Below are 72,089 nucleotides of genomic sequence, written 5' to 3'. Positions count from 1 at the left end.
TTACCAAAAGAACTGTTAACATTATTTGTTGGTTTTTATTACTTAATATTGTGCCTTACATGTACCTTCGTAAAAAAATACAGTCTACGCACCAAAAAAGTAAACCGTAAAGAAAAAAGTTTGTAAGTTCATAACTATATCAGCATTTTACCATATAATTAAATAATAATAATATGATTTGTGGGACGCTGGGCATTAACGATGAACTTTTTATTTCTTTAAGGATGAAACATTGTTTTGATTGAGACTAATTACTTATACTGGAATATTGAAACTGATATGTGGATGTTTTCCCTTATATCAACAACGTTTTTTATATATTCCCTCGTCGTTGAAGGACATAATGAAGGTAAGTCACTATTTTTGAAAGTTCATTGTGTATCTGTTATACTTTTAGAATTATTCATATACGAACAGTGTTCTATTTATAATGTAGGTTTGACAAAAAGAAGTAATACTTTCATATAAAAAAAGATGATGTGGTATGATTGCCAATGATACATCTCTCCACAAGAGACCAACATGACAAAGAATTTAACAACTATAGGTCACCGTACGGCCTCAGATTTATATTTTCTAAAATTGATAAATGTGACCACAATTATATCATCACGTGATACTGCTGAAAAAAAATTGTCCACAAAAGAGTAAAATCACAAAAGTACTGAACTCAGAGGAAAATCTTATCGGAAAGTCCATAATCACATGGTAAAATCAAATGACAAAACACTTCAAAAACGAATGGACAAGAACTATCATATTCCTGACTTGGTACAGACATTTTGAAATGTAGAAGAATCACTGAACAGGAGACTGATCAAAGCTACGTTAATAGTTAATAGTCAATAGTTATCAAAGTTACCAGTAGCCCTTTTCAAAAAAACATTAGTAAGTGTAACTTTTATCGTAAGTCCAATATATTCCTTAATAATTCAACTAAATATTTTTATCGTAAGATTGATTTTACACTTAAGTTTTTTTGTAAAAAGGGCTACCGGTTTATACTTAGATGCACCAGACTCGTTTTTTGTCTATATAAGACTTATCTGTGACGCTCAGATAAAAATATTTAAATCAAAAACAAGTACAAATTTGAAGAGCAATGATGACCGAACATATCAAAACGTTTTGCAAAGTATTGCTAAGTTAATCTATGACTAGGATCAGAAAATTCTAAGTATTTCGAATGATATATACGTTTACAAACAGTAAATTTACCAATCCTATTCAATTATTTTAATACTGGTAAGGAGCTAAATAACGTACAGTTGTATATTGATCGGCATATTTAGGACGAACCATTCTTATTTTGATAGATTTATTCACAACAGAACATGACAGAAGAGTCTATCATATATATCTATTCATTTTACGTCTTGACGAATAACTGAAAAGATATATCGAAAAACTGCATAACTTAATTTTTTTGTCACATGATAATTCGGTTATCTTTCAAAAGCAAAGCAGATAGACCTCTGTCTTATGAAATATTTATTGTTGGTTTTCATTCTTCTAAGTCGTAGCCAAACATGATAGTTTGGCCCTCATGGTCTTGCATTGTGTCAATAAGTCTTTCATTTTTTATGATGACTTATCAAATTAAACATTTAAAATACGGTTTATGCGATTATCTTTTCATAATTTATCTAGTAAGAATACTACATGCTTATGATGCCAAAGATAACATTCAACACAGACATCTTCACGTTACACAAGGCTGTTTACATAATTTGAAGTCATTTATAAGTAATATCTCAATTGAATGTGATCATCGACTGATGTCCAATTTAATAACTTAGATGTTATTATAAATGATGAAATTGTTAATCGATAAATTGGGACAATGTGAGCACTGAAAGTAATATGAACGGGATAGCGTACTTGTCCTGTGTAAAATTTGTGTTATAGACTTCTATAAAATTGTATATTCTAATTATTTATAAATTATACAACACATATATCAGACTAATATACAGAATACGTAATTATTCGGTGTTTTTTTACAGGAGATTTACGATTAGTTGGAGGAAATACTTGCAGAGAAGGACGCCTCGAGATTCATCATAACTCTGTATGGGGAACAATATGTGATGATGGTTTCGGAACTCCAGATGCAACTGTGGCTTGTCGACAACTTGGTTACAGGTACATGTAAACAAACACTATTAACCCCCCACTCAGATGGAATGATCTTTACCGATTATCAGTGAACATGTTCCAAAATTAGTCATATTGTGTGGAGAATCTGATACTTAACAATATAAATATGCAGTCAACCAGATAACCGATTTATATAGATATAGGAAGTTGTGGTGTGAGTGCCAATGAGACAACTCTCCATCCAAATAACAATTTATAAAATGTCTGTACTTTGTATAAAAGAAAAAAATATTTCCTGTGATTCACGAGCAAACTGGAACATTACTTGATTAGTTCGTGTATAAATTCTTAAGGCCGTGTCAACGTATTCGACGTCACTAAGCTGTGAAAGGCTACAGTATTTAAACATTTTGAATCCAGGTACATTGTAGCGTGATAAACGTTCATTGTGTTTAAAAATCCATTAAAATCATCTCCCTGGCAACCGATTACTTTTCGTCGGAAGATCAACAATGAACAATAGCTCTGACCTTAACTTTTTGAATGAAGCTACAAGACTCAACTACCATGATTTTTACATTCTCGTGTTTTAAAATAAGATAAAGATATGTAACTAGTACTATATGCACATGAAAAATAAAACATTAATATTGGATAGATATTCTATTAATCAAACATACGTATTTGAGGTAAAAAATTCGGCATTTTAAAAGATAACTTTTAATTTCTCACTTACCATATACATGTACCGTCTTCCCTATCATATATGGCGTTTACCTATAAAATAGTAAAAGTAAAACCACAAAAGAACTGAACTTCAAGGAAAATTAAACACAGAAAGTCCTTAATCAAATGGCAAAATCTAAAGATAAAACAACTGTCATATTCCTGACTTGGTACAGGTAAACGTAACTCTAGTGGGTGATTATTCTACATGCTTTTTTTTGAAGTTATGTGACCAAGACCCTCAAAAACTGCTTAATCATTTGGCTTTCACTTTATTTAATTTTCTACTATATCAATTATTGATTTCCAAATAGGACACCCACTTCGACATTTTATACAGCCGGTGGTGGAACAGGTTATGTATGGTTAGACGATATGGGTTGCGATGGTACAGAAAGGAGAATTGATCAGTGTAGTCATTCAGGATGGGGAATCGAAAATTGTGGACACGGTGAAGATGTTGGCATAAGATGTAAAGGAGAAATCACATGTAAATATATATAATCATAGAATGATATAATAGGATTAGTTTAATCAGGTCTTAAAAATATTATGGAACGGTAAAAGATGTACGGTAATCTGTCTCAGAACATCTACAAGAAATAAACACGCCTTTGGACCAGATTCTTACAGAAGCTGTTCAACATGTTCTATACAAGTACCGTTTTGGACAGCTTTACAGTATATTGTTTTTGTCCCCGAGTACAAATCCAAGCGTAGACCTCAACACCCTAAATGAAATAAGAGACAGCGAATGACTGGAATTGAATGTATTTCGTTGCTCTGACAAAATTATAGGACATTAGGATTAACACACATTTATTTCAGAATGACAACATGTTATAACATCAGCCCATGTCATGTTTATTTCAATACGATTCGTTTGATTTCAGCTTTCGTGACTAGTTTTACTTGTCATATTCTTGAAATCATGCTCATATTGCAGTCTTTAATTTTACATTATACATTATTTTCAGTAGTAAATGGAAACTGGGGATCATGGTCAAGCTGGACAATGTGTAGTGCTAGTTGTAGTTCTGGTTTTCAAACTAGAAACCGCCTCTGTAATAATCCAGTACCATCGGGTTGTGGTTCATACTGTAATGGGAAGTCTTTTGAAGTAAATAACTGTAGTACTGCCAGGTGTAGTGGTATGTTTGTCTCTACGATTGTGTTATAAGGATGACAATTATATCTCTGAGAGATTTATAATACTACTACATTTGAATAACAAAAAGAAAAAGACATCACTAGTTCAATGTAGTTGAAAGAGGAATAAGGGCAAATAATACCTTGAATAATACAAAGCCAACTATGACCATGTTGGCTATGTATTCTTTTTTCAAAACGTTATTTTCATATCAAATTTGCTTGTTTTATACATGCTATATGTTATAAAACAAGCAAAAAAAAGCTTATAACATAATTTCAGTTGATGGAAATTGGGGAACGTGGAGTGTTTGGTCAGTTTGCAATGCAACTTGTGGTGGTGGTGTAAAGAAACGTACACGTAATTGCAACAATCCATATCCATCTGCTGGTGGATCTACATGTTCAGGGATTGCCGAAGAAACACTAATGTGCTCCGAGAGTAATTGTCCTGGTGAGTAATTACCTTCTCAAAGAAGTCATTTACTTGTTTCTTTTTTATTAGTAACCAGTGTAAATTTATTTAGCAAACTAGTTTTCTCGTTTGAATTGTTTTACATGGTCATTTCGTTGCCTTTTATAGCTGACTATGCGGTATGGGCTTTGCTCATTGTTGAAGGTCTAACAGTGACCTATAATTGTTAACTTGGGTGTCATTTCGGTCTCTTGAGAGAAGTTGTCTCATTAGCAATCATACCATTGCTTCTTTTTTTTTATATTTGTGTTTGAATTTGCTTCCTTCTTTTATACTTTAAATGAATTAGTTTCTTCTAAAGTATTTTTTCCCTGTTTACCCAAAGAAACAAACCTGATCTTCACTTTCAAAACTATAATCACGTTTACTTGTGTCCATCTCAGTAGTTTCAACTGTTAGGATTCTTATTTGTAACATATATTTGAAGAACTGCATTTTGAAATAAACTATATTTCAGTCGATGGCGACTGGTCAGAATGGAATGGATGGAGCCTATGTTCGACATCATGTGGATCGGGAAACAGGACAAGGACCAGACTTTGTGATAATCCTCCCCCGTCTTATGGCGGAAGCTTTTGTAACGGAAATACTTCCGATTTGGATTTTTGCAATACACATGAATGTCCGGGTATGTATTTTAAATGACACAATGATTCGGGTGTTCATAGTGTCTACTGTTTCTATTACAGATATTACTATTTGTATTATTTGTACAATGAATGACTACATTGAAAGGATTAATGTCACTTTTAGGATATATTTTATGTTAAATGATATAATTACTTATCAAAGGTACCAGAATTATAATTTAGTACGCAAGACGCACGTTTTATCTACATAAGACTCATCAGTGACGCTCATATCAAAATATTTATAAAGCCAAACAAGTACAAAGTTGAGGAGCATTGAGGATCCAAAATTCCAAAAAGTTGTGCCAAATACGGCTAAGGTTAGCTTTGCCTGGGATAAGAAAATCCTTAGTTTTTCGAAAAATTTTAAGTTTTGTAAACAGGAAATTTATAAAAATGACCACATTATTGATATTCATGTCAACCCCGAAGTGTTGACTACTGGGCTGATATCCTCGGGGACGAAACGTCAACCAGCAGTGGCATAGACCTAGTGGTGTAAATAGTTATCAAAGGTGCCAGGATTATATTAAACTGGTACACAAGTATCGTTGCAAATTTTACTCAAGAAATTTTACGGTCGCCATCATTAGCTGATTGACCATTATGACAAAAGTGTGTCAGATATCATATCTGATATTCTTCTTCAGTCATAAAAACATTCCATCATTACCGGACTGAACAAAGAAATAACACGACTGGTGCCGTATACGGTGCAGGAAATGGTTACCCTTCTTAGCACCTGATTTTACTCCCGGTTTTTAGTGGAGTTCGTGTTGTTTCTTATTTATTATTTACAACTGTTGATGTAAATGTTTTTTGGTTTTATGAGTCTTTGTTTACTCCTTGGTTTTGATTGTTATTTTCTTTAGGCAGGATAATTGATTGCAATATCAATCTTGATTTTATCAGCATGGTTACAAGCGTTATTAAACAACAGGATAATCAAGATCATACACGTGTATCCCTCAGTACGTTATAATAACAAATTCATATAAAGATATTACGTTAACATAAAATAAGAATATGATGTCATACTTAAAAAAATGATAATAATGAGACCTACACTTTTCTATTAGAAGGTACAAAATGTCACCTTGTTTGCTTCTATAGTAAGATTATTCATACGGATGCTAACGTTATCTTTTGTATCAATGGTTCTGATTGGATGACAGTAAGTGTACAAGTCTCTATCTCCTTGTTTGTAACTAGGACGTCTATCTGTAGTTTTACTGTCGCAAAGACCGGTTAACCATGCTCCGCTACGCTCCGCTACGCTTCGCTAGGTAAACGAAATTTGCGACGGTAAAACTAACAATGGACGTCCGCAAAACTTAAAATACAATACAGTTATGTCTTTCTCGTTACTGTAGATATATAGAAATATGCAAGTACGATTTTAGATATACATATGTTTCTATACGATATACAACATATCTTTTTTTTCCAATGGAATAGTCAAACTCATCGATTTGGGAATTCCATGGCAAAACAAAACAAAAACTGAAAAACGACAAACAGACAAAAGTAAAATCAACAAACAATGGTATGCAGAACACTACATAAGTAAACTGCGGATTTGGCAAAACAAACCCTATCAAAAACTGTTCGTAACTTATGTTTCTCGGAAGAGTATAGTCAGATTTTTCCGCCACATGTGGCACACATTGTGATATTACCCGATGATAATTATATTTCGGTAGGTGATATTCGAGGAAAAAGCGGATAAGATTTTTGGTATGATTATTGAAACATATTCGTCGTCATCTATGAAACGGATCTGCCATTAAGATCAATAACGCGTGGTGGCGCGTGTTCTTTTATGTCAATAATATAAAAAAGTAAATTTACTGTCTGTCTTTAAATATATCTTTTCAATGTATGCTTGGTCTATAAATACTGTAAGAACTATACAAATATCACATTTTTTGTTATTTTAGTCGATGGTAGCTGGAGTGGATGGTCTTCCTGGAATTTCTGTAGTGCGACATGTAATGGTGGAATTCAGGATAGAACTCGGACATGTGATGCCCCTCAACCAATCAATGGAGGACTTTACTGCAATGGAACAATGAATGAAAGTCGTTCATGTAACAACATGAATTGTAAAAGTAAGTGAATGTTCCATCTTATAAATATGTTACGGACTCCAATTCAATATTAGTACCGATTGCGTCCTATCCCTGATTATGTTTTTTTTTCTAAATTTAAATTCCAAAGTGCGGGTGGTGTATGCACGGTGTGTATTATATGATATGCTTATTCTGATATCAACACGATCTAGCTCTTCTTAATAACATGATATTCAATCATTTTTTTTACATTGTATTAATTTAGTCATATTCTATGTTTATAAAAAATATAGCATTATTCGTATTACATCATTTCAGTTGATGGGAACTGGGGAACGTGGAGTATATGGTCAGTATGTAATGTAACCTGTGATGGTGGTTTGCAGATACGTACGCGTAATTGCAACAATCCATATCCATCTGCTGGTGGATCGACCTGTTCAGGAATGGCCGAAGAAACATTACTTTGCAGCGAGAGCAACTGTCCAGGTGAGTCTTTTACCTGTTTCACCTTTTTTATCAGTAACCAGTGTAAATCAATAAGGTCAGTTATTAATTTTTCCGCAAACTTTGTGTATAAATTTGCCTCCTTTTATACTTTTATATGAATGAGTTTCTTCTAAAAGTTATCTGTCAGTTTATTTTCAACTGTTAACCCCAAAAGAAATCAATCTTCATTTTCAAACATATAATCACCGTCATTAGTGTGTTTTCAGTAGTTGTAACTGTTAGGATACTTATTTAGAACATCTGTTTGAAGTAAAGCATTTAAAAAAAAAACATATATTATATATTTTAGTCAACGGAGGTTGGTCAGAATGGAACGGATGGAGCTTATGTTCGTCCACATGTGGATCAGGGAACAGGACAAGGAACAGACTTTGTGCTAATCCTCCTCCATCTTATGGCGGAAGCTTATGTAACGGAAATATTTCCGACTTTGATATTTGCAATACACATGAATGTCCGGGTATGTATATTCATTGACACATTTGTGTGTTTTTTTTTATATTTATTACCTATATTGATGTTTGTATCCATTGCATAAAGAATGAATACATTTAATTATTGTTTGCTTCTTTACATGTATATGAAACTGTTAAAAAAGATCATCCATTACGATAACATAACTTGTGATGGCGCGTATTCTTCTATTTAAATTACTATAAAAAATACTATCCGTCTTTATTTTTGTTTGTTATTCAAGTTGATGGTAACTGGGGTAGTTGGTCTTCCTGGAACATCTGCAGTGCAACATGTGACGGTGGAATTCAGGATAGAACTCGGAAATGTGATTCCCCTAACCAATCCAATGGAGGGCTTTACTGCTATGGAACAATGATAGAAAGTCGTTCATGTAACAACATTAATTGTGAAAGTAAGTTAATGTTCCACCATAGAAATAGGCAATGGATTCCAATTTTATATCAGTAACGATTTCGTCCTATTCCCGACTGTGTCTTTTTTTATAGCGTGTGGATTCCAAAGGGTGGGTGATGTATGCATTGAGGTATTACATGAAATGCTTACACTGGTGTTAAACCCGGTCTTGCATATCTTTTACAACATGAGATCTAATCACGTGTTGTTTTTTTCATTGAATTTTTCTTATAAATGGATTTTTTTGGATAAGAACATCGTGAACTACAGTCAACCATAATGTTGATGTTAAAAGTCGTGCAATATATATTTTAGTTTCGACGGCATCTTAAACTATGCATCGTTGGCCTATTATTACTTATCGTAAAGTACATCTTGAGCAGAACACTGATCCTGTGTATAGTATTTTCTTAAATGACAATAATATAAAAAAAAACATTGTTGCAACATACCAGGTATACTGTTCAAAAGTTAGTAATATACAAAGTATTTGATCGATATAAAGAAAGCACGCAATTTAAAATCTTTCTGGTCTGTGATTAATTCTACAACTTTATTTTTCATATTATTTTATCAATTATAATCATACTATTCTTTCCCACAAAACAAACATAACTCTGTAGTTGATGGACAATGGGGGACATGGCAAGAATGGGAAGCATGCAATACCACCTGTGGAAACGGATTTCAAAAACGAATACGGAAATGTGACAGTCCTGCTCCGTACTTTGGTGGATCTGAATGTATTGGACTTGATTTCGATACCAAGACATGCTATCAAGACACATGTCCAGGTAAAATCAGTTGTTGATATATCACTATTTTTAATGTTGATATACATTTTTCATTATAATATTTGTCCTTTTGTTCACTGATAGATTCATTTATATCATATATTCCTTTACTCGTTTGGTGGACCGAATCATCTTATAGTGTGCATTGGATTGTATGAAATAAGGCCATTCATTATCTTTTATGTTTCAAATATTTTTGGTTGACTTTCTATGATATATTTCAGTTATAAATATGAAAAAAACACTATCTTTTTTAAATATATCTTTTAAATGAACGATTGGTCTATCAATAATGTAAAAAATATACAACTATCACGTTTTCTCAATTCAGTCGATGGCAATTGGGGTGGATGGTCTCCCTGGAATACCTGTACTGCAACATGTGACGGTGGAATTCAGGATAGAACTCGGAAATGTGATTCCCCTACACCATTCAATGGAGGGCTTTACTGCAATGGAACAATGATAGAAAGTCGTTCATGTAACAACATTAATTGTAAAAGTAAGTTAATGTTCCACCATAGAAATAGGCAATGGATTCCAATTTTATATTAGTAACGATTTCGTCCTTTTCCCGACTGTGTCTTTTTTTATAGCGTGTGGATTCCAAAGGGTGTGTGATTTATGCATTGATGTATTACATGAAATGCTTACACTGATGTTAAACCCGGTCTTGTATATCTTTTACAACATGAGATCTAATCACGTGTTGTTTGTTTCATTGAAATTTTTTTATGAATGATTTTTTTTTGATAAGAACATCGTGAACTACAGTCAAACATAATGTTGATGTTAAAAGTCGTGCTATAGAATATTTTAGTTTCGACGGCATCATAAACTATGTTGCATTGGCTGATTATTACTTATCGTAAATCACATCTTGTGCAGAGCACTGGTCCTGTGTATAGTATTTTCTTAAATGACAATTATATGAAGAAAAAAAAACAATTGTCGCAACATACCAGGTATGCTGTTTTAAATTTAGTAATTGTGTCGATATAAAGAATAAACAAAGCACGCAATTTAAAATCATCTGGTCTGTGATTAATTCTTCAACTTTATTGTTCATATTATTTTATCATTTATAATCATACTATTCTTTCCCACAAAACAAACATAACTCTGTAGTTGATGGACAATGGGGGACATGGAAAGAATGGGAAGTATGCAATACCACCTGTGGAAACGGATTTCAACAACGAATAAGGAAATGTGACAGTCCTTCTCCGTACTTTGGTGGATCTCAATGTATTGGGCTTGATTTCGATACCAAGAAATGCTATCAAGACATATGTCCAGGTAAAATCAGTTGTTGATATATCATCATTTTCAATGTTGATATACAGTTTTCATTATAATATTTTTCCTTTTGTTCACTGATAATAGATTCATTTATATCATATATGCCTTCACTTGGCGGGCTGAATCATCTCATAGTGTACATTGGATTGCATGAAATAAGGCCATTCATTATCTTATGTTTCAAATATTTTTGATTGACTATCTATGATATATTTCAGTTAATATGAAAAAAATATCTTTCAAGGATGTACTTAGGTGAGGTTTTGGCATTTGTGTCAAATGTTCGGACTCCTTGGTATTTTTCCATACAATACAAGGTAAAATATGTTGCCCCATAACACCCATTTATATTTTTATACAAGATATAATAGCTCATAAAAAGTCATTTACCGAAATTATAGCAGATTATTGATTTTCTTTCTTTTGATTTGAGATCCAAAAAGTACCAAATTGAATGCAAATATAAGGTAAAAGTCCGAGTCAGCTTTTTCGCGCCATATTTTAAATATCAAGTATCTCGAAACGGAGCTCCATGACCTATCAATATTTTTAGCTTATTTTGTTTCTTATGTAATGCTCGTCCGACTAAAAGTATCAGTTTTTTTAATTCTTGACTTTTTTAATTTTACCTAAGTACATCCTTAAATTAACGATTGGTCTATCATTAATTTAAGAAATATACACCTATCACATTTTATCATTTCAGTCGATGGCAACTGGGGTGGATGGTCCTCGTGGAATATCTGCAGTGCGACATGTAATGGTGGAATTCAGGATAGAACTCGAAAATGTGATGCTCCTCAACCAATCAATGGAGGGCTTTACTGCAATGGAACAATGATGGAAAGTCGTCCATGTAACAACATTAATTGTGAAAGTAAGTGAATGTTCATTCTTATAAAAAAAAAAGGCTATTGATTCCATTTCTATATTAGTACCAATTGCGTCCTATTCCCGACTATGTCATTTTTATAGAGTGTGGATTCCAAAGTGCGAGTGATGTATGCATTGGGGTATTGCATGGGATGCTTATGCTGATGTCAAACCCGGTCTTGCTTAGCTTTATTACATTACATCTCATTATGTTTTGTTTGTTAAGGTGGTACCCAACACCTTCACTTAAATTAATTTGGCTCGTTTAATTTTCATAAAATTTTGACAAAGTATTTACTTTGACCCTTTGACAAAAATAGAAAAATTTCAAAAAATTTGAACCAACCGTTTTATCACTAAAATTACACTGGTTATATAGCAGTTTGACAAACTTTCATTTTGATCACTGCGAAGCTTAATATTCCCTTAAAACACAACGTAATTAAAACGTTTAGCTGATTTTACAGAGTTATCTCCCTGTAGTGTTAGGTACCACCTTAAATTGATTTTTTTTAGATTAGAACATCTGTAAACTACAGTCAACCAAATACTATCATACATATTTTGATGTCTAAAGTCATGCTGTCGAATATTTTACACTAAGCTTCATTGACTTATCATTACTGAACGTTATGCACATCTGGGTCACAGCACTGGTCCCCTTTATAGTATTATTTATAAAAAAAAAATGACAATAAAGGAACAACTTAGTTGCAATTTACCAAGTAAACTGTTTTGAATTTGGTCAAAGAAAATAAATTGTGACTTGGATGGAGAGTTGTCTCATTGGTACTCATGCCACATCTTTCTATATAAATTTAAAAGCTGTGACTAATTCTTTATTATAATTGTTCATATTATTTCATCATTTATGAGTGTATCATATTATTTTCCTAAAAAACAAATATAACTTTGTAGTTGATGGACAGTGGGGGACATGGCAAGAATGGGACGCATGCAATACCACATGTGGGAACGGAACTCAACAAAGAATACGGAAGTGTGACAGTCCTTCTCCGTACTTTAATGGATCTGAATGTATGGGACTTGATTTTGATAATAAGACATGCTATCAAGACATATGTCCAGGTAAAATCAGCTTTTAATATGTCATCATTGAACAGTTGTCATAATAATATTTTGGACTTTTGTTCACTGATAATATATTCATTTATATCATATATACCTTTACTCGATAGGCTGCTTCAACTTATAGTGCACAATAGATTGTAAAAAAATAAGGCAATTCATTATTTGTATACATTTCAACCATTTTTCATTTATTATCTATGGTCTTTTTTAATTTATATAATAAAAAAATACTATCTTTCTTTAAATATATTGTTTAAATGAATGACATTAGGAACAGTTCTGAGAGTACTCGCAGTTAACTGACAACTAGTTCAAAGCCACTACTAACTATTAAAAAAATCATGCATCTAAGACTAAATTATCAATCCGTCCACATATAGCATCCAATCGATTTAGTGTAAAGACGTCATAAACAGTCAGACACAAAAACATGACATTGTGCAATGACAAGATACAGATATCGACAGATTGTAGATCAATGAATGTGTAAATGTATATAACATACTAGTGATATTTAGTTTGCTTTTAATTTACTGATAACAAAATCAATAGTTATACCAATTAAAACAATATTCAATGATCTTATCACAGTGTTGAATTGGTAACCTTTTAGAATACGTTTATGTAAAGTAGCGATAGGTTTACCAGGATCATTTCTAAGGTTTGTCATGTCGAAAACCTCACCGATGAATTTCAAGAATGATCAAATGAAAGACCGATTTTTGGGGTTCCTTATTTGGGCAACCTGAAACCCCGTGGTTTGTTATACGACAAGTATAAACGTTATATATGCATTATCTGATTTATAGACAACAACAAAAATCTGCTAACATTTGCAAGATTTGCATTTTATTTTACCTAATTGATATTCCTTTCTCACGCGTTCAGCGTATGTTATTCACTACTTTTAAATTTATATTTTTTACAGATGCCCAACTACAGGCAAATGAGGATACACCAAACTTCATCTCACCTGTAATTCTTGGGAGTGTTGCTGTGGTTTTCATTGTCATTACAGCCACCATAACGTGTATATCTTTTTTTGTATTTCGCAGATTCAGACCTGGTAAAGTTGGTAAGTTTATGTGGTTTTTATTTACTTAGGGAATAAATATCCTACATAACACATTCTAATTAGTAATTAACTATGTGATTTCGTGGATATACCAATCTGATTACACTCAATGAAATCGTTTTTTTCTCTTCAAACGACCAATCAAATTATGAAAATTGAGAAACATTTCAATGATAGTTCAATATTTCATCAGTGACGCTCGAATCCCAAAAAGTTAACAAGGCCAAATAAAGTACGAAGTTGAACAAAGTGCTGATCACTTAGATAAAAAGTAAGTAAGCAATTTATTGTTGTAAAACTTACCCATTCAACATAAAATGGAAGTACCCTACTTATACCAATGTTCCAATTTTGAATGATAGCAAAAGTCCATATGTGTTCAAAGTCACGTCAAAAGTTATGTCGTTTTTAAACATGTTTAAAGATGTTATGATAGCCAGAACTTACATATTTCAATGTCGTCGAAATGCCAAATATGAATAATCAAAAGTGTGATAATACATAGTCAAAAGTGTACTCATACATAGTCAAAATGTGTACTCATACATAGTCAAAGGTGTACTAAACCATAGTCAATAGTGTACTAATACATAGTCAATAGTGTACTAATACGTAGTCAAAATTGTAATAAAACACAGTCAAAGGTGTACTCATACACAGTCAAATGTGTACTCATACATAGTCAAAGGTGTACTAATACATAGTCAAAGGTGTGCTAATACATAGTGAAATGTGTACTCATACATAGTCAAAGGTGTGATAATCCATTGTCAACGGTGAACTTGTACATAGTCAAAAGTGTACAAATACATAGTTAAAAGTTTTATAATGCATACAATGGATATTCGGAGAGTTATAAAGTATGTCCAGCTACCTTTGATATAGTAACTTTGTTATTGTATTTTGATTAATTACTTTGATTTATTCATTTTAATTTGGAAATATTGAGCAATATAACAAGAAGAATTATACAATTTACTAATACAAAAATGATAATATGTTGATCAGATATAAAGTGTTTTAATTGGAATAAATTGTTATCGGAACGTTTGTAACGTTAAATATATATGACTATACAATGACCTTGTCTAGTATATTAATATATGTTATTTTATTTCTTAGAGACAAGAAATATAAATGGAAGGTTAGTAATTTTAATAACTAAGCATGTAAATTGCATATTGTATATGCAAAAAAAAAATAATACTGATTTTCCATTTAATTTCCATTGCGTTCGCCACCATTTGTATAGGCTTTATTTTTTATTTATTTCATGAAATATATTTTGTTGGTATTACTGATACTTTTTAAAACAATCTCTATTCATACATTCACATGTTTGAAATAAATCTAAAAACTTAATAAACAAAATTGTTTTTGTTTTCTTTAATTTAAAGTAATTGCTTAAACTTTGCACAATAGTAGTTCATGTTAATTCAAACAAAAAGTGCATACGTATTGATTTCATAAAAGCATCAATATTAAACCACATCAACAATAGATTGACAAATACTATTTCATTGATATTTTAGTAACACTGAAAGTCTTGCTGAATTGAGAGTAACAACCCAGGAAAATGATTATGATTGCGTCAGACGGGTTAGTCGTGTACAGAGTAACGTTTATGACACCTTCAATAATGAGAGTAATGTTTATGCTAATACACAGATCACTGCTGCCACTATTGAAACCGGTGCTCATGTTAACATTCCATGCAATGCTGTAAATATCGACACAAGTGCCAATGCTAACATTTTATGCAATGCTGACAATGCTGCAACCGGTGCAAATGCGAACATTCCATGTACTGCTGACAATATCGAAACCGGTGCACATGCGAACATTCCATGTAATGCTGACAATATCGCAACCGGTGCACATGCTAACATTTCATGCACTGGTGACCGTGTTGACGAAGTATACGAGAATCTGGAAATGTTCTGAAGATATTTTATTTCACGATCTCGTTTAAAATGGTAGCTTTATCATATAAACCCTCAGATAGTCATACTTTAACATAATCAAAATACTATTTTTATGAATTTCCAGTATAATAGAAATGTTTGCCCAAAGTCTTGAATTAAAACCGACGTACTCTACGAGATTAGTTTTACTTATTGTTGAATTTAGAACAATATTTGTGTAGTTATTTTTTTCTTTTTGATTCAATTTGCAAATTGACCACAATTTATTATTTCTATGAGGCTGAAAACAAAATCCGTTATACATATATTGTTTTCCCTTTCCCATAGAGGCTTTAAACTTTTAAGATTTCTCCTTAAACATCACCCATTGTATTACTTTAAAACCAAAATGTAAGCAAGATATGCATAAGGGACAAACGAAGCAAGCCAATTGTTGAACCTTCAATTCCAGGAGATTTTTTATTTAATACTTGTAAAAAATAATTTTAGATTATCTTTGAGAATACGGACGTCACATATTTTTTCGTTATGATATTCTCATTAAAAAAAAAAGTTCTCCATTTTTTCTATCCACATAGGCTTATGAGTCTACATGTGCGTCCAATGCTTACTGTGCAGGAGTGAAAACAATTAAAAAAGAGGAAACACTGTGGGGAATATCTGATCATTCTAACCCAAAAATTTTAATCTTGAACCGATCATCATATCTATTTATTTGTAAGTTATGGATGTTCATGTACTTAGGTAAGGTTCAGGATTTTTTGACGAACGTTCAGACTCCTTGGTTTTTTTTTCTGTGATACAGGGTAAACTATTTTGTCCCATCGCGTCCATTTTTCTTTTCATTTACGACTTTAATCAATTTTAAAAGGTCATTTAACATTTAAGCATATTTTAGATTTCTTTTCTTTCGATTTGAGACTCAAATAATACCGCAGCAAATATAAGGTTAAAGTCCGAGCCTTTTTCCGTCATTTACCAAAAAAATAATATCTCGAATTTGGGCTCCCTAATCTTTAAATAATCTTAGCTTATATTGTTCATAAACTAATGCTCTTCTGGTTTAATCCATCATTGTCTACATAAGAAAATGCATGTTCCTAGTCAGGAATATGGCAGTTGTTATCCATTCGTTTGATGTGTTTGAGCTTTTGATTTTGTTATTTAATTGGCGACTTTCCATTTTGAATTTTCCTCGGAGTTCAGTGTTTTGTTATTTTATTTTATTCTGACTAATATCAGTTTTGAATTCTAGATTTTTTTAATTTCACAAAAGTATATCTTCAAGACTTGCCTTCCTAATTATAACAACTATTATCAATCATATTCAATTCGACAGTATAGATGTAATGAACCTAATTATTGCTTTGAAATTTATTATCATACAATTAGAAGAAGGGGATTATTAATGGAACGATTAAATAAGTCATCAGGGTTATTTCAATCCGGATCCTCAACCAGTTATCTTCAATTTTGTTGTAATTTGGCATTTTAACATTTTGGATTCGAGCATCACTGGTGATCCTTTCTTTATGACGAAACACGCGTCTGATGTAACAATAAACTAACACAAAATGATAAGGCTGGCATTTTGTATGGTTCCTAGCTTTTTTATTCAATTTACATGACTGTTATATTCAAGTAATAATACACTTACGCAGGGTTCATGGTTGACAATGTTGATTGGATCTAAATTGATTGATATTTAACTTTCTACGATGGTAAATGTTTTAGTGAAGCCACTGAGACATATTACCTTAGAGACATTATCAGAGTAAAAAGAAACAAATAAAAGAATAGAGAATATTTTGATCCATTTTGTCCTTTCTAAATAAACTGTCACATAACGGTACGAAACGTTTGTGATATAGTTCGCCAGCTATGAGCCAAATAAGGGAGAACGGGGCATCGTGTTGTATGATTTTCTACTATTTATGACAATAAAAATATATTTTTATTGTCCTATTGGTATCGCTGGCCACAATACGCTTAATAAAAAAGCACAATATATGAAATATATGATGTGATGTATGTATCGCTTTCATTGAAATTGTTTTTGATCCGGTGCCAGTTTTGTGCTGTGTTAATTCGATTTTTTTTAAATGTCTGTATGTATCATTTTACCTTAAGATACATTTAAGCATTTGATATGTGGTATACAGCACCAAATCAGATTTTAACTTTATAGAAAAAATATACTTCACACCTCCATAAGTATAAAATTGTTGAACATTATATGCATGTATATCCATTTATTTCCATTTACATTTTTCCATTCAATATAAAATTTCAGTTGACTGGTTTGTCAATATTTCTTAAGCACTTAAAATCTTGTGAAAGATTGGTTTAGACATGCGGCGACTTTTATTCACTGTTTAGTACAAGTATAATTGTGTTCTAATTTCTTTTTTTATTTTATTGAAAGGTGCATTTGTTGTTATTATTTTTTGAACGAACATTGAAAGTTAAAAGTCTACATTGATTTTATGGGTTACTCTGAAGTAGGAAGATTTACTATGTATATTGATAGATATTGCGAAATGATGACATACTGGTTTAAAATATTACGTACAGATAATGTGAAAATAACAACTTGTTATGATAACATGTTTAATCTGAAAAAAAAGTCGCATTGTACAACGCCATACGATATAATTAATTTTTCTTGGAAAATAAAATATGTATTACATACACATGGTTTTGAATATATTTTCAGCAATACATTATATAAGTAGATTTTCCATTGAGTTTAAACAACTGATCACTTTGTTAATGAAACAATATCGTTTTTTTGAAGAATTATCTAAATGTGTGTATTACAAGTATAGATACGGTGCACGCGGTTTATAGTTTTATTATAAAAAAAGCTGCCTATTATGTATTTTTTAAACCTTTAAATTGTATATAAATATAAAACATGTATATTGTGTGCAGATTGAAACAGGTCGCTTTTATTTATTTAATTACAAGTATTATCGTTGATATAAATATACAAAGTTGATGTCCGTTGCTGTATAGATCTTATATAACTAATTCATTTTTGTTCAAGATTTATGGAAGTCAACAATTTTAAGGTGAAATCCAACTTATATTAGATAGTTTCCTGACATAACCTGGTCCAATCTAAAGAGTTCATCAAAGAATTAATCAGAAACAGATGTTTACACTAATTGCAATCAATTTTCTATGTTTATATTTAGAAAGGAAAATACTTAAAATTTGCAAGTTTATTACATTCACGATTTTATATTTTAAAGAGAGTTAATAAAGAACAGATTCTATCTTTTTCAACTTGAAATGTTTATTTGTCAAGGGAAATTTGAACAGCTGTTAAACGTGATGTTAAATATTTGGAAAAGCTACAATTATATTTGTACTTATATGGATTTCCCAAAAGACTGCATTGTAAACCAAATTTATTAAATCATTAGGCACCATGGGTATTATGTTGCGCGTCTCACGTAAGAAATATGAAGATACCTGTGAAAGATATATACAAAATACTATCAAAGAACATCTTCAGTTTTAAAATGTGTGCAGTTATAATCAGTAGAAAATATAGAATTGAATAATTTAGGTACATATTTATCTGGTTTTGTTTTGTGTGCTGCCAAAAATCTCTATTATTCGTATATGATGTTTGCCATGCTTCAGGGTTGCTATTTTTAGCTGTGTATATATGTATGTGTCTATTATATTTTAATGTAAATTTGCTATATACCTATCAGTTTGAATGCTGTTGAGAAATAAAGAATTAATTTACTTTTTTGCGTTTTGGTTTAGAACCCAACGGTTGCAACTTTGTAATGATTGCAAGGTTTTAAAATAATTTTATTTGATTTGATTATCTATATTTTTAACGCCACATTACTTAGAACCGCTTTTGTGCTATTTCGTGAAAGCCAGTTTTTACTGGAGGATGAAGCAGGAGTGCCCTGGAAAAAACCACAGACCTTTGATAGGAAAATTGACATCCTAGTCCATTAGTTTTGAAGTCGAGTGCACGAGCGGGATTCGAACTCACAACCTCAGTGTTGACTGGCTAGTGATAACATTAGTATCTAATTAGAACACTCGGCCACCAAGGTCCCCAAGATCGCTTTTATGAAGTTAACCAAAATAAAAGATTGTGTACAAAGTGTAACGATAAATTAATTGAAGATGAAGTCTTTTTAATATGTAAGAAATATGAAGATATACTTAAAAGATATATAAAATATATATCAAATATATTGAAGAACTTCTTCAGATTTAAAACTTGTGCAGTTATTATCAGTAGAAAATATAAAACTGAATAATTTATGAAATATATCCTGGTTTTTTTTTTTGCTGCGAAAAAACTCTTTATTCATATATAATGTGTGCCATGCTTCGCTATTGATTTTAACAAATGCATATCAATTTTGTTTGCTATCTTTAACTGTTTATATATGTATTTGTGTACGATATTTTAATGTACATTTTTTATATGCCTATCAGCCTTGTTGCTTTTAAGAAATAAAGTATAAATCTACTTTCCAAAACCACGAACCTTTTAGTATCTTTCCATTCTCGATTTTTCACTTACCAGATGTAACTTAGTAATTATCGTTATCTGTTAACGACTTGATGATATTGACATATTAGTTACTTTGCGTTTTGGTTGACTGTCATGCATAACTTTGTAATGATTGCAAGGTTATGAAATGATTTGAATTGATTTCACTTTCTGTGTTTTAACGCCACTTTCAAGCACCGGTTTAGGCTATTTGTGTGACTGCCAGTTTTTTATTGATGGAGGAAGGCGGAGTGCCCGAAAAAAACAACCGACATTCAATAGAAAAACTGATTATCCTAGTCAATTAAGATCGTAGAAGTGTTCACCCGAACCAGAGGGGATCTAACTCACAACCTCGGTGTTGGCTAGTGACTACAGAATTTCGACTTATGCCACTCGGCCACCGATGCCCCTGTTCTAAAATGAGAATTATCGTTCATTGACCGTTTGATTCAAGTGGTATTTAAAACATAAGGATCTTTCGTTTTGAATATGATGTGCATTATTGTTATATGGTTGTTTACTGATATTTACTATTTGAGACGGAAAAACATTAAATTTGAATCTACTTTTGACCGTCCCCCGGTTTTCAGTAAAAATGAGATATGGCACATGTATGAATGTCGGAGAGACAATTATATAACAGAGCAAAAATGACGTGGATAGGTCTTAAATTGAATCCTCATGCCTGCTTACACGAATTGTTTGGATATGTTTATGTATAAATATAAGAATTGTTGGGCTATTTTCAATATTACATTACATGTTTTAAATTTACTTACAACTTTGTTATAATATGAAACGTTCTAGCATCGAAGAATAGTTATTTATCAAAGCTATCATTGTGGTAGAGTCTGTGGAGGGGGGCATTTCAATGCTTAATTGATAGGGGTGTCGGTGGGTTTCTGTTACCCCACCTTTTTCATATAACTAGATTTAAAAAATGTAAACCTTTGCATATTGTTTGGATTTTGTTTGGTGTGTAATGTTACAGTGGAATACCAAAAAGCCATAAGATAGAAAATTGGTTAATACAACCATAGATCATATATCTATCATAACACACAGCCGGGAACACAAATAAATATGACAGACGAAGTTATTTGAACTTTATCGACCTTATCATATATTTCTGATAGTTTACACATATTTTTAAGCCTGAAAAGGTGACCTATTCAAGCGGCACGTCCTATCACCTTGTATATAGGAAGTGAACCCCCGAGGGTAGAGTACAGGTCCCAAATGAAATGTATTTAAGGTTGACGTTATGGTTCGGAGTAATTAACTTTTGTTTGGTGATTTTTCTATAGTTATTGAACTCTTTAATGAATAAATACTGAGAAATATTCAATCAATTTTCTACGTCGATATCTTCATTATTTTAAAGTGTAATGTATAAGTTCACTAGTACACGGTATTGCATATTTTATCGCACGTCAAGTAAATTACTGTGTTTGTGATTGGTTAAACGACGCCACGTGGTAACCCCCTATATGATTTCTTGTCTATTTATTCTTTTATTGTATTGCATTGTGTATTTGTATTCGAAACGAGACAAACAAGTCGTGTGTGCAATAAACTCGTTATACGGTTGCTACTGACTTCGGATTCATCCATATACATTTTGTTAACAGTCTATGAATATGTAGGGATTCAGTAGAAAACCATATAACTATGATATCTGATTTAAAAACAGAGAGTATACGACGAATTATAAACGCAAACAAAATGTCTTATATAACCGAAATTACGTAAGTAAAAACAACAGTAGTATACCGCAGTTCAAAAGTCGTAAATCTATTGAGAGAAAACAAATCCAGATAACAAACCAAAACTGAGGGAAGAATTAAATATAAGAGGAAAACAACGGAACAACAATCCACCATTTTCTACATAAGAAAATGTCTGTACCAAGTCACGAATATGTCAGTTGTTATCCATTTGTTTGATGTGTTTGAGCTTTTGATTTTGCCATTTGATTTGGGAATTTCCGTTTTTTATTTCCCTCAGTATTTTTGTGATTTTACTTTATACATAGAAACGAACTATTTGACTTGGTCACCTCACCTCATCCATCTTCTTCATGCCGGTCGGCATTTGCGGCCCTGATTCTTGTTTATCATTTCACACGGTATTAAGCTGCTGTTCTTGCTGTAGCCTAGCTGTTCCATGCGACTGGTGTTGATTTTGTCTCTTTACAGTCTGTCTCCAGGTTGTTTTGGGACGTCCAACTTTCCTTTTTTTCCTTCTGGTTTCCATGTCAGTGCAACTCCACATTTCTGTTGGTTATTCATCCAGAGTACGTGGCCAATCCATTTTCAACGCCGTTCTATTATGTCATCACTTAGCTTCCAGCTCTTATGTGGAGGTTTTAGTTTGATGTTGTATGAGGCCATCTTCATATCAGTATCTGTCTCAGACATCTTTTTTGGAAGGTGTTAAATTTATTTATGTCTTGTTCAGTTTTTTCCAGGTTTCACATCCATACAGTAGGACTGAAATGACTGAGCTATTGAATAACCTGACAGACCTTTGTTTTAAATGATAGTATTGATAATCACCATATTTTTCTTAACCTGCTGAATTGGCCTTTAGCTTTCTTGAACCTGTTGTCCAATGTCATTGTCACATCCACCTTTTGTTGTAACTATTCCTCCTAGGTAAGTGAAAGTATCAACATCCTCTAGGTCTTTCTGCTTTAACATCACCGGGTTTTTATTTGTGGTGTTCATCCACATCACTTTTGTTTTATATGTGTGTATCTTTAGTTCTATGTTGTTTGCGTTTTCTTAAAGTTTAAAATTGAGAATGGAAATGGGGAATGTGTAAAAAGACAACAACCCGACCAAAGAGCAGATAACAGCCGAAGGACACCAATGGGTCTTCAATGCCCGTATCCGGAGGCGTGCTTCATATAGCCCCTAAACAAATATGTAAACTAGTTCAGTGATAATGGACGTCAAACGTAACTGAAAAATATATAAAAGAAACTAAAATTAAAAATCATACATGCTAACAATTGCCAGAGGCTCCTGATTTGAAACAGGCGCAAAAATGCGGCGGGGTTAAACATGTTTTTTTTAGATCTCAACCCTCCCCCTATACTTCTAGCCTATGTAGAAAAAAACAAACACACAATAATAGGCACAGTAAAACTCAGTTAAAAAGAATTCCTAGTCCGATGTCAGAATAGGTAACAAAACAAACTAAACAAAAATGACAATGATACATCAATTAACAAATAACTACTCGCAGTTACTGGCATGCCAGCACAAGGCCTCAACTAAACTGATATAAAGATTATGTTTTCATCATATGAATATAAAGCGCAATCCCTATCGTTAGGGGTTTAGTATTAGACCATCATAAAATATATGAGAAGAACATAACCCTTATCATACCAACAACTGGTTTTAGAATAAAAGATTCAAAGACCCTATAATTGAATCAATATTAAAGCCAAAATATGCAATCTTTAATGACCTGACAACAGTATCGTAACGATATCCCTTCTTAATAATTCTGTTTAAAGGTTTTGTTAGTTTTTGAGGTAAATGCCGACATTTTTGTGCTTTGTAAAGAATATTACCATAAAAAATTGCATGTGAACGTATAAGATGTCTGTGTGTTGAATTATATTTACGAATGGTGTTCTTGTATCGATGATAAAATTAAGTAAATGTTTTGACTAGATATCGAAAACCCTGGTGTAATAATTTTTCAGTAATACATAAATTTATCTCGCTACATTCTAATACGTTGGTTTTTTGGTGGTTTTTTTTAATACTTATTATTCTTTTATATGACAATGAATGAAAAAGAACATTTTTCTAGAATGCAATATTACATGTAGTAATAAATAATATATCATTATAACATAATCGAGTGCACCTCTAAACCAGAATAATATTACATTATAACATAATTTCAGATTAGTTATCATGTATGATTTCCAGCGATTAAAAATATTGGTAGTTGACATTTTTATCTTATCATATTTGATTTTGTTTCTTATTTTCCACAAGGACCATTTTGTCAAAATAAAAAAGAAATTTACAAGTAAAGTGTGGTTCGATTGACCACTGCTATCTCCCAGAAGCATAAATTGTTTTAAATTTTCATCATCTAATTGAACATTCAATAATGTGAAAATATCTCTAATACGTTGTTATAAAATCAACGGTACCAATTTTGTTGCACCAGATGCGCATTTCGACAAAATATGTCTCTTCAGTGATGCTCGTGGCCAAAATATTTGAAATCCAAAGCTTATATAAAAGATGAAGAGCTATAATCCAAAAGGTCCAAAAAGTATAGTCAAATTCGTGAAAGGAATCAGAGCTTTGCATGAGGGAGATACATTCCTTAATTTATAATAATTTATAATATTTTGTAACAGCAAATTTAAATAACACAAACAATCCGTATTTTCGTTACATACACGAGCAAATTGTAGAAATGTGATATATAAACGCCATAAGATGCCACTACAAACTGCTCAGAGTCTGAATTGACCAGTTTTTGTGCTCGACCAGTAAAATCGAGCACACATTTTACTCGACTAGTCTCGACATTGTCTCGACTGTACTTAACTGTACTTAAGTGTACTCGACTAGATCTCGACTTTACTTAATTAGTCTGATTCAGTACTTGATGATCTTTGTGTAGTCTGAAATGGTCTTGACCAAGGCTCGACCTGTCTCGACCTGTCTTGACTAGTCTCGACTAGTCTCAACCAGTCTCGACCTGTCTCGACTAGTCTTGACCTTCAAATTTAGTTTTGACTGGTGTAAATCAGCCCATCTAACTAAATTAAATATTGATCTTACAAAATTCAAGCTTATAAGGTAGTTTGATTTATTGCTTTGAAATTAAATAATTTAATTTTACAATATGTAAAAATAAAAATTACTATATAAAAATTCAGATAGGCATCTTTAATTTTTCTTATAACTTTTTCAAATCAACTTGGATTTTCATCAAACTATGCAGCTATCTTAGATATATATCAAGCTTACTGAATCCCATTTCATTTAGTTTTTTGTTGTATTGCTGTAAAATTTAAGAATTAAAGTAATCTTGGTAAAAAAAGCTAGGATTTGCAGTTCGGACAAAATAGAGTTAGTACACTTTAATTTTTTTTATAACTTTTTCAAATCAACTTGAATTTTCATCAAACTATGCAGATATCTTAGATATATATCAAGCTTACTGAATCCCATTTCATTTAGTTTTTTGTTGTATTGCTGTAAAATTTAGGAATTAAAGTAATTTTGGTAAAAAAAAGCTAGGATTTGCAATTCGGACAAAATAGAGATAGTACACTTTAATTTGTTTAATAACTTTTTCAAATCTACTTGGATTTTCATCAAACTATGCAGCTATCTTACATATATATCAAGCTTACTGAATCCAATTTCATTTAGTTTTTTGTTGTATTACTGTAAAATTTAAGAATTAAAGTAATCTTGGTAAAAAAAAGCTAGGATTTGCAATTCGGACAAAATAGAGATAGTACCCTTTAATTTGTTTAATAACTTTTTCAAATCAACTTGGATTTTCATCAAACTATGCAGCTATCTTACATATATATCAAGCTTACTAAATCCCATTTCATTTAGTTTTTTATTGTATAACTGTAAAATTTAAGAATTAAAGTAATCTTGGTAAAAAAAGCTAGGATTTGCAGTTCGGACAAAATAGAGTTAGTACACTTTAATTTTTTTTATAACTTTTTCAAATAAACTTGAATTTTCATCAAACTATGCAGATATCTTAGATATATATCAAGCTTACTGAATCCCATTTCATTTAGTTTTTTGTTGTATTGCTTTAAAATTTAGGAATTAAAGTAAATTTGGTAAAAAAAAAGCTAGGATTTGCAATTTGGACAAAATAAAGATAGTACACTTTAATTTGTTTAATAACTTTTTCAAATCAACTAGGATTTTCATCAAACTATGCAGCTATCTTACATGTATATCAAGCTTACTACATCCCATTTCATTTAGTTTTTTATTGTATTGCTGTAAAATTACTGTTTAATAAACTGAATATGACTTTTATATTTTGTAATACTGGTTATTTCAAGTATTCCTGTCAAGTTTTGTCATAATCAGTTCAATAGTTTGCGAATAGTATAATGAAAGACGACATCAACAGCGATTCGAGCAAAATTTCTTCGACAAATCCTTTACCAAGCCGCATTATGATAGAATACAGTGAAGACCAATAAATGATCAAATATTTATCTCATCTGCCTACAAACAGTTGAATATGATACAAAAGGTGAATTTAGGATGATAAATACCACTAATGGACCTCTTTGTCTTCTTTATTAGGTCTCTTTTGGTCCATTTATACCTCTCATTTCCTCAAAATGTCAACTTTTCAGGCCAATAAATAAAAATAATGGGGTAACTTTCACTCATTTATGATAGAAATGTTATAATAAATGAGTAATTGAAGTTTTCAAGCAGAATGAACAATCCATATAAAAGTTTACTGTTTCCAAGGAGGTTTCAATAAGTCCTTACGTAAAACTTAAATTCACGCCGCGTTCCAGAGAGGGACATAAAAAGCTTCTCTTTTAGGGAATTATTTGTTGTTACTGCTTTAAATATAATTTCATTTACTTATAACTATATATTTATCAAAGCATTTCTTAGGAACATTTTTTTTATTATAGCAGAATATATAAGAAATAAGGAGAAAAAGCTCCCCAATACACTAAGTATGGCTTGGTCTGTCAACTAATATTCACGGTAGAGTCCCATTTCAAGGACATTTTCTCATAAAATGTGTTTTGGAGACGCAATCCACTCAGAATATTTCATTTTTTGTAATATTTCACTTAAATAGCAAAAAATTATGACACATGAGAGTACTCACAAGGTCAAAGGTGCATGTACAGCTTCCCATATTAGGTGTAATACCACCATTGATTTTCCCCTATTAGTCTTTGTTAAATTTTCACTTTTCAATAAATTGTTCAGAATTTATCTTTGTTTCAAATAAAGAAATACTTGGCATGATTAAAGTTTTATCCTGTCCAGTACTATAGAAAAAAATTAACATAACATTTCATTGGATATAAGAAAATAACCATCACTGGAAGTTGACCAAGCAAATTTCCCCCTTATTTAACCTGTATATAAGCTTTAGTAACCATGTAACCTCAAGTTTTCAAAATATTCTATAGAAACCCCAAATAAAAAAATAATGGTGCTTTGAAATACCCAAGTCATATAGATATATGTTTATGACCCAGAAATGTTTTACTGCAATAAAATGTAGGATTAATTACCTACAACTGTCAAATTCAAGGGAATATTTTTTCGACCTATTTTCGTATGCAACCGGATGTGACGTATCATGATTTAGTGGTATTACACCTAAAGTGAAGAGGTTTTGGCTAGTGCTTTTCCCCATTCTGAAGCCAGCTTGTTCTTGCCTTAGCTCTTCGTCTATTCCTTCCTGTATTCTTTGGATGGTGATTTATTGTATCTGCTTTTAGTATCTCAGCTGTTATGCCATTTATGCCTCTTGACTTCCCATTTTTCAATCTTTTCAAGGCTTTTGTAATTTCCGCTTTCCTAATTGGACCAGTATATATCTCTCTTTCCTCGATTTCATAGTTTAAATTGATGTCAAGAGGTATATTCGATTCAGGTCTGTTCCAGACTTATTGAAAGTGTTATGTAAAATAAACAGCTCTTTCGAACTGACACAATTGCTGTATAAATATTTCCCCCATTTTTGCTGCACTTGTAAGTGTAGTTTTATTCCAATTTTCCAATGAGTAAATTTACACTAGTGTTACTTTTACAATGTAAAAGTTAATATCACTAGGTGTCCGTCATTAACTTATACGTTTGATGTATAACATCAGCCAGATGAAGTTACATATATTATCCTTCGTTTATTTGAGTATACATGTTCCCGAATAAATTACAATTTCCTCATCAACATAAATGTTTACATGCAGGCTGATTTCGATATTGTAACCCCTTCATGTCAGCAAAGTGGAACACAGAAAAATTATTAAACAATTGTTAAACGAACAAAAATGAGTATTTGTAAAGATAATAAGTTTCAATATAATAGCTATCGAAGTACTTGTTGGTTTGTTTGGGTTTTTTTTGTACAATATAAAATTAAATTTAAAAAAATGTCTTTCTCTGTTTTCTTAATAAAGAATTAACATATACAATGTATTGTGTTAAAACGTTTCGTATGTCTGTCTTCGCGCATCAACATTTGAATTGGAATAATTTTACAGAAATTATCTATGTCTGCCAACAGAATAACATAGATCTCTAAATACGATCATGACAATGGCATTTAAAACAATGAATATTGAGAATTTTCAAATAAATACAAAAATATATTTCACAAACAGAAGTACATTCCGAAATCAAAATGCACTTCCTTAAGAACACTTTTGTTTTATCAAAGTATTTATCATACATGTCTGTCCTAGAATCCTTATATTTCATCCATAGCCGTTGCAAACATAAATTCAGTATGCACAATGTATAAAAAAAACTCCTTTCATAAACCCAACAGATGATAATTTTGAAGTAATACTTCAATTTTTTTCAAGATGTTACTTTGAAAACCACAATTGCCACACCATTGTGTACTTCTTCTTTGCGTTGTAATACGTTTCTAGTCTTCTTTTTTGTGTCATCATGTGCATTTACAAGTCTCAACATACTTTCCTATCTCTCACATTAATGCAAGAGAAATATTCATGGAAATTGTGAGATTGATATTCTACAAACCCTATTGTGTAATTCTAATATTTAAAAACAACATATAGTGTATTAAAGTTTTTAAATGTATGACAATATATAACATTGATGATATAATATAAGCAGGATATCTGTGTGCGGTCCTTGATAATATACGATCACGTCAGGACCTTGATGTAACAGTTATGTCACGTTCTTCACCGAAGTCATGTGTACAAGTTTCGGCAAAGAATTTATGGAAATGTATTTGTTTTATTTAGTCATTTAAGTTGGTTTATATGAGAAATGTGTTGGATGAAACAATAAAAGATTAAAAAAAAATTTAAAGACGGATTTACCGAGACCGAGCTGAATAATATATATATATATTCTTTATTCCAAGAGAAATACAGTATATAGGTATAAGTAAAATCAATATTAAATATAGTAAGCATCACATAGTACAATAAATTAAGTCATTCATATACAAGTCATAAGATTTAGAACAAATCTTGGAGTCTGATACTAAATAATGCATTTGTATGATTTTAACAAAAAAAGAGATCAACGCTAATGGTTAACTTTCCATCTCTTTACTATTGTAAAACATGCATATTCAAAAATAATAGATCCTGAAACAAAATCGTCAGACCTAAATCTCTAATTAGATATAAGAAGATGTGGTATGAGTACCAATGAGACAACTCTCCATCCAAGTCACAATTTGTAAAAGTAAACCATTATAGGTCAAAGTACGGTCTTCAACACGGAGCCTTGGCTCACACGGAACAGCAAGCTATAAAAAGCCCACAAATGACTAATGTAAAACCATTTAAACGGGAGTTAACTTGTTTTAAATAAAATATCAAATATCAAAATGTTTAACTCAGATATTTACAAACTTGTAATAGATAAGACACGCATACTTTTTTTCGAATGTATACGTATCCACAAAGTAAATGTCTAGATGGTCTAAAGGTCATGTATGCAATAAATGTGTTCAACCGTTTAGAATCAATATACTTGTGTTTATCTATCTACAACCATTTATGGAACTTTTATTATTAACTAACACAGAGTGATTGCAAAGTGTATAAGATTCTTAAATAAGTTGCGTCTCATTTTAGAAATCAAAAAATATATGACGGATGATGCCCTTCGGGGCTTTTTGGAGATTTGTTTTGGCATGATATATTGAAATTTTTCTCATTTTTATCTTCATTAATATGTGTGTAGAATGCAAAACTATATTACATTGAACAAACCGCAGAAATTATCGTGCTATGGAAATATATGCATGTACAGTCATATTTGTACTTGGACACTTTAAGGTAATTTCCCGTAAGTCGTACGTCTCACGTGCATCTATATTACTAAATGAATAGCGTAATTTATTATGTGTTCATTTCAACATCTTTTGGGGGTTAAAATCGGAAAAAAGACAGTTCGGATCAACTGTCCTTCACGACGTTCGGCTCTGAAATTTACGTGCCGTCATCATTTCCGTCATTGCACGTCTGCCCGGCAAAATTAAATTATATTTCGTAGCAGATACGGTAAATATTGACCTTACACTGAAACACTTGGTGATACACATTCCCTTGACGCCCTCAGCAATTTAACAACAGATTTTGATTTACACGTCAAGAGGTTTTCCTTCCGGGGAACCGCACCAATTCAACATGAAAAGGGTGGAGTGATTACTTCGGTTTTCGGTTAAAAATGGGTACAGAAGTGCGGCTGGAAAGAGACCCCCCCCCCCAATTCATATAAATGCATACAATTTTCAGCCACTCATACAAAGGGCTGGTTCTAAGCACGTAAATACTTGAAATCAGTTGTGGATCCAGGATTTGGGGAGGGGGCAGCTCCCTATACACATCGGCATGCTGAACAAAAAAATATATTTACGATTTTCAGAATTTATGTTAGAGTTTATAAAACGGAACACATTTCTATTCAATTCGATCGGGTTTAGCTAGCCTAACCTATTTGTCGTCACTAAACGACATTCGTTCGTCCAACCGTCTGTGAACTTAAAACGCATTTTATTATACTTCAATGATGTTCATTTGTCTTAATGGCATTTTCCTTATTATGCCACCGCCGAACGGCGACGGGGCCTTTAGGCTTTACCAATGTACGTCCGTACACCCATTCGTAATTGGTTTCCGCTCTCTTACTTTAGTTTTTATCAACCAAATTTTACGAGATTTATACAAATGCTTATTAACGAAACACAGATCAAGTTGGAATTTGAGTACCGTAACTTTTGTTATTCAAGACTAATATCCCTTTTTAACCGAAAAAAATGTGGAAATCGGCTTCTGTTCTCTAACTTCGGTTTGCCTCAACCAAGTGTTTTAAAACTTATACACAATGCTAAGTACCATAAAACACAGATGAAGGTCGATTTGCAGCCAGATCCAATGCATTGTTTTTGAGTTAGGCCAGCAGGGGCGTCCTAGTAATATAAAAACAACAAATTGCGTAAAACTGTTATCCCATTTTGTGTTTTTTTGCCACCCTAACAAGTATAAGGTCATGTTTTAAAACAACATAGAACAATATGCGTAATAGTGTTATTTGTAGATCCTTTCTGAATGGTATTTACCATCATTTGGTGGTATGTAAGTAGGAGAGCTATTGTTTTTAGTAAAAACAGCTTAATAGCTTAAAAATTACATCTAATATTGCCTTCGAAAATGCCGTTGGTGACTTATCCCTTTCTTTGTACAATACCTGGAAAAAAGGTGGAAATGAATTGAGTTCTCCATATAGTTTATCAAGCGCATTGATGCTTTTGATGCTTGGGACTGGTGGTACTACAAACAAACAAATGAGATCATCACTATTCAAACAACACATAGCTAGTGATGTCAATCTTGGATATAAGCTTCTCAACGATAAACTGTCTTCACTTATAACAGGGAATGGAGTACAGCTTTCGATTGGTAACAGACGTTTTGGAGATAACAAATTAAATGTATTGAACACATTTACAGCGAATGCTTTACCATGTTACAATACTACGGTAGCGATTGAAAACGCATGAATTTTATATCGGCACCAGATCTATCAAGAATCAACATCAATAATTGGATTAAAACTTACCATACTTCTAACCATACTTCTATTCCCTAAGAACTCTTGGGACGTATCATTAACAATAAATGTGACCTAAACACGCAATAATTTACGCAAATAAGCAGCATCATACAATATATCTATTCAGAAATGTATATCCTTCCTTTATTTTAAATATTGGTTGGTTTTTCATTCATTCCAGAAAGAAAACATAACAGAATTGCAATGCTTATTTTTGTTATTAAAAAATCGGTTAATGATTAATTATGTCTTCATTGATGTAAGATAATGCTTAATGGTACATGTGGTAAGCTTGTTTGTTTTTTGTTCGTTTTTTGTTTGTATTCAACGCCATTTCTGCTATCAGTTTGATTGTTTGAGTATCATGAGAGAAGAACCGACCTTCTGCAAAGAAGACTGGCATTACATGCAAATCAATTATATAAGATCGGAGTAGTACATACCTAACCACGCGCAAAGATCACAGTTGACATACTAGTTCATGTTTGTCATTTTTTTTTTCGTAAACTGTTTTGTTATAAATTAGGCCGTTAGTTTTCTCCATTGAATTGTTCCATATTTTCATGTCGGGGCCTTTTATAGCCGACCTTACGGTATGGGTTTTTCTCGTTTTTGAAGGCCTTACGGTGAAAAAACGAGTTGAATGTAAGCAACTATGTATGCCCTCAATTATGAGCAAAACCTCTTAGTGAGCTACAAAAGGCCTTTGGCATGACAAACATGTGACGCAATTCAAACAAAAACACCAACGGGAATATGTATGTTTAACCAACAAATAGAAAACAAAGTTAATAGACAGCAATTAACAATAACCACTGAACCAAAGAATCTTAGTCCGGGGACAAACATATACAGAACACGGAGAAGCCAAACATTAACGATACTTTTCGTCCGGGGTGTAGATTTTCAGATGAGTAAACTAACTGTAGGTTTTCAGTCCGTAAATACAAAGGGCAAATCAGAACAAATACACAGGTAGATTGTGTTTATTTTGATTATCAAAGGTTACTTTTTCATGCACTGGGTAATTTCTTACTATAATGCTGTGTCCGTCATTGACGTATTCGCTTGATTAATATCTTCAGCCAGCTGTAGATAGCATAAATTATCCTTTGTGTTTTTGTGTATTATTTTTCCAGGACAAAATACCCTAGTGTATTATTTCCACATCAACATATACTTTTATATTCAAGCTGATTTTGATATTACTAACCCCTTCATGTCAGTAAAATGGAACAAATAAAATGTATCAAACAATTGTCAAAACAAACAAAAATGGGTATTTGTTTGTAAAGAGACAAGTAAATGAGATTATTTTGTACGAACCACTTTTCAACACCATATAAAATTGAAAACATATTCCGGTTTTCAAGTAAATGACTGTCTTGCTCGGTTTTCCTTTAAAAAAATGCAACATTGAACTTGGAATATTTTCTAGAAATGAGCTATGTCTGCCATCAGAATAACAACTCTCGATACGATAATGAAACGACATTGACATTAAAAACACTGCTTATTGAGAACTTTCAAATTAATACAAAGTATATTTCACAAACAGTGGTACACTCTGAAAAAAAGCACTTCCTCTAGAATAATTTTGTTTTACAAAAGTATTTATTATACATGTCTGAAATCCTTACGTATCGTCCTGTTCTTTAAGTGAATGTTGCCAAAATGAATTCAATATTCCTTATATAAAAAAAAAACAATTCTTTCATAACCCAACAGGTAATAATTTTGAAATTATACATATTTTTTTCTTCAAAATATTACTTTGAATTACACAATTGCCACATCATTTTGTACTTCTTCTTTGAGCTGAAATACGTTTCTAGTCTTTCATTTTTGTGTCATCTTGTGCATTTACAAGGTTCAGCATACCTTGTTTTCTCTCTCATTATTGCAGGAGAAATATTCATTTATATTGATATTCTACAAACACTATTATGTAATTTTAATATTCTAAAAAGGCTTGTGTATTGAAGTTTTTAAATGTATGACAATATGTTACATTGATAATATCATGTAAGCAGGACATCTGTGCGCTGTCCTTGATAACATACAATCTAATAGCGACCTTGATGAAGCAGTTATGTCACGTTCCACATCTAAGTCATGTGTGTAAGTTTCGGCGAAGAATTTATAGAAATTTATTATATGTATTTATATATATAGTCATGTAAATTGGGTTATATAGTAAATGTTTCGGGTGAAACAATTAAAGATAAATACACGTATTTAAAGAATGATTTACCGAGATAGATTAAAACGTTTGTAGAATTTTAACAAAAACAGGGATCAACGCTCTTGGTAGAGTTCCATTTATAAACTATTGGGTAAAACATGCTTATTAAAAAAATAATATATCATGGAACGAAATCGTCAGACTTAATCCTCTAATTCACTTTTTTTTTTTTTTAAATGAATTATCAGAATGTTTCACTCAGATATTCAAAAACTTTCAAAAGATGTGTTCGAATAAGACACACATATTTTTCCTCAAATGAAAACATGCCAACAAAGTAAAGGTCTAAACGGTCTGAATCTAATGTATGCAATACATGCGTGCAACCATTCAGATTTATCTATCTACAACCATTTATGGATCTTTCTTTATGTATTATCAAATAGTGATTGGAGGCAAAAATTTATTTGATTATTAAATACGTTGCTTTTCATTTTAGAAGTGAATAGATATATAAAGAATGAGCTTCGGCTTTTTGGAGATTTTGTTTGGCATGTTATATTGAAATTCTCCTCATATGTTATCTTCATTAATATATGCGTAGAATAAAAAATATATTTCATTGAACAAACTGCAGGAATTATTTTGCTATGGAAATATATCCATGTACAGTCATATTTTTATTTGGACACTTTTAGGTAATTCCCCTTAAGTCTCATGTCTCACATGCATATAAAAAAACAAATTGCGTAAAACCGTATTACCGTTTTGTGTTTTGTGTAACCAAAACAAGTGTAAGGTCATGTTTTAAAGTGACACGAAACCGCATGCGCAATAGTATTATTTTTATATCATTTCGTAATTGTATTTACCGTTATTTGATGGTATATAAGAAAGAAAGATTTCCCATTTTTGTATTAAACGTGTTTTTGTGAAAACAGCTTAACAGCTAAAAAAATGGCTTCAAATGTTGCCTTCGAAAATGCCGTTGGTGAATTGTCATTTTCTTTGTACAATGCAGTGGGAAAAGGTGGAAATGAATTGATTTCTCCATATAGTATAACAAGTGCATTGATGCTACTCATGCTCGGGACTGGTGGTACTACACACAAACAAATGAGATCTTCACTATTCAAAAATAACATAGCTAGTGATGTCAACATGGGATATAAACGTCTCAACAATAAACTGTCCTCGCTAACAGAGAATGAAGTACAGCTTTCGATTGGTAACAGACTTTTTGGAGATAACAAATTAAATGTGTTGAACACATTTACTGCGAATGCTTTAAAATACTACGGTAGTGGTTTAAAACGCATGGATTTTAAATCCGCACCTGATCAATCAAGAATCAACATCAATAATTGGATTGCAAATGCAACGAAAGATAAAATCAACAATATGTTTCCACCGAGTACTATAACTCCGGGAACTGTAATGGTTTTAGCGAATGCAATTTACTTTAAAGGAACTTGGAATAAGGAGTTTAACCCAAATAACACAACAAAGAGAAATTTTCTGGACGAATCTAACCAACAAAAACAAGTTGATATGATGTATGACCAACGTAATGTGGTAGCCGGTGAAAACACCGAGTTGGATTGCAAAATTCTGCAACTTCAATATACGGGAAATAAAGTATCTATGATATTTCTTTTACCGAATGATGCAAATGGACTATCTCAACTTGAAAGTAAAATAACTATGACAAAATTTAAAAGTCTGTTTTCTGGAATGTGGCGACGAAATACAATAATCAGAATTCCAAAGTTCGTATTTGAAGCTAAGTATGATCTAAAACCAGTACTTACATCATTAGGAATTACTGAAATATTTGACGCGCAGACAGCAAATTTCGCAAAGATGACAACCTTGAAACCAGTTTATGTAAGTGACGCCCGTCATAAGTCATACATAGAAGTCACAGAACAGGGTACGGAAGCTGCTGCTGCTACAACGGTTGAGATGGTGATGGGAAGTTCAGGTGGTGGACCATTTCAGTTTGTAGCTGACCATCCATTCATGTTTGTCATACGGGATAACAATTCGGGAACTATTCTGTTTATTGGACGGTACGGAAATCCATAAACGAATACATATAGTATAGCATCAGACCTGAAAGTAAACACTCAGATTGATATGTTAACGAGACTATTGTCAATAAAATGTATAATCAATTATAAGTAAATGACATTTTCAGTAAATTTGTCAGCTTAATTTCAAATTAAATTGTATTATTGTTATTACATACATTTCCTCAATCAGTATTGCATTATTTATTAAAGGTAACTAGGTTATAGCGCGTTCTACGTTTTCGACTCGTTTATCAATTCGTGCATATGACCAACCGTCTTCATCTCATTGTCTCTGTTTTCATTTTTATTTCAAATATCCTATATTATCTCTCGTCGGGACAGATGAAAGTAGAAACTTCTTATTTGAACAGCGGTATACTACTGTTGCCTTTACTTACACTCCCTGAAAATCCGGGACTATCCCTAAATGTGATATACCTCCCGAGAAAAGCTGGGTCCATCCCTAAATGTGATTTACTAAATGTGATTTAAAGAATTGAGTCTAGCTGTTTGAGTTACAATTCAGTTTTGAGTTCGTGGTATTTCATTTTCAATATTTGTTCATGTATTGTTTTTATAAGTATTACGAAATATATATAGATTCTTCGTAGTCTCAATAACGTTAACAGTACTAATAAAATTTGCCCATTTATGGTCTTATCCATTATTTATACTCATTCCTTTACCCTTTACCCTTAATCCTTTATCTCTTTTGAACATATCCAAAATGAGTTTGTTGTGGTCAAAGGGTGGTGGACCTGTTATTTTTCATTGGAAATTCCTTTATGTTTCCTCAGATACTTTTCAACTATGAATGAAGGTTTCAACACTTAATAACACAAAAACTCATGCTTAACAGTAGTATTATCTGTAGTTTTGTCTTTTCCGTTCTGCTATTGCGTTGTTAGTCTTTCATCGATATTGATACAATTGGCAACTTTGCAATCCCTGAGTTTTTTTATTTCATTCTTCATGTAGATAACATCTTATTTGTCATTTAATATTAACTTTCAGGAAGTAATTTTGCTGTTTAAAAGACTTAAGGTATATCATAAAAATCCGGCTTTTGATGACAATATCGACCTATACATGTTAAACTTCTTTTGTTATTTTATTAGTTTCATGGATGGGTGTCATAGTCATGAAAGTATATACATTTTTCTTATTGCATAAATATACAGTTCATTTTATAATCCGATTTCTTTTATCTGTAGATATGCTTAGGATGAAGCAATATTGAGTATACAGAAATATACAATCAACATAATAAAAACACTACCTTTAGTAAACAAGAGAAAACCAAGAATTAAACCCACATTAAGTAGAAGATCTTTGAGTGATCCGCTGGACCTTTATAGTTTGCTTTCTGTTTCAAGAAAAAAAAGCACACAAATACACGACTTTGCTTACCGAAAAAATCCTATTCCTTATTTTTACATTTTACTTGGCGTGTGATACATCTAAAGCATGATGTGATTAGGCTGTAAAAGTATCATTCATCGTTCTTTATAGAGTTCCCTCCCTTTTTATTTGAAGTTGATGTTATTAACGGAATTATACGATTTGTATATCGATACACTACTTTTGGTTCTGGTGGAGTTCAGATCGTCGTAACCACAATCTCGTCCTCTTTTTTTCCGAATGTAACCTACCGAATGTGACTTATCACCGGGTTTTTACTTACATCAGCAACACGACGAGTGCAACGTGTGGAGCAGGATCAGCTTGAGCCTCCTGAGAACCTGAGATTACCCCGGTTTATGGTGCTTTTTCGTGCTGCTCAGTTTTAAATTTGATTGTTTCTATGTTATGTTTTGTTTGCTGTTGTTTGTCTGTTGGTCTTTTTTTCAATTATTTTGCCACGGTGTTGTCAGTTCGTTTTCAACTTGAGTTTGAGTGTCCGTATAGTATTTTTCGTCACATTTTTTTCAAACAATAGTATACAAAAATTATCGAAACTATAGATTCAGCAACCATAAACATGATAAAGAACTGGTATTGTTTATCATGTCGGAAGGCTGAGAGGTCTCTGCTCAACGCATGACGTTCTGTGCAATATAATTCATAATTATAATTAATTGTTTTAAATTGAAGGGCAAATATTCAACTTCCTAACCACGAGAGAAAACATATATTCAAACGAAACACATAGGAAAAAATAGTTTGCTCTTTATATATATATATATATGCATATTTCCCTAAAATCAATTTGTCTTGTGTCATGTGCGACTTCTCCCAAACTGACTTCAATAATGCCAGCACTGGCAACTGAGGATGTGTTGAACAGGGTCAGAGATTAAGCCTTGCAACAGGCCACCTACAACCCTTCAAAAAGTTGGTACAAAGGTTCTGAACGCAATAAGAGCATGACACTTGCTCTACAAAAGGCATTTGACTTAACGTCCCCATCTTTACTGGACGTGTCATCGTTATTATACAAACCGCAATACGATCCATTTTACAAGGGTTTTACACTCGATCGTTAGACTGCAACTGCCCATTCTGGGTTTTTTCCTCCATCATCATTGGGGACGTTTCATTTACAATAAATCTAACTTGAACACGCGATAATGTATGCAAATAGGCAGCGTAATACAGTAATAAATATATTTACAAATGTATAACTTTACTTTGCATTACTGGTTTGTTCTTCGGTTTTTGCCAAAAATAAACACAGCATAGCTACGATATTTTTTTTATGAGATTATGGATTAATGATTAATTTTGTATGCATTGATCTGAGATATTACTATAAAGCTTAAGGGTACAATTATTTGTTTGTTTGGTTGTTTGGTGGTTTTTTTTTAGTTGATATAACGCCATTTCCGTGACCAGTTTGATTGTTTGAGTATCAGAAGACAATTGCGACCTTCTGGCAAAAAAATGGGAAAAAAAAGCTGGCAACACATATCATTTTTTTTTTTTATATATACGATCGGATTTAATACACAGCTCGCCACGCACAGAGATCACAATTGACCGGCCAGTGAAATTAAAATGCGTTTAAACAAATAGGGCATCATTGACTGTTTTTAATTTTCTGTAACGGGGAAGTAATCGTAAATGCACATATGCTTTTGGAATTTGTTGTGATCCTCATTAATTTGCTTTGATAACACCATGTGACATCAGTGACAATGGAACCAATAAACCATCGCTTTATTATTAATTCTGAACCAGACTACACATCGAATAAATAGTTAAATCAACCGGTCGTTTGATCACAATATTGCATCGGTCGAAATCCAATTATGGCGACAATTTACCTTGCTTATATCTTCATTCGTTATTATGAAACTTTCTATATAAATGTAAAATATTCAGCCCTTTCAAACTGAAACAATTGCTGTCCGAATAATATTAAAGCATTTTTGAACGCAATAAGAGCATGGCACTAGCTCTACACAAGGCATATGACTTAACGTTCTCATCTTAACTGGACGTGGCATCGTTATTATACAACCAGCAATACGATCCATTTTGCAAGGGTTTTACACTCGATCGTTAGACTGTAACTGCCCAGACTGTTTTTTCCTCAATCAAAAAAACAAATAGGGCATCATTGACTGTTTTTAATTTTCTGTAACGGGGAAGTAATTATAAACGCACATGTGCTTTTGAAATGTGTTGTGATCCAGATTAATTTGCTTTGATAACACCATGTGACATCAGCGACAATAGAACTAATAAACCATCGCTTTATTATTTCTATATAAATGTAAAATATTCAGCCCTTTCAAACTGAAACAATTGCTGTCCGAAAAGTATTAAAGCTTTTTGAACGCAATAAGAGCATGGCACTAGCTCTACACAAGGTATATGACTTAACGTCCTCATCTTAACTGGACGTGGCATCGTTATTATAATAAAATTATAAACAAAACCGCAACTTCATGTACACTTCAAATAGCCCTCTCTATTCTTCCTGCACTTGAAAGCGCACTTTTATTCCGGCGTGTAGATTTTCCGATGAGTAAATGTACAAAAGTGTTGCCATTCTGTAAAAAACTGAGTGTGAAACAGAAAAACCATTCAGGTAAATTGTGTAAATTTTGATAGAGACAGTTTTCTTTTTCCAAATACAAGGTCATTTTCTTACTTTCACTTGGTATCCGTCATTGTATTATTCGCTGGAAGCATAATTTCAGCTTGATGCAGATAACATAAAGTATCCTTGTGTATAATTTTTCCATGATTATATACCCTAGTGTATAATTTCAACATATATTTTTACATGCAGGCTGATTTTGATATTTTTAACCTCGTCATGTCAGCACAATGGAACAAAGAAAATATATTACACAATTGTTAAAACAGACAAACATGGGTAATGAGAATACGTTCTATTATGATATCTTGAAACAGTACTTGAAATGTATGTGTATTTTTCAGCACCATATAGAATTGAAAAAAATATTCCGGTTATCCAGTCAATGACTGACTTGATCTGTTTTTCTAAATAAAAAAAAGTAACATATCTTGTGTTAATAGACCACTTTCGAGTTCATCCGTCACCGGCAAAAACTCGTCAATTATACACGCCTTTATGACGTCATTTACCAGATAGATGGGCTAGCCTGTATCCCTGCACTATTTACGTTCATCAAGCGTCTTAGTGATCGTCTTTGTGCAGGATAAACTAGAAATAATGGTTGCTCTGTAGGTACTTACTGACATTTCCCTAATGACAGCAGTGTTGATTGTCAATTTTGAGAATTCAATTTGCCGAATAATTCGTACAATATAGAATTATAGTTTTCCAACCACTCGCTCAACATTGGAAGGAAGTGACGACGCCCCTAAACGCACAAATGACGATGATAAAGGCGCGTATAATTGACGAGTTTTTTCCGGTGACGGATGAACTCGAAAGTGGTCTATTAGTTTCGCATGTCTGTCGTCACTCATCAACATTTGTATTGGGAGTATTTTACAGAAATGAGCTATGTCTGCTAACAGTATATCATCCATCGATACGATAATGATATTGACATTTAAAACAGTGAATTATGGGAACTTTCACATCAATGCAAAGTGTATTTCACAAACAGAGATACACTCTGAAATCAAAATGTACTTCAAGAATAATTTTGTTTTACCAAAGCACTTATTATACATGTGTGGAATCCTTATATTTCATACTTTGCCGTTGCAAATATGAATTTCATATGCATTACGTATATAAAAAAAAACACTTCTTTAATGAATCCAACAGATGATAATTTTGAAGTAATACTTCAATATTTTTTAGGATATTACTTTGAAACGTATTACATTATTGTGTACTTTTACCTTGGCGATGTAATACGTTGCGAGTTTTGTCGTCTTTTGTATCATCATATACAATAGATATAAGAAGATGTGGTATGAGTGTCATTAGACAACTCTTCATCCAAGTCACAATTTGTAAAAGTAAGCCATTATAGGTCAAAGTACGGTCTTCAAAACGGAGCCTTGGCTCACACCGAATACTTTCCAAGAAATATCTCTCTTTTTTGCATGAGGTATTAATCATAGACATTGCATTCTTATTCTACGAACACTATTATGCAATACATTTGTATTAGTATTTTAAAACATAATTGTGTATTAAAATTTGTAAATGTATAACAATGTTACATTGATATTATTATGTAAGCAGGATAACTGTGCGATGTCCTTGATAACATATGATCACGTGGCGACCTTGATGTAAATGTTATGTCACATTCCACACTTAAATCATGTGTGCAAGTTTCTACGAAGAATTTATAGAAAGTTATCAGTTTTATTAAATCATGTAAGATGGGTTACATTGGAAATGTGTCTGATGAAACAATAAAAGATAAATACACGTATTTTACCGAGGTAAATTAATACGTTTTTAGACTTTTAACAAATGTAGTGATCATAGACCTTGTTTGTGTTTCATTACATAGGTAGGACATGCATGTTTGAAACTTTTTGTACATTATTTTTTAGGGGCCAGCTGAAGCCCCCCTACAGGTATGGAATGTTCTCGCTGCTTCGAAGACCAATAAGGGGTCTTGTGTTGTTTTTCTTCACTTTGGTCGGATTGTTGTTTCTTTGACATTTTGACACATTCATTAAAAAAAAACAATAAATCATGAAACATAATCGTCAGACTTGATCGTCTGTTAACCTTTTCCAATCAAAAAGTAGAAAAAAATAATAGTCAAAATGTTTATTAACTCTGAAATTCAAAAATATTTTAAAGAGGTGTTTGTTAGTAACAATTCATACACATAATTTTTTTCTCAAATTTAAAACCTCTTTCTAAATTATTAACATCTATTTTATCAGCAATCAAAGACGGGCTTCAAAGTTATTGTGAAACTGCTTATTCTAGAGGTGGCGTGAATCAGATGTGGATACTTAAAAATTCAAAAGATCTTTTAGAGTACATACAATCTAACTCTCTTTCATCTTGTAACAGTATTAAAACATTTGACTTTTCTACCCTGTACACAAGTATTCCACATTCCAAACTAAAACATAAATTGAAAGAGTTGATATTACTTTGCTTCATAAAAAAGAATGGCCAACGTAGATACAAGTATCTTGTCTTAGGGAGGGATAAATCCTACTTTGTAAAGAATCACTCTGATTCAAACAAAAAATTCTCTGAAACTGATATTATCAAGATGCTTGATTTCTTGATTGACAACATATTTGTTACGTTCGGAGGACGTGTTTTTCAACAGACTGTCGGCATTCCAATGGGAACAAACTGTGCTCCTCTACTCGCCGACTTGTTTCTTTATTATTATGAGGCTGACTTCATGCAGGAACTTCTTAGGAAGAAAGATAAGAAGTTAGCAATATCCTTTAACTCTACTTTCCGCTATATAGATGATGTTCTTTCACTAAAGAATTCAAAATTTGGTGACTATGTGGAACGCATCTATCCAATCGAACTAGAGATAAAGGATACTACAGATACAGTTAAGTCGGCTTCATATCTTGACTTACATCTAGAAATGGACAATGAGGGTCGGTTGAAAACAAAACTTTACGACAAAAGAGATGATTTCAGCTTTCCAATTGTGAACTTTCCATTTCTAAGTAGCAACATTCCAGCAGCACCTGCATACGGGGTATATATCTCCCAATTGATACGATATTCCCGTGCTTGCATTTCCTATCATGATTTTCTTGATAGAGGTTTGCTGCTCACAAGGAAGCTATTAAACCAAGAGTTCCAAATGGTAAAGTTGAAATCTACCCCTTCGTAAATTTTACGGACGCCATCACGAGTTGGTTGACCGTTATGGAATAACCGTTTCACAAATGATATCGGATATGTTCCTTACGTCGTAACTACAATCCCCTTCCCTTTCATGAATATGACCTACCGAATTAGACTATTTACCGGATTTGTAATCACTTAAGCAACACGACGGGTGCCACATGTGGAGCAGGATCTGCTTACCCTTCCGGAGCACCTGAGATCACCCCTAGTTTTTGGTGGGGTTCGTGTTGTTTATTCTTTAGTTTTCTATGTTGTGTCGTGTGTACTATTGTTTTTCTGTTTGTCTTTTTTATTTTTAGCCATGGCGTTGTCAGTTTGTTTTAGATTTATGAGTTTGACTGTCCCTTTGGTATCTTTCGTCCCTCTTTTAAACGCATCCACAAAGTAAAGATGTCAAGGGTATGAGTCTTATGTTAACAATAAATTGCTCCAAACATTTAAAATTAGTAAACATGTTTTATTATTTATCCAAAACTATTTATTACACTCCCATTATTTGTACAAACTGTGTTTCTTTGAAAAAATTGTTGGATTAAAAAAGTTAATTCTTATTTTTTAAATCAATATATGTACATGTACATAACGAATAAGACCAGTCGAAGTTCTTGGAGATTCTTTTTTTTTTCCAAGATAGATAGAAATGTTCCTCATAAGTTAGTTTTCTTTTCATAAATAAGTGCGTAGAATTTGAAAATGCATTACATTGAACAGAATGCCGGTAGGATTTTGCTATGGAATATAACGCATGTACAGTTGTATTATTATTTTGGTACTTTCAGGTAATTTCCCTTAAGTCTCATTTCTCACGTGCACAATTAAAAAACACAAATTTCGTAAAAACTTATTACCGTTTTGTGTTTTGTGCAACCATAACATGTATAAGGTCATGTTTTAAAACGATATAGAACAATCTGCGCAATAATAATTATGTATCATTTCGTAATGTAATTTACCGTCACTCGGTGGTATATAAGAAAGAAAGCTTTCTCATTCTTTTACTAACCGTTTTTAGTAAAAACAGTTAGTTTAACAGCTTAAAAATGGCAACTAATATTGCCTTCGAAAATGCCGTCGGTGACTTATCCTTTTCTTTGTACAATGCAGTGGAAAAAAGTGGAAATGAATTGATTTCCCCATATAGTATAACAAGCGCACTGATGCTACTAATGCTCGGGACTGGTGGAACTACAAACAAACAAATGAGATCTTCACTGTTCAAAAATAACATAACTAGTGATGTCAACATGGGATATAAACGTCTCAACGATAAACTGTCCTCACTAAAAGAGAATGGAGTACAGCTTTTGATTGGTAACAGACTTTTTGGAGATAACAAATTAAATGTGTTGAACACATTTACTGCGAATGCTTTACAATACTACGGTAGTGGTTTAAAACGCATTGATTTTAAATCGGCACCTGATCAATCAAGAATCAGCATCAATAATTGGATTGCTAACGCAACGAACGATAAAATCAAGAATATGTTGCCACCTAATACTATAACTTCAGGAACTGTTATGGTTTTAGTAAATGCAATTTACTTTAAAGGTACTTGGAATAAAGAGTTTAACCCGAATAACACAACAAAGAGGAATTTTCTGGACGAATCTAACCAGCAAAAACAAGTTGATATGATGTATGACCAACGTTATGTGGTAGCCGGTGAAAACACTGAATTGAATTGCAAGATTCTGCAACTTCAATATACAGGGAATAATTTATCAATGATATTTGTATTACCGAATGATGCAAATGGACTTCCTCAACTTGAAAGTAAAATTACTATGACAAAATTTAAAAGTCTGTTTTCCAGGATGTGGCGACGGGATACAATAATCAGAATTCCAAAATTCAAATTTGAAGCTAAGTATGATTTAAAACAGGTACTCTCAGCATTAGGAATTACTGAAATATTTGACCCGCAGACGGCAAATTTCTCGAAGATGACAACCTTAAAACCAGTTTATGTGAATGACGCCCGCCATAAGTCATTCATTGAAGTTACAGAACAGGGAACGGAAGCTGCTGCTGCTACAACGTTTGCATTGATGGGAGGGTCAGTTGGCGGACCATTTCAGTTTGTAGCTGACCATCCATTCATGTTCGTCATACGGGATAACAATTCGGAAACTATTCTGTTTGTTGGACGATACGCAAACCCCTAAATGAATACATATAGAAGAACATAAGATCTTGGAGTAAACAGTCAGATTGATATTTTAACAAGAAGATTGTCAATAAATTGTATTATCAAGTATAAATTATAGAAATTAATCTCACATAAAATTGGATTACTTTTATTATGTACATTACTACAATTAATATTGCATTATTTTAACTAAGTTATAGCACGTTTTAAGTTATGGACTCATTAGCCAACTCCTACATATGAATAACGGTCTTCATCTCTTTGTCACTGATTTAATTTGTATTTTACATAATCTGGATCAATCCCTAAATTTAGTGTGCACTGCCGAAAAAAGCTAGGTTCTTTAAAGAAGTGAGTCTAGCGTTTTTAGTAAGCTTTCAGTTTCGATATCATAGTATTTTTTTTGTCAATGCTAGTACAAATATTGATTGTATAGGCATTGCAAAAATTTTAATTCCTCGTACTGTAAATAACGTTTTAAACAGTACCAACTAAATTTATCAATTGTTATTCTTATAAAAAAAAAGATGTGGTATGATTGCCAATGAGACAACTCCCCACAAGAGACCAAATGACACAGAATTTAACAACTAAAGGTCACCGTACGGCCTATAGTAATGAGCAAATCCCATACCGCATAGTCAGCTATAAAAGACCCCGAAATGACAATGTCAAACAATTAAAACGAGAAAACTAACGGCATAATTTATGTGTCCCAAGTACACACCAACTGCACTATCATTTTCTATGTTCAGTGGACCATGAAAATGGTATGACATCTCTAATTTGGTACTAAAATTAGAAAGATCATATCATAGAGAACATGTTTACTAAGGACTTCAACTTCATCAAAAACTACCTCGACCAAAAACTTTAAGCGGGACAGACGGATGGACAAACGGACTGACGGACAGACAGAACAGAAAACATAATGCCCATAAAGAGGCATAAAAAATGAACGAAAAACAAATATTTAACACATAAACAAACGACAACCACTGAATTACAGGCTCCTGACATGGGACAGGCACATACCTACAGAATGTGGCGGGTTTTAACATGTTCTTGTCCATTATTTATATTCCTCCCTTTCCTTTACCCATATTCCTTTATCTTTCTGGAAGATATCCAAAATGTTTTTGATTTAAAGGAAAACGGTTTTATTCTATGCAGACCTTTTTTATGGATAAGTAGTTATTATAGGTTCAAATGTTAGAAAACTGATTTTTTTTTTTAATTTATGGTAGCAATTTTAAAATCTATATTATTGTTATGATTTCACAAAAAAAAAGGACATCCTTAAATCCACATAAAGTAGAAAGGGTGAGTGATCCGCTGGATCGTAATAGTTTGCTTTTTGTTTCAAGAAAAAAAGTACCAAAATACTCGATTTTGCTATTTGACCGAACGAGTCCTATTCCCTTACATCTTACTTGGCGTGTGATGCATCGATAGCATGATATGAATAAACTGTCCACGCAATATTCATCGTTCTTTATAAAGTTCACCTCCTTTTTTACTCAATTTTGATGAATGGATTGATAAGAATTTTTTATCAGTAAACTGCATTTGCTTCTCTCGAAGTTTCGGATATGTTCAGATCATCGTATCCACAATGTCGTCCTCTTTTACCCGAACGTGACACACCGAATGTGACTAGTCATCAGGCTGTTATTTCTATAATCAACAAGACGGGTTGCACATGTGGAGCAGGATTTGCTTACCAATACGTAGAGCCAGTCAGAGTTCACCTCCAGTCTAGGGTGCTTTTTAGTGTTGCTCAGTCTTTGATTTTCCGTGTTGTGGTCTCTATCATAAAATTTATTTTTTTTTGTTTTTTTTTTCCCTTTATTATGACACATCGATATAAGTTTAATTTCGACTTGTGAGTTTGCGTGTTTCTTTGGTACAATGTATCTCCTTTTAACAAAAGTAAAAACAATCATCAAAACAAATTTAGTAGAAAATTACATTAACAACTGTTTTTATTTAAGGTTTCGGAAAGTTGAGAGATCATCTGATTACACACATAACGTTTTGTGTAAAACAATCACTTAATCACTGATGTTCTGCGTAGTAATCATTCCGGTTTTGTAGATTGAATCATTGTTGTGTTTGCTTTTGCGTCAAGTGGCAAATATTACATGCATGTTCAGAACAATTTATCAATAAATACAATATTTACATGTGGTTCATTTAATACTGGGTTGATGGGCGGAAAATTTGGATGCCAATGATAAAAGGGTATATCGGACATTGATAGCATTGAAATTTTCTGCCTTACAGCAGGCAACCTACGGATTCCTCTAAGATTAGTTGCAAGCGTTTCTAACTTGCAGAAAGCATAATACTCATTTTCAACACGCGGCAGCAGAATTGAACTCTAATTTACTTATTAACTTATTTATACATTCCTTGATCATACATGTAGTTCTATATCCTGGCTCCCTTAAACGTGTTGGCATAAAAATCCGAAGATGTGGTATGATTTCCAATAAGAGAAAACTCACCACTAGAGACCAAATGACGTAGAAGTTATAGCAACTGTTGTTCACCGCACGGTCTTTACAAATACGAAAAAAATAAAACATACCGCATAGTCAGCTACAAAAGATAAAACTATATTTGCTAATCTCCCAACATTAACAAATTCATTGGTACATAAAAAGTCAAAAAAATAAATTAAAAAAAAACCGAACTCGGAGAACAGTTATGAACGAAAAGTCCCTATACAAATGCCAAAATCAAAATAATGGATAGGAACTGTGATATTACTGACTTGTTAAAGACATTTTCCTTTCATCGGGAAAAATAAAGGACACCCCATCATAACAAAAAAGATCGCTCCATCGTGACAAATAACAGACACTTCACCATAACAAATTAAGAAGACTTTATAATGACAAAAAATGATATTCAACTATGACAAATTAAGGACATAAGACTCCTGCTTGACAATGAAGGACGTTCCATCGTAACAAATAAAGGACGTTCCATCGTAACAAATAATGGACACTACATCGTAACAAATAATGGACACTACATCGTCACAAATAAAGTACACTCCACCGACGCTCCATTGTGACAAATAAAGAACACTTCACTGAGACAAATAAAAGACACTCCACAATGACAAATAAAGGACACTACACTAAGACAAATAAAGGACACTTCACTAAGACAAATAAAGGACATAAGACTCCTGCTTGACAATGAAGGACGTTCCATCGTAACAAATAAAGGACGCTCCATCGTAACAAATAATGGACACTACATCGTCACAAATAAAGTACACTCCACCGACGCTCCATTGTGACAAATAAAGAACACTTCACTGAGACAAATAAAAGACACTCCACAATGACAAATAAAGGACACTACACTAAGACAAATAAAGGACACTTCACTAAGACAAATAAAGGACATAAGACTCCTGCTTGACAATGAAGGACGTTCCATCGTAACAAATAAAGGACGCTCCATCGTAACAAATAATGGACACTACATCGTCACAAATAAAGTACACTCCACCGACGCTCCATTGTGACAAATAAAGAACACTTCACTGAGACAAATAAAAGACACTCCACAATGACAAATAAAGGACACTACACTAAGACAAATAAAGGACACTTCACTAAGACAAGTAAAGGACACTCCACAATGACAAATAAATGACACTCCATCATGACAAATAAATGACATTACACCGACAAATAAAGGACACTCCACTAAGACAAATAAATGACATCCCAATATGACAAATAAACGACACTACACCATGACAAATAAAGCACGCTCCATCTTGACAAATAAAGGACGCTCCACCATGACAAATTTGAGACGATATATAGTAAAAAAAATAAAGCTCACCATATCATAAAAAATAAAGGACGCTCCATCGTGACAAATAAAGGACGTTCCATCGCGATTTTTTTTTACATTGATGATATGTATCAAGCATTTTTTTTTTTTATTTTTGTTGGTAAACAATAAGATAACACGTCCGGTATGACATGTCGAAATGGAAAAGCTAGAAAATTAATTCTAATTGCGCTATAATTGATATGACTGATTTCCATTAATCATGTTAATATGCAGACATGCATGTATTACATGAAACATATCAATTCTCATTTATGCAATACGATTTTTTCTCTCTCTTTTTACCTTTGATTTTAACTTGTTGGCTTGTTTGTTTGTTTTATCAGCGTACACTGTAACATTGCATCTTTTCATAAAAGTTGACGTGGCTATGCATTTAATATACTTATAACTATCACATTTTTTCGCGGTTCATGATATTGTTAAAGCATATATTTTTTTATTTTGCATCGCACTGCCTTTGTTTGTTTGTTGTTTTTTTTTAGGCATTAAGTGTTACCTTATTCCATCCTGTCTGTCCTGTCCGTCCGTTGCGTACGTCCCATATATAGGTTTCCGTTCTCTTACTTTATTTTGCCTCAACCAAATGTTATAAACTTATACACATTACTTTTTATCACCAGAAAAAATATCAAGTTCGAAATTGGGAGGCGTCACATTTACCATTCATTAGTTATGCCCCTTTATTGATGGAATAATAATATTTTGTTCCCGTTCTATTACTTTAGTTTGCCTCAACCTAATAATCACAAAACAATCTTAACTTTGTGAATATTACATCATCATGTATGTGGAAGTTGGCTCATAAATATGAACAAGTGGGGTATCTGTGGACCATAGACACATTCTTCATTTATTATTAGGTGGTTTTCTTTGTCTTGAATTGGTGAAATGAAATAAGATGTGATGTGATTGTAAATGCAACAACTCTTCACAACAGGCCAAATGATACAACAACTAAAACTACTATAGATAACCATACGGCATTCAACAATGAGCAAAGCCCATACCGTATAATTATCTATAAATGACCCCAACATGACAAATGTAAAACAATTTAAACGAGAAGCCTTTTTCAACTGATTTTTATCGTTTGTTCTATTGTTGTGTCTGTACGCCTGTCCCCGTTCAATTGGAGGCTTGAGTACTCATTTTAAGTTAAACATGTTTAGCCGTGCCACATTATGTATGTGTCTGTCCCAAATAAGAAGCCTATTGCTCAGTGGTTGTCGTTGGTTCATGTCGGTCGGTGGTGTTCGTTTTCGTAAACTGTTTTATTTTTAGTTAAGCAGTAGCTTTTCTCAATTGAACTGTTTTATGTTTTTCATGTGCGGGCCCTTTATGGTCGAATATAGCCGACTAACTGCTATGAATGTTTCTCATGGTTGAAGGTCATACAGTTATCTATATCATTGCTACTTTTGGTGGATAGTTATCACATTTGTAATTATACCACATTTCAATATCTTTATTTTGAAATTTGGCAGAGTTGTAGTAGTCAGCTCAGATTGTAGAAAGAATACATTGTTAATATATTGTTTGAGTTTACATGTAGTTTAAAATAACAAGCTGATCGGTGTTTTCGCTTTTCATTTTTATTCTTCACTTCTGTTTTTCTACAAATAAAATTACAATATTCGATTATGAGTATTAATGTTGTGCTCTTCTTAATTATGTCATGTCGTAGGATGTATCTGTATAATTTGTTCAATCTCTGTTTTTCGCGGAACGCATGAAATGCGATTCTGAAATAACATTAATCAGGTACAATCGAGTTTAAAGTGTGATAATGCAGGTCTGAAAAGTGACTTAGTGTTTAACGAACAGTGGCCAATATTACAAACATAGTAGAATATAGACATACACATGTAACCTGTCTTTTTGTCTCCATTCTGCAAAAGGTTTTAACTGATTAAATAACTAATTTTCAAACCTTTTTCAAAGGATTTAATATTTATTTCTAGGACTTGCATTCTTTTTCGCATATCTTTTCTTAGTAGATTGCCGTTAAATGTACTTGCATTTATTTTGCATTATCTTTTCTCGGTCGATATTTCTATCTTAAGTTTTATATTCTCCGTTTTTGTAACTTTGTACTTCTGTACTGTAACTTTGTACTTCTGTACTGTAACTTTGTACTTCTGTACTGTAACTTTGCTTAAAGCATTTTCTAATTTTGTGAAAATTTCCGTGTTGATAGCTCTATTTTCTGTTGATTCGTTGCTGTTTACAAATATTTCATTTGGATAGTTACAGTAAACTTAACTGAGGATCATTTTTTTTTTCTGTTTTTGTAAAATTTTAATATAAAAAAAAGAAGATGTGGTATGATTGTCAATGAGACAACTCTCCACAAGAGACCAAAATGACACAGAAATTAACAACTATAGGTCACCGTACGGCTTTCAACAATGATCAAAGCCTGTACCGCATAGTCAGCTATAAAAGGCCCCGAAATGACAATGTAAAACAATTCAAACGAGAAAATTAACGGCCTTATTTATGAACAAAAAATGAACGAAAAGCAAATATGTAACACATACAGTTTCTTGTTGTGTACAGGTTTAATTTTTCTTTAGAAAGTTTACGTAAACCAAAGATAAACTTTCGAAAAGTGTTGTCACAAAGGTTGTCTTTACACGGCCGACACTCGGCTAACCGAGAGATTGATCGGTTAATCTATATTGAGTATGCGGCTATATCGGCGGTTGGTCTGTTAATCGGGTTGGCTAAAGTCTGTTAATCAGGTGTTATCGAGAAAATCATAGAAAGTTCAGCATGTTTCATTGTATAACTTTCTAAATATAGTTTCATCATAAAAAGTATTCATGTCTAACAAAACAATTCAATGTACTGAATTCAGTGGTGTAACTATTATTTTTTCTAGCTTCGATGTACGATCTATAAAATGAAAAGGCGTGTTACTCATCAATAGATTTATACACATCTTACACACATAAAATGTACACAAAATGACACATTGGTTAGATTTACTTGCATTCAATATTTTGAATATCGAAAAAAGAAAGGCATTATGTTTGTTAACCATATTGATATCAATGTGCGAAAAATCTACACGAAAATCTGTATTTTAGTGACATAAATCAATCTTTATTTAAAACCTGGTCTGTTAATGGGTCGGATGTATAAAACCCGGTCTGTTAATTGGTCTGTTAAGAGTTATGAATGGCAATAAAAGTATAATTTTATTGCTATATGGGGTGTTATCGGATCAAATGAGTAGGCTTAAGACGAGCGGCTAAAATATACGAAAACAAAACATGAGCAATGAAACATAACATATACGGAAACAACACATGAAATTGAAAATTGATAAAAATGGTTTCAAAAGATGTAATATTAAAGTAATATTAATTTCATCCAAGAATGATCGCATATATCATGTTGATTCTGCCGGTTTAATTGTCACGAATGACACAAACTTGTCATCTACATTGGTAACCAGTATATAAATCAGAGATAAACGTAATGTAATGTAACTAAACATCAGTAAGTAAAATATATTGGGATGACAAAATATGAAAAAAAAAGAAAAAATAATGAGTAAGATAAATAAAATGTAGAAAAAAATGACATAACAATTTAAAGAATACAGAAATAAAAAATACCCCCAATCCGGACCCTCATGGTATACACGAGAATCTGGATGGAAACGCAGAATATAGAATAATATATAAGGACAGTAGAGAGTGATACATTGCTAGATACGAGAGAAAAATAATACTTGTTTAAGAATACACACATGAAACACTGATGGCTGTTGAAACAGTAACGGATTGCAATGTACTTATATTGGTGACAAATTCTAGAAGTTTACATGCGGACAACTATGGTGGCAGGTTAATGCCATTTTGCGTTTAAGCGCTTTAGCGTTTTCACCTTACATATTCTATATGGCGAAAATGCGAAATTGCGAAGTCGAAAACGCGAAAACGCGAAACCGATTTCTCGTTTTAGACTTCGCGTTTTCGCGTTTTCGACTTCGCGATTTCGCGTTTTCGTCCTATAGAATATGAAAGGTGAAATCGCGAAAACGCGAAATTGACTTCACCGGCCACCATAGACAACTGTAGTTCTACTCTGCACTTAAGTAGAAAGGAACTAAACGGAATAAATTGAATTTAAACTTAAAATAACCAAATGTAGCTGCATTCGCTCCTTTCCGTTTACTTCTTTAGAGTGATTTGTAAACAACATATGATTAAGTAATAGAAGAAAAGAACCAATTGGATGATGCTGACGAATTAGGGTTTAACGTCCAGTGACAAATATCATGTTCATACGTGAACGAGAACACGTTATATGTACCCTGTGTTGTATTAGAAAGACACTTTCAGTCGGAATTGAGAACGTGCTACTTCGAACAGACACTAAAATTAAGGCTGATTGTAAACGTCAATAAAAAATGCATGCATATTCCAGAGGCCAATCCATATCACGCTATATTGAAGTGACACACCCTTCAATAAAATGCAAAGAAAGTCAAAATAAAAAATTTAGGATACTGTGGCACCGTATTGTCATATTTGTTTACTCAGGAACATCTCGTTCTTAAATTTTTCAAGGGGAAAATATAAAGGTAGCAAAATTATTGTCGTGGCTAATAGCTCTTAACTGACACAATTTCAATTGTCCAACCCATAAACAGACTTTATTCCCATAATTTTCACTAAAACGTGGTATTGTTCACGTTATTTTACAATTATGAAATATTTACTAATGTCAATTTGTTTTTTAGAACCACAGTACTATTTTTTGTCCTTTAAATGATATCTAAATTTGTTTTTTTCGCCTTTGATTTTAAATAATTGCTATGCGTATAAGCATAAATACTACATACTTTTAGTTTTACTGAAAACTGCGCAGACTAAGAAATGTTTTTACAAGTGCAAAATGTTCTATGATAGATCTCGTTTTGTCAGACACTTTTCTTTTTTTGATTTGGTTCTTATAACATGCCAAAAATCTGTATATTTAATAGAGTTTAACATTAAATTAAGCGTTTTACTCTTAACAGACGTATAACCAACCCGATTAACAGACCGATCGCCCATATAGCCGCATACTCAATATAGATTAACCGACCAATCTCTCGGTTAGCCGAGTGTCGGCCGTGCTTTAATAGACAGAATTTGAAATATTAAAAAGAAGATGTGGTATGATTGTCAATGAGACAACTCTCCACAAGAGACCAAAATGACACAGAAATTAACAACTATAAGTTATGTCATCGTACAACCTTCAACAATGAACATTTAAGGATATAGTTTTCTTTCTTTTTATTGTCGGATTTCTAAGAGTATTTTCATATTCTATACTTTACAGATTTTAACATATTTTTCATAATTTCTTATTTTATAAAAAATAATTAAAAAAAAAAACAAGTGTAGCAAACATCCTTTATATTTGATAATGTACAATATTAACATGATGTGTTTCAGTTTTAATATTAATCTCGTTGGAATAACAGAACAACCGCCATACAATGGATTCATTATTATTAGTTCACAATACGTAAGTCACAAATATATTAGGTAAAACATTTATTTGGAAGGTGTACATTAGTAGTATATTAGCCTGCTGTTCGGTGTGAGCCAAGGCTCCGTGTCGAAGACCCTTCTTTTACCTAGAATGGTTTACTTTTAAAAACTGTGACTTGGATAGAGAGTTGTATAATTGACACTTATACCACATCTTTTTAAGTATCTATTGTGTTTTATGCATGCATAATTTTGACAAAACAACCATAACAAATTAAATATCGACGAAAATACAATTTTGCACCGATAAGAGTCAAATGGTACACGAAATAATAAATAAATTTAGATCATCAATTAGATAACAACATGCTATTCCCAAGAAGACAAACTCTAACGTGTTACATGTAACTGAATAAAAGTGAATTAGAAGAATGTAAATTAATTACAAAACAGTTGATGTGATCGAATGCCAAATGTAATATTTTGGCCTCAAAACTATTTATTTGGGATAAATTTGAGAAAAAGTTTTTCTTGTATATTTTCCTCCAAATTATCCAGAAGGAGTTATCCATCTTTAATCGGTAATCCTACCTTTCAAGAAACATTCTAAATTGCTTAATAATATTCATACAATTAAGATCATATCAAAATAACATATTTCAAAATTCAAAATACAAAATACAAGCATTAAATAATTTGGTATCAGCGTATAGATCCGACGTACGCCGGACATGGTTAAAAAATTGTCAATAATATTTGTATCGTGCGCACAACGAGATTTAAGCGTGTTTAGGGCGTACGAGAAGCGTAAATAAGCGTTTATTGGGCGTTCAAGTAACGTGTATTGGCGTATGTCTTGCGTATGTCTAACGTAGATGAAATGCACTCTACAAAACATCCCTTTGGACGTATTTGAGACGCATCCCGGTCGTACCTGGGACTGTTATCTTTGCTTTCGGTGTCTCTGGGATATGTGATTATAGGGTGTTTCACTGACCTAGTACACATTTTTATGTAGGGGCAAGCAGGGACCTTCCAACGGGTGTGGGATTTTCTAGCTTCATTAAAGACCCATATGTGGCCTTCTGCTCTTTGGTCGGGAGTTGTCTCTTTGACACATTCCCCATTTCCATTCTTAATTTTGTTGTTTGTACTAATTCTGGATACATATGGTTTACTTATACAAATTGTGACTTGGATGAAGAGTTGTCTCATTGGCACGCATGTCACATCTTCTTATATCTTTTTTAAATTCACAGACATATGTCTGAGCAAGTTTCGTTGAATGTCAGAATACGTTTTTGATACGCCCCGGGTGCGTTTTATACGTTCATGGAGCGCTGAAATTACATCAGACGTATGTTACAAACACGCCCCGCATATATCCCACTAAAAGTATAGCTCCAAGTCGAACGATCATTTGGCGTATACAACTTGCCCTAAACCTTTCTAAAACTAATTATATGTTGCGTTTTCCAACGCACTTGCAATGTATTTTTTACGTGCATATAGCGAACAGGTATACATATAAAAAAAGAAGATGTGGTATAATTGCCAATGAGACAACTATCCACAAAAGACCAAAATGACACAGAAATTAACAACTATAGGTCACCGTACGGCCTTCAACAATGAGAAAGCCCATACCGCATAGTAAGCTATAAAAGGCCCCGATAACACAATGTAAAACAATTCAAACGAGAAAACTAACGGCCTTATTTATGTACAAAAAAATGAACGAAAAACAAATATGAAACACATAAACAAATGACAACCACTGAATTACAGTACGCTTGAAAAACGCTAGAGCTAAACGAACATCTATACGCTGAAATAAAATGTCATCGAGTAAAAGCGTTCACCAATCATATAAATTTGCATTTCGACGTACTTTAAACTTATGCAACGCGCGTCTAATGATTTCTAGCGTTTCTCTCGCGTGCACATAACTTATACGGACTCAACTTTCTATGTACGCCATGTATAACGCCGGTATAAACCATCTTTGAATGACAGACATGTTTGGCAGTCATCTTGCAATTTGTAAAAGATGATAACTCCGGAAAGTCACCGACATTTCTATTTTTATTTTAGGATGAGCTATTATTGGGGTGGCGGACAGGGTAAAGGGAGACAGGGAGATAGGGGCGGGAGAAAGGAGAGAAGAGCCGGGAGAAAGGAGAGATGGGACAGGAGAAAGGATAAAAGGGATAAAAAGGAGACAAAAATGTGTATGAAAATTGTTAAAATTTAGCAGAAAAACAATAATTTGATAAATGAGTTAATCAAAAGATTCAAGAAACTGCTAATAAAAAGTAAAATCACAAAACAAAAACGACTCCGAGGAAATTTAAAAACGGATAATTTGTACATAATAAAGAATAGAAGACATACAGTTAGTTCACCTTATTACTGTTTGTGCATACAAAACTTTTAGGTTGCATTTCTGTAAATATTGACAATGCAATTTCCCATAGGAACTCCTTTTACGGCTAAAACTGTACCACTTTTACTATGAAGTTTTGAAAAAAATCTTATCCTAGAATTGAAAGTTCATATGCACCACAATTTTTTTCAAAGGTCAAAATATAGGGCTGTGCGGCATATTTTCAACGTTTATATGCCCTGAACTTCTCAGAGTTTAAACTTACACTAATTTTCTTAACTACCCCTACCTCGAATGAAAGGTTACCACAGATTTCAATGTAAACAATATGCACGTGTTTATTTACTGGTAACATTCCCAAGTTCTGTCTCTGCGATATGGAACACAGAGAGCATAACTGGGAACCAGTATGTAAACAAAATTAATTTTCTATGAATATTCAATTACTCCCCAAAAGAGGCGTGTTTTGAGAAACAGCTGTATTTACAAAGTGCAACCTTTATAGATAATGATTATTTATCAACATTAAACGTTATAAATTGCATGTAGCATTTCAGTTTCAGTATATTATTATGATGTTTCGCGGTATTTGTACAATTACATTTTAACTTTCTTATCGTAGGTCGTCTTATAACATCGAATGCTACTTGTGTTTTATTTTGTTGCTTTGCTCAAGTCAAAAAGGGTAAGAAACTTTTAAACAAATTCATTTTCAAACATCCACATGTACAAGACATCATTACACAACCACAAATAATTTTATTAGGGACTTTCCGTTTTGAATTTTCCTCGGAGTTCAGTTTTTTTTTTTTTTTTTTTTTTTTTTTTTTTTTTGTGATCTTACTTTTAACACATGTACAAAGAAAACAAACGTACAGAAAAGATTTAAATTATTTCCAAATAAATTTGTTTTTCATGGTTCACCAATATGCCGGACATGTAGACTAAAACAATTTGCATTACCTATTTACAAAACTCATCAAAATATATCGAAAGATAACTCAAATCGACATGCAAAAAATGAGGGAATCCCGTGAAGTTTAAACAAGCCAGACCGGGTCCGTCGATTACAAGGTAAGTGTTTCTTGCTTTTAAATTTTATTTTGCGGTCTTTTATAGCTGGCTTTGGCATGATAATGCGGTATGGGCATTGCTCATTGTTGAAGGTCGTGAGGTGATCTATAGTTGTTTATTTCGCTTTCATTTTAGTCTCATTAGCATCTGTGTCCACACTGGGCTAAAATCAAATATAAGACGTCTATATTCTGGTATCTAAAAATCTAAGTCCTCTTAAATGTTATGTTAAGTTACAAACAATCTTCCCGAAAATATGTGTTCAATAGTCCTTTTTCATATTTGATATTTTTCATATCATAAAGAGATTAATGTTGTACAAACGGGTATCATTATTTGCGAAAGAGTCAGTAGCAAAATACGACGACTGGGGAAAAAAATCCCGTTTACTTCGTGAATATTGTGAAATTTGCGCTAAAACAGCTTTTACTTTTTATTAGTGTGCCCTTTTATACTAGTATACGGCACATTTGGTTATTTTTTTTTAAAGAATTATCCATCCATCTGTAAAACTGTGTTGAATATATGAAAAGAAAGACAATTTTTAAAATGTATAATCTTAATCTTTACGCTTTTCCAATGTAATGGGAGATAACTTATTTTTAAAATAAATATTTTCCTCTGAAACAGATGATTGTTGACAAAAAGAGTTACATCCCATCATAAATATTATCAAAAAAGTAATACGATATTTAAGAAATATCTGACAAAGTGCACTGTATAGAAGTAAATTTCGTATATATATGATTATCATAAATATCAAATGAAAGAAAAATGTCAAAATGTCAAAATATATTTAGTTTATAATAAGGGGGATAATCAAAACTGCTTGTTTCTAAAAATAATTTATATTCTATTTATGTTGTTGATACGTACATATGTACTTCGATAAATACATGTTGTTTAAACTATTCATAACTGAATTATTCCTTATAAAAGACAATAAAAATCAATCAATGAAATTTAGCCATTATTCAAGCTCTTGTTATTTGTTGTGTTTTGTGTTTTCTGTTATTGGGATAAAATTAAGATGGAAATCTGACAAAGACCTTTACTTACTTGAAAATCTCTAAAGGTTTGGGGATTTTCAAGATTTAAATATTGATTTACGTAAGTTGATAGTGTTTTTCCTACGTAAGTTTCTTTTTTCCTCTTCTTCTTCTTGAACAATTATAATAAGCCCGATCGTAAAGTCGTCTTGTTTTCTTAATAACGTTTAATTTCGCTCCATCTTATTTTGTACAACATGTATTCATCTGACAGTAGTGAAGTCTTGTTGACCCTTAAGAAGAAGAATTACTTCATCATTGAAATTAAACAAGAAACATAATATAAAAAAGAAGATGTGGTATGATTGCCAATGAGACAACTATCCACAAAAGACCAAAATGACACAGACATTAACAACTTTAGGTCACAGTACGGCCTTCAACAATGAGCAAAGCCCATACCGCATAGTCAGCTATGAAAGACAATGAAAAACACGTTACCAAAACTGGCATTAAATTTCAAATTTACAGAACAAAAATTGATCAGTATAAACTTGTTATTTAATCTAAATTAAATTTCAGTTAAATCGTCTGATATTAGTAGTTTTGATAAAAAATAAACGTATATTTAAACGAAAAATTTAACGGTGATAAACTAGATTTAAACCTTTTAAATAACAAATTTAAACTTTTATTATTTTTCAAATAAATAACAAGTTTAATAACCCATAAATAGGAATTAAACTTAAGAAAATAAGAAATTTAAAAAAATTATTAAATTTTCATAAACTACTAAAATAATTCTTCATAAATCAGACCTTAAATTCAAAACTAGAAATTTAATTTTTTAATAAATTTTGTAAACGTATCATTTCATGCAGTGCATATTACCGACTTTTGACTCCTGAATTTATATTTTTTCGACAGCCGTTTCCTTCTCTGTGGAGATCCTGGTACTCAATCAGGCAAAAACAAGCAAGGAAATTCAAGATTTTAATCGGTACAATTTTGAAAGTTTACAGAAAACAGTCAAAATTCCCCTCAAATTGCTACGATTATACATTTAATCTGTCGAAAAATTCTAAAGTCGGTATTATGAAAATTTCATAACTTGTATATAGGAAGTGGTCCACTCCAGGTAATTCGGTGATTTTCGTTTATTACATATTTGTGTTTGTCCATTTTTCGTATATAAATTAGACAGTAAGTTTTCTCGTTTCATTTGTTATTCGGGGTCTTTTATAGCTGACTATGCGATATGTGTTTGCTCATTGTGGAAGGTGACCTATAGTTGTTTATTTCTCTTTCATTTTAATCTGTTTTGAAGAGATTTCTCATTAGCAAGCACATTGCATACAGACTATTTGCGGGATTTGTAATATCATAAGCAACACGACGGGTGTCACATGTGGAGTAGGATCTGCTTACCCTTCTCGGATTTTGGTAGGGTTCGTGTTGCTTAGTCTTCAGTTTTTTATGTTGTGTCTTCTGTACTATTATTCGTCTGGTTGTCTTTTTAATTTTAGCCATGGCATTGTCAGTTTATTTTCAATCTATGAGTTTGACTTTCCCTCTGGTACTATTCGTCACTCTTTTGTATATATTTTATATATAAGGTAAAATAACTCGATTAGGATTTTTTTTCGGCCCTACTGAAAAGATGCCAATAATATCATTCTTGTTGACATAAATTTTGTATTGATTTACTGCAAAAGGAAATCACGAATCCAGCTACCAACAATTCATGTAATTGACTCATTTACTTTTTGGAAACGACATCTGTAACAAACATAAACTTTTAGCTACCTCTTTATAAGCAGCATCGAATAACATAAACGTTCTATGTTCTGGCTTCCAAAGTTGCACAAAACACGTTACAAATATAGATTTACTTGATTAAGACATATGATCTTCCAAACATTGTATTAAGGTCTGGATCTGGTATAGTATGTTAGTAACTGTAAGTAGTTCTTTGTTAAATTTTGTTGAGATTTATCATTCTGCGCACTGTCTTCTGTTATCTTTTCTAACATCGGACAAACTATTCTTTTAAACTGAGTTTTACAGTGCGCATTGCTATGAGTTTGTTTATTAATCATTGGCAAGAGCTATAGGGGAAGGGCTGATATCTCACAAAATATGTTTAATCCCCGCTGCATGCTGTACATGTACCAAGTCACAAATTTCTAGCTTTTGTTAGTTTTGTATAGTTTTGGTGTTATAATTTTGGTTCATTTATATGTTTCGGTGGTAAGTGGGACGATCATTTTCGCTAAACTAGTATACATTATTGTAAGAGTTCTCCCGAAGCCTGTTTCCGGATGCTGTACTTTCTCACTGATGACCATGGGCTGTTTTTTCTGCCAGATTGATGGCATTCCACTGTTTCCTTTATCAATTTTATGTAAATATTTTGTTAGATCTTGCAGACAAATAAAACAAATCTTGCAGATAAATAACCGATTCATATCTGTCAAGATGCAGACATGTAGGTCAGTCGTATCATAAATATGGTATTCTCAATTCATTAATGAACAACTATCTGTTTACAAAAATTCAGTGGAATAATTCATAAAGATTTATCAGGGATATTTAGTCATAAAATATATATTATGTAATAATTATTTTGCAGAAAACGATTATTTTGCGTTTAAATTCTGATATTTATTAATTTAAAAGTAAGACAATTATATATTTTACAAAAAGATGACGAAACAAAAGCACCAGTGGCGGATTCCAGGGGGGGGGGGGGGGGTTGGAACCCCCCTTTTTTGGCCGATCAATGAATTTGAATGGGGACATATAGTTGGAACCCCCCTTTTGTCCTGGGTTGGGACACCCCCCCCCCCCCTTGTCCTGGGTTGGGACCCCCTTTTTAAAATGGCTGGATCCGCCACTGAGCACTTTTTGTGTATCCAGTATTATATTGAACATAATTTATTAACAAAAAAAAAACAACAGAAAACGTCTGTACTTTTGGGTAAATAACCTTTTTCCTTTCTCAATTTTATTTTATTCACATAAAACAAAACGGGGAATACCTGAAACTGTTTATGTTAACGAGGTCAGGCCACATGACTTTACTCGTATCATCATTTCATATGGTATTTATAGGAACATGTAGACATAGTGATCTTTAATACTGTTATAAATTCCTTTTTAATGGCTTTAGCTCGAGGACTTGTATCAAACGTCGCGTTTGAACAAGCGATCGGAAATTTTGCATTTTCCTTGTATGATGAAGTACCAAAAGACGGGAATGAAGTACTATCACCCTATAGTATTACCACAGCACTGCTCATGCTCATGTTGGGGACGGATGGGAAGACCAAAAATCAAATGATGTCATCTATGAACTTGAATAATTTGCCTACGAACGTGCATTTCAATTACAAACGACTCGAACTGAAGCTGACTAGGAATGCAAAAAAAGGCGCATCGCTTTTAGTAGCGAACAGATTATATGGAAGTAATGCATTTTCTACTTACAAAGATAAGGTCAAACGTTATTATGGCAGTGCGGTGCAACTAATGGACTTTTCAAGACAACGGGAAAAATCTCGAAAAAGTATAAATGATTGGATTGCAGGAAAAACCAATAACAAAATAAAAAGTGTGATCGAAAGGAAAATGATAGACGCCAAAACAGCTTTAGTTTTAGTTAATGCTATTTATTTTAAAGGATCGTGGGACGCTAAGTTCGACCAGAAAAGAACTAGAAGGGAACCATTTAGTGTCAACCAGCGGAACCGGAAACAAGTTAACATGATGAATGCCATTTATAACGTGAAATCTGGGTACAATACTGCATTGAACTGTAAAATTCTTCAGCTACATTATAGCGGCAAGAGGTTGTCTATGGTATTTCTTCTTCCAAATAATGTGAATGGATTGAATCAACTGGAATCTAAACTGTCTATGAATACTTTCAAAAACATTCTGGGTGGACTAAGAACACAAGAGACTGTTATCAAAATTCCAAAGTTTAAAATAGAAACTGGATACGATTTGATTCCAATACTTAAAACACGTGGTATGACCGACATATTCAATCAGCGATTAGCAAATTTCAAAAACATGGCAAACGTTAAGCGATCACTTTATGTCAGCACTGCTGTGCACAAAGCATTTATAGAGGTAAATGAAGATGGAACCGAGGCTTCCGGAAGTACAGCTGTTCGGGTACCAAGACGAGATGGTAAGAAACCCCGCTCTTTCCAATTTATAGCGAATCATCCGTTTGTTTTTGCGATCCGTGATAATTTAACTGGAACAATTATATTTTTAGGACGTGTTGTTAACCCCTTGATATAAAAGCCTTATGATATATCCGACGCGTTTCATTGTTTTAGACTAAAGTACGAGTTAATTAATTTGCTGATTTCTTTTGTTTGTACATTTCGTTTTCTTTTTTATATTATTTTTTAACAACACTCTTTTTTATATTTAAAACGAAGATACAATTTACAAGTATTGTTTTTTTTCTTACTTTTTCAAAAGATCAATCGAAATAAGCAATTTGCATTCGTCTCAACTCGGCCGATTCCGTACAGTAGCTGAGTCACCCGAGGATTGCCGATTGAAGCAGTTTGATGTAAAACGATTTATCTTCCTTGTATAAACTTCATGTTTTTAACGAATGAATGAATGAATGAATTATAAATGACCATATGAAAAACAGATGAAAATGACAAACCAACCGTGTTAAATTAATAGGAAATGCCGTCATAATAACAATAACAATTCATTGACGAGGTGTGTTACAAGCAAACATTTTCGTACGTTATTAACACAAACAATTTTATTTACTTGTTGCAATACATCATGCAAGATGAAGCCGACGGGACAAGACATTATTCAAAAACAAAAGCCGTACCTAATAAATCCTAGTTTGTCGACTGGTCTAGGACGCAAGACAAGGTGTTGGCAGTGAAGTCATGATGCGATCATCTCGGGGGGTTTGAACCCCGCTAATAGAAGAACAAAAACTGTTCAATGTAAACATATATTTTGGGTATAAACGACGATGTTAACCCCAAATGTAACCTCAACAACATCATCATAACGAACATTACTATGTGGCGTAGTCGTTAGCTGTAAAAATCCTTCAAGAAAGTCAGAGGGTCACTAAGGGAAAGAAAAGACGTGTATCCGTTAATGATACGTTTATAATTTAAATACTTAAATACTTAATTTATGTCTTAAACTGTTATTACAAATTATTGCATACACGATAGAACTATTTTCACAGCAAAATATAAAACAAATCCTTTGCGTATGCGGAAAATATTCTGTATGGAGCTCGAGAATGTTTTTAATAAATATCTGGTTCTGTTAAAACCTTAAGGCAGGGGTATATATTATATTATATTATATTATATTATATTATATTATAGGGTTATTGCACGAATATTGGGGAATATTGTCCCGAGTAGAACTTTATATTGCACGAGCTTGCGAGTGCAATATACATGATATATGTTCTACGAGGGACAAAATTCCCCAATATTCATGCAATAACCCTTTTATTGTATAGCAATATAATATTTGAAAGTAAAAATTGGTTTTAACTAAGATTTAAACGTTGATGACGTCATGAATTTTGAAGATTTATTTCACTAGTGCAATATATAGAGAAAATCATATGGCGTTTTCAATATCGCATCCGTATCAACCTGAGACACCAATATAATCCCAAGAGCTCTGCTCGAGGGATTATATTGGTTGAGGGTTGATACGCTGTGTGATATTGGAAAAGCCATATCATATACACTTTATTATATACATAATATACCTCAAGTAGATGTTTTTTATGTGACATGACGTCATACAGATAAGGAGGTGTGAAATGCAATCGATGACGTGACGTCATACAAATTAAAGGTGTGATAAAGCTTTTGAAACCGTGCTGATATCGATATCATCACGGGTGGCTGATACAGCGCGCTTGCCAATGATTGTATTACACATACAATTTATCTGTATTTACTACTTCTTATATATTAACAGAGTTTATTGCATGCTAACTTTTGGTTACATTCTGTGGGAAATATTATATTGCTATACAATAATATATCATATTCTAATTATATTATATTATATTATATTTTATATTATATATTATATTATATTATATTATATTATATTATATTATATTATATTATATTTATTATATTATATATCATATTACTATATTATATTATATTATAACATAACTTGGGACAGGCACATTCAGAATGTCTTTATAGTTAACTTTCTGTTTTATGTAGGTCTATACCCCATATTCTTCAAAACAGCAATGCTTAGTCATATAAAATTAATATAGAATATGATTCAGAAGAGGGACGAAAGATACCAAAGGGACAGTCAAACTCATAAATCTAAAACAAACTGATAAATGATGATTGTAGGATCTTAAAAATGAATCAATAATCGCGTTTTTCAGACATTCAAGCATTTTTGTTTTATTAAAAGTTTTGAGTATTCAAGTTAATGTTTTAAGTGTACAGTCAGGGGCGACAACTGATGGTTCTAAATAAACTGAAAGTGACATGGCAAAACACGAAGAAGTTTACAAAATACGAAAAAGAAGTTTACAAAACACTTAAAAGAAGTTTACCAAACACTAACAAGAAGTTTAAAAAACACTAAAAAGAAGTTAACAAACACCAAAAATGAAACTAAGACATGATTCCAACAAAACTTAAGGGTAGATTTAAGTGCTCTTGGAGGGTAATTATATTGCTTCCACTTGTTACATCTTTATTTAGCAATTTACCTTTTCTATCGGCATATTTTATCAAACTTAATATTACTTACAAATATTATGCATATATTACTGACAGAAAAATAAAATTAAATATGATACATAATTATGTATTGTCATTTAAGGGTGGAAAGCCGTAAATCTTGATTCAACGGTTCGTCAATGTGGTATTGCTGTGAGATTTCGTTTAATTTCAAGCAGCGTCACACGTTTTACACGAAGCATCGGTTTATCAATGTTTATATTAACGTTTAAGACCTAAACGATAGATGTGGTTCTTTGCAATCACAGTCACTTTAGAAAAATTTATGACGATGACAATCGTATTTTCCTATGGTGTCAATCTGCTGGGTATTAGTGCTTCTATCATAAATCAAATATTAGATTTTTGATTACTTAGAACCCGAGTTCTGACCTGTAAAAAAAAAACCACAAAAGTGCTTAACTCCGAGGAGAATCAAAACAGAAAGTCCATAATCAAATGGCAAAATCTTAATCTCAAACACATCAAACGAATGGATAACAACTATCATATTCCTGACTTGTTTCAGGCATTTTTGTTTTTTGTTTAGTCTTTATTAATATTTAACATATTAGCATTCATTACACGTTTCTTCATTCTTTATTGGTTATTGCTATATCATAGAATGGACAACGAGTTTTGCTTCACATCATGGTGCGAAGCTTTAGTTTCAGTTCAAAACACGCCATCTTGATATAATTATTAACACATTTGGATTCTGATTGGTTGCTTTATGATGCGACTAGGATAAAGCAACGGCTATTGGTTTAAATGAAATACAAAATAATACTGACTCTTCGCGGCTTAGGATAAGGCATCAAATATCGGCAAATTTACTTAGTGTAGTTCAGTTCACTAATTCATATTCGTTTTCTTATGCATAATATTGCACACTGAAATTCAATATTAAAATATAAATTATAATCACGTGTTTATTTGCTTTGTTAATTTGCAATAGGCAAAATTTGTTTCGCTAAACGATGTGCTTATACAATGTTTACAAAAATCTGTATTTTTTAATTTCTGCCAATCTGGGCACACATCAAGAGAGACACAATGTCATAGTCGTGTCTCTTCGTAAATGTTTTAGTTTTCAACAAATAAAGTGAACAAATATTACCTTAACAGAGGGGCAAATAAAGGCAAACAAAAGTATACCGCTGTTCAAAATTCATAAATCTAGCAAAACATGCAAAGGATACCAGTGGAATAGCTATGAAAACTTATAAACCGAAAATAAACTGACAACGCCATGGTTAAAAATGAAAAAGACAAACAGACAAATAATAGTACACAAGAAACAACATAGCAAACTAAAGACTGGGCAACACGAACCCCACCAAAAACTGGAGATGATTAAATTAAGATAGAGCGAGGCAGTCCACAGCTTTTACAAGACTCAAACTTGTTTCTATTGTGATCATCTGTAGTAGATAGATAGCTATTGGAGAGTAAACATGAGCAATCTTATTATTATTTTTTTCATATCTATTTTTATTTCATATTTATTTTGAAAGCGTGGAGTGCCATAATGAAGGTTGATGCTTTTTTTTCATATTTGATTGATTATAATCGATGCTTTAATTATTAAGGCAGCAAAGTACCAATAGATAACACTTGTTATCTTTATATCTTGCATCAAAGGGAAGAATAAAAGCTGCACAAAGATTTAGTTTAAATTTGAAATTCATCATACATGAAAAAAATGCAAACATAACTTCGAGGTATTCAGACAATAAAATCAAATCGCAAACGTATATAGTACATTCACGTGTACTTCATTTCCCATCCGTCATCATATCTACCCCGTTATAGAACCTGGCTAATTTGAATAATGTTTAAATGCTTCTTACTCTAAAGAAAGGAGGACTATCTTCCACTGATCATAAAGCAAACAACAGTTAAATAATCTCGTCATATAACGTCTATTACAGAAATAGTTTTTTCTTGAATATATGGTTAAACAGAATACAACATTTATAATGTGTACATATTTGTACGTTTCGTTTACGTTACTTTCATCAATGGTGTCCGAGTTAAATTATTTAAACAGCCAATTTAAACATGAAAAGCATCTACATCAAAACAAAAAAGACTACCAGATACAATTAAATAATTACATTAGATGTATGTTTCATTATAATACTTTATTCTGATTGGCTATCTGCATCACATGTTATTCATTAAGCAATTGCATTACTAAATAAAACTTTTCATTCATGATAACACGTGGTCCCACAATAAAGTGCACACTCAGGTGAATTAAATAAAACAATTATAAAATTCGTGTTTTCATGATCATAGCTTAAAAATGTAATTATAAGTATTGAATGTTTCTTTTTGTAATTTTATAGGGCTGTAAAAGCGTTGACCGTGCGTACATTTTTAGAATGAAGCGCAAATGTACTTCGGTCAACGCTTTTACACCCCAATAAATTTACTAAAAGAAGCATTCAATTCTTAAATAAATGCCAAAAGTAAAATAACAAAAAACCGAACTTTTAAGGACAATAATAAACGGGAATGTACTAAGCGAATTGCAAAATCAAAATTTCAAACACATCAAACGGATGAATAACAAGTGTGACAGTCAAAGTATACGCAAGCAGATAAATAACTTTCGTGTGTGGTTTTATTTTATCATTCCAAAATGTTATATACAGTAAATTTATAGAAAATGACAATATATGTTCACTATTTATTACGCAGAACATGTCACTTTGATAAACGACACAGAATGTTACCTTGTAAAACAACCTTATTTTTATTTATTGTTATTAATGTCAATGCACAATGAAACCTGACATTACATTTGTCTTAAACGTGTTTTGCAGTTTTATTTAGGAAGATTATATCAATAATTAGCATAACTTGTTTATCATATGATGTGCCGGTTTCATTAAGAAAGAACCGGTTATAATAAATCTACTTTGAGCTTGAACTGTAAAATACATGTAAGAATTTATAAAGAATGTAAAAACTATGAAAACAAATTGAATATTAATATTTGTTTTAATTCTTCAACTTTATTTTTTGTCACAGCATCCTTTAGCAAAACAGATGTCAACAGTACCTTATAACGCTCATTCCAACGATTCATTTCTCTTTAAAGACTGTCTCTATCACATGTTTGCAAACACATTATACAAACGTTCATCATGTCGTTCATTGAATCCCGTCCTCGTTCTATTAGATGTAATATCATCGCATGAAACATATCGCCAAATGTGTACTGATAGGAGCAAACTCATGGAGAACACATAAGGTCACTTCACGATTATGGTAAGGTTCGTGTTAACCAGTCTTTAATTTTCAGTGTTGTGTTTTGTCTTGGTCTTTTTTCTCCCAGCGGCGATTATAGTTAGAATATTTTCCGCTGATTCTTTTTACATAAGAAAATGCTTGTACCACGTCAGGTTTATGACAGTTGTTGTCCATGCGTTTGAGGTGTTTAAATTTTGATTTTGCAATTTCATTAGTGACTTTCTTTTTTTGTTCAGTGTTTTTTTTTTTTAGATTTGACCCTCTTTACTTACATGTAGTGCTGTTGTTTCTCAATTGCTATTTGTAAGCTGAATACCATCTTAGTCACCTGTATGCATTTGTTGGAAATAAGCGTTTGTGAGGAAGGAAATATCGCTCGCCTGTCCAATTTTCCACTGGATCTCCTACTTAAATATGCTTCTGGTTCTTTTGTAGTTTTAAATACCAACTGTAAATAGTTATCAACGGTACAAGGCTTATAATTAAGCTATCCAGGATCTGGTCGTCCTAGTAATGTCAAGATTGATATATATTTCATACTTACGTATGTTGTCCTCAATATACATGAATTATTTTCGATGGATGTTTTACATCTATCTGCCTCTTCATCGACTAATATTTTTTTACACAGACTTGATCTGCTGCAATGATATACCTTCTTCTCAGTGACCGACAGTTTTATTTTTTTCAGCTTTATATAATGTGAATAATGCTATTTACTTTTATATGTTCTACGCCTATATAACTACATAAATGGTTGGTTAATGTGCTTATTAATTAATTACTTATGGGTTTTGTCAGGAATTATTTAATGTATTTTTATTGTTGTTACACACTTTAAGTTATAAATGAGCCACAGACAGACATTTGAGTAAATTTGAATGTGAAGTTACAAAATGCTGTACTAATAGTCTTTCTTTATCTTTTGTTTCATTGTAAATTTCCACAAGAAAACAATTTTCAATCAAATGTCTGTTCAAAGTTTTTTGCGCAATTAAAGTAAAACTAATATATCCTAATAATTGATCCTTAGAGGTCTATTTGGTATAAAGGAATATAAAAAAAAACAGACAAAAACAAAAACAAAACAAACAAACAAACAAACAAAACAAACTGAACAAAATTAACAAGACAAGTCTCATAAGCAAAACAATCGACATAAAAAATATATAATTAGTTGATGTTGTGTCCTTAGTCTATCGACGCAAATAGTTATACATGTTTCTGTTACACTATGGGTCAAACATTTTCCAGTTGATATACCTACATGTACTTTTTTTAACTTGTTTAATCATAAAATGTAGTTATACATTATCATCGATCTTAGTATAAAGATTTAGAATATCGTGTCTCGTTTCGTCTAGAGTTCATACATGTCATATGTGTGGGTGTTTCCTTGCTTGTTTTTTTCTTTATCGATTTGATATTTCAACAAACAACAACTTCTAATGCCTAAAAGTATCTAGTAAATAATTGTCAAATAAGATACATGTTATTTTGTGATCATTTAGTTAAATCATTAAGTTAAAACTTTTAAAAAAATTAGAGAATAAGAATAAACAAAGTACACATCTTATCATACACAAAAAGTAAAATCACAAAAATACTGAACTCCGAGGAATATTCAAAACAAAAAGTCACATGGCAAAATCAAAGAATAAAACACACTAAACTAATGGACAACAACTGTCATATTACTAACTTGGAACAGGCATTTTCACATGTAGAAAATGGTGAATTGATCCTGGTTTTATAGCGCTAAACCTCTCATATATGACAGTCACATCAAATACCGTAATTTTTCAACAATGCGTGAATAAAACAGACATAATCGGTGAAATAGTCAAAATATGGTTACAGCAGTCATCACTGTGTTACAATCTCAAGACAAACAAACATATACAAAAAAAAAAAGAAAAAAAAAGCAACTATCAAATTAAAAAAAAAGCATTCCTTGTTTTGTGTGTTGGGCGTGTTTTGCTGCAAATATGTAGAAATCTTTTTTAGTTAAACCATAAACTTCGAAGTAATGCAGAATTTATAATACAAAAATCATTTTTGTTCGTTGCAATAAAGATTTCATGCAAAGAAATAAAATTTACAAAAACAATCGTTTGAGATAAGGACATTTAAATCGGCCAAAACTCAATCAAAGGTAATTTTTTACTTTTGTTACAGAACCATATAATCCATTATTTTAGACATTAAAAATGCCTGTACCAAGTCAGAAATATGACGGTTGTTATACATTTATAAGAGATTTGCTCTAATGATTTTGCCATTTGCCTATAGACTTTCCGTTTAGAATTTTCCGCGGAGATCGTTTTATTTTACTTTCAAGTGAACAGATACACACGACTTTAGTTTTCACGAGATAAGCAACATTCTTGTTTTGTGTGTTGCTATTGATAAAAATATTAAGACGTAAGACGTAGTAATAACATTTTTATTTTTATACGTGTGCATGTAAAACAAATTTCGTTGTAGAAGAGTCTAAAAACAGCACAAACAACATGTACCAAAAGACAAAAAAAAAGTGAAAAAGTATATTTAAACAAAACGCATT

At 32.2% G+C, this 72,089-nt stretch overlaps 2 protein-coding genes and 1 pseudogene across 2 annotated transcripts; all 3 read left to right on the top strand.

Annotated features, from left to right (window-relative positions):
* The first annotated feature begins 35,077 nt into the window (after positions 1-35,077).
* Positions 35,078-36,403, top strand: LOC139495772 (serpin B6 pseudogene; annotated as a pseudogene).
* Positions 36,404-44,423: 8,020 nt separating this feature from the next.
* On the top strand, positions 44,424-45,787 carry LOC139495773 (leukocyte elastase inhibitor-like). The gene has a single exon (XM_071284152.1). The coding sequence runs from the start codon at positions 44,525-44,527 to the stop codon at positions 45,650-45,652; it is 1,128 nt and encodes a 375-aa protein (XP_071140253.1). The 5' UTR covers positions 44,424-44,524; the 3' UTR covers positions 45,653-45,787.
* Positions 45,788-62,580: 16,793 nt separating this feature from the next.
* On the top strand, positions 62,581-63,912 carry LOC139495771 (leukocyte elastase inhibitor-like). The gene has a single exon (XM_071284150.1). The coding sequence runs from the start codon at positions 62,634-62,636 to the stop codon at positions 63,783-63,785; it is 1,152 nt and encodes a 383-aa protein (XP_071140251.1). The 5' UTR covers positions 62,581-62,633; the 3' UTR covers positions 63,786-63,912.
* Positions 63,913-72,089: the final 8,177 nt, after the last annotated feature.

The sequence above is a fragment of the Mytilus edulis genome, chromosome 11, assembly GCF_963676685.1.
Source record: "Mytilus edulis chromosome 11, xbMytEdul2.2, whole genome shotgun sequence".
Lineage (NCBI taxonomy): Eukaryota > Metazoa > Mollusca > Bivalvia > Mytilida > Mytilidae > Mytilus > Mytilus edulis.
Note: the sequence above shows the minus strand (reverse complement) of the source record. Positions and strands in the feature narration are given on the sequence as shown.

Excerpts from the sequence above, each read along its gene's own strand:
- LOC139495773 (XM_071284152.1), top strand. The coding sequence starts at position 44,525 with ATGGCAACTAATATTGCCTTCGAAAATGCCGTCGGTGACTTATCCTTT.
- LOC139495771 (XM_071284150.1), top strand. The coding sequence starts at position 62,634 with ATGGCTTTAGCTCGAGGACTTGTATCAAACGTCGCGTTTGAACAAGCG.